Genomic DNA, 72,089 nt, shown 5'->3' with positions numbered 1-72,089 from the left:
AGCCCTCGAATGAATATTCAAATAATATTCAGATAAATAAATAAAAGGAGTCATAAGTCCTCGAATGAATATTTAAAATAATATTCATTAATAAAATAAAAGGAGTCATAAGTCCTCGAACGAATATTCAAAATAATATTCATTTAATATAAAGGAGTCATACGCCTTCGAATAATATTCGAAATAATATTCAATAATAAAATAAAGTTAAAGTAATCGAATAAACCTTATTCGATTAATAGTTTTGAAAACTATGACCATATATATATATATAAGTATATATATATATATATCCATATATACAAAATCTACTCGGGATCCTCGACTCCCGGTTTTAGAAAATATTTCCACCTTTAGGTCCCTATACTAAGGGTATACGCAAATACCGCTTATCTCTAGCATAGGTATTATCAACTGAACCAACAGATATATATTTCAAGAATATGAAACAGGCATGCATATATACCATATCACATGCTACAATATATCGCAAGAATTTGCTAAATAACCAACATGCATCTATCGCAAGATAATGCATATACAAGTGTATACATCACAACAACAGTATAACGGATAGAATACTTGCCTGAGCGACTTGGGGTGATAAAAGGCTCGGGACGAGTCTGGTAACCTATAAACAACAAGTAAGTTGGAATTAAACCAAAATCACTTGTAAATCTATACTTTAACTAACTTAGACTCTAACGCTTGTTTTGCGCTCACTGATTTGCTTAAGTCACTCGGGTACCCTCGGCTCCACCATTTTTAATAATTTAACCTTTACGAGTTTTAAAGCGATTCCTTCGCGAGTGTCTTACCAACTGCCTAACACACTTACCATAAATGTTTCATACATTAATTAACCCTTTTTGGTCTTTAACCTATGTTTCAAAGTAAGGCGAGGGAAAAAGTTTCGTTCGCGAAACGCCGTTACCCGAAACGGTCGTTTCTCCTAAACCGTGCATCGGAATCGAACGAACTACATATCAAAATGAAGCTCGTAACATGAGCTATCTAATCATGGCAGTGGTCATAATCTAGCAGGGGGTTCTCGGGTCCTAATGCTATGCACAAAAACAGTCCAAAGAAAATCGGACGTTACGACGGCTATGTTTACGCGATTTCCAAATTTTAAACCATACAAAACCAACCACCAACCAACCTCAAATCCAACATACAACCAACATCCATCCATACCATACTACAACAGCCCCAACAATTCAATATTTCCAATTCATACTTATTTCTCAATTATGAACTAAGAGTTTACTTAAGTTCATTAACTAATAACCAAGATTTCCAACTCCAAAAATATCACAAAATCAACCAATCTCTAAACACACAATAATCATGCCTCTCACCAACTAAACTACTCATAACAAGCTCTAAACATGATTACACACCCATTACACTAACCCATCATCTAAACATTAGGAAATCTAAACAACAAAACTTAAAACTAAGACCATGAAGAGTTATACCTTCCTTGAAGCTTTTAATCCATGAAAGGTCCTTGGAATGCCCACGGAAGCCTTAATCTAACCTCCTACAAGCTTGTTCTTTCAAAGAAATCAAGAACACAAAAATTAATTTCAAGAAAGTACTATTCACCATCTTCTTGAATGATTTATAGGAAATGCTAGGAAAGGATTTTGAAGCTAAGATTTCTAGAAAGTATGTAACTTAACTAGGAGAAGCTAGGATAATTACCTTGTAAAATAGCAAGTGGAGGAGCTTGGACTTCCCATTTCTTAAGAAAGAAGCCGAGAGCTTCATGAAGAAATGGAAGGTTTGGTGTTTTGTGATTTGTTTTGCTTGGTTGGTTGCTTTTTGTCTTGTTTTTTGGTTAATTCCCTTTGTAGCCTTGACTTTGTGTGGTTAATATTCCACCACATTTCCTTCCCTCTTATGTCATGCTTGCATCATCCTCATGATGTCATCCTCCCCTCCTTGTCCTCTTCTCATTGGTTGGGTGACATCATCCTCTCTAATCCCTTTGATTAACTTCCTAATTGTTTGCCTAATGACCGCTGATCAGTTATACGGTTCGCTTAACTTTCGTTTTCGTTTATCGTTTGAGGGATCATACCCGGGATCTTATTACTTAGGTTCCCTTAACCTTTCTCAATATATTATATTCCTTTTATGATCCTCTCCTATAATCCTTTAATTTAAATCCTTTTTATCTTGTTACCTTTTTCTCAAATCTTTCCGTATCTAGTGTATTTCCGGGAAAAATCAAAGTGTTCAGATTTGGATTCTGACGATCTTTACATACACTTATATCCCATATAAAGTACTAATAAAATCTCAGAATATCCATATCAGAACCCCTACATAGTGTGGCATGAAAAGTTTTCTCATTCAGCAAAAACACTATTCATAAGGGTTTCAAAAATTTTCCAAAAATTGGGGTTATTACAGTCTCCCCTCCTTAAAAGGATTCCGTCCCGGAATCAGATAGAAAACAAATGGGGATACTTTCTTAGCATTACACTTTCTAACTCTCGAGTCAATTTTCCCACATTGTGGTTCTACCACCAAACTCTGCCTAGTTTGATAATCCTTCTCCTAAGCACTTGTTCCTTTTCACTCTATAACCCTTCCTGGTTGCTCCATATAGGTTACGTCGGGTTGCATATCTATGCGCTCATATGCCTCTATTTATCTGGCATCTGAATTACACTTCCTTAACATTGATACGTGAAACACGTTACGACCTGCTACATGTTCGGGGTTAGGGCTAGCTCATATGCTAACTTCCCAAACGTCTTAATATATCCAAGGGTCCAACAAATTGTAGACTTAGCTTTCCTTTCTTTCCGAACCTCATCAATCCTTTCCAAGGGATACTTATAACATTACTAGGTCCCCTATTTCATACTCTTTATCCTTTCGTGTCAAATCAACATACTTATCATGACCATCTTGGGCTACTACCAGCCGTCCTCTGATTAGATCTATCATATCCTTGGTCCTTTGGACTACTGCGGGTCCGAGCATCTTGCGCTCTACAACTTCATCCTAACATAAGGGAGATCGACATTGTCTTCCCTCAAGGATCTCATAAGGCGATACCTCAATACTGACATATGATCTATTGTCGTAAGATAACTTAATCCGCGTTAAATGATCATTCCCAATTCTTTCAAGTCTATTGCACAGACTCTCATTATTGCTTTTAGCATTAGAGCTTCTGCTTCTCAATACCCATTCTTTTCCAGTTCGTAATCGCTACTACCTTCCGTTCCTAATATTATACTAGTTATACTTTTGCTCGCTAGCGTTCTATAACTTTTTAATAACCACGTCAACCTTAGTATCACGAATGTGTTCCCATTCTGAATACCACCATAACTTTATTACTCCTTTTTCAGTTGTTTCCATTTTCCAAAATTTGATCAATCAAATAGAAGTAAAGGAATTTGTTGAGAGATCACTATGATCATGAACACTTGTTATATCGCATAGTTAGTACAGAAGGTGGCCAACCTTTAGTACTTGACAAGCAATTAAACAATAGCTAGTATCCTACTCGGCTTCTCTCACACAGATAGATAGTCATTCGGCAATACCTCCCCTTCTGGAAGGGTTGTTCTTCTCAGCTTACACGAAATGAAAAGAAGAGAAAAGAACGAACTGAAGAGAATTGTATATATGAAAAAAAATATACTGCCACAAAATATCGGGCTTGGAACCTACCTCTGAACTATAGAGGTTTATCATAGAAGAACAAAACATATATGTATTTATATCAGCATCAAGCATTATAGCCTCGTATTTCCCATGCCTAAATATTTTCGCTATCCCGTCCATCATTCTATGGACCCATGCTCTTCCTCGAGCTTATACACAATTACCTTTGAAACTCCCTCGACATCGAACATCGAATCTGGGATCTCATTCTAGACATCATCGTTACTTGAATTCTATGCTTGCACCGCAACCTTCCTCGTATAATAATACGACTCTCTATTGATAAGAAAGAATAATAATTCACTAGGTAGATACTCTACTTAATTAGTCTATCAATGATAACTTATACACTACCACGACCCGATTAGTGGTACTCAATCTCAACACCCATTCAATACAACTCTCACGGTTGTAAACAGCTCATTACTCGCAGAATCATTGCTACCTTACTATGGTCCACCACTGACCTACTGTACTCATTCATTTTCCATGAAGTCTTAATAGCTAACCATACGGAGTCTATACATCTCGTATCAAATCCTTCTAAGGAGGTAACATAATCACCATTCCTGATTCATGAAGAACACTCCTGATCCTGACATACATACATGACATGAAGCAGATAAAAGTGCAGAAGAGTTTCAATCAAAGCAACGATAGCAGGTTAATACCATTCTTAATCATACGCCCTAAATAGAAGAATTAACTCAAGGGTTCATCTAGTCCTTTTTGAAACATGGTCCTGGCTTATCTCAAGATAGGACCTTCTAAGATAGATAGCCCGTTCATGGTGATTACACGAATTAAACCTTTACCAACTACTATTACGGCTGGGTATTGCACAGTCATCAGAAGGAATGACAATCTTCCTAACCATAATTCAACCTTCACATTTTTTAACCATCATCACTATATTCTTTTGGCACACGCGCCTATAATTATCCTCTTACCTTTAAAGTGTTGGCCACCTCTTTGGCCTCCCCTGATAGTAATAGTTCCTTATAATCAATGTCTTTTAACCACCTCCAAATAAATTTTCTACCTTATTTCCGATCACTGCTTGAGTGAAGATGTTTTCCTTAAAATCAGATGGGAAAGAAAAGAAAAAAAAATATCACCATTTTTCCATAAGTTATTGCCTCAATCTTTAGAGGCTAATCACTGTCAAGACTGACTCTCAATCATACTTAGAACATTTTTTATCTTAAGTCCTAATTGCCCTGAACAATTTTGACCATTACTGGTTCGATCCATACTTTCTCGTGGTTTAACACGTGCCCCACTTGGCATCATTATAATTATGTCATATTTCCTTTATCAACATTTTTATTCTTGAGAATTTCGAATATTTCCTTTCTCCTTGTAAAACCTCTAAGGTTATCCTTCAATCGTTCCTCCTGTATTCCCTATATACAGGGCATATCAAATACCATTTACTGATACTAGAACCATTGTCTATTTACTTCTGAAAAATTTCTCCACTGATCCTTAAAGGTTATTATTACCTTAACCCTTTCCAATTCATACTGTCAAAACTCATACTATCCTTATTAAGGGTGAAATGCCAACCTTTATGCATTCCCCTAGGATTCGTTTTAAGTTATCGATGTTCTATCCTTAATTCCACCTTTAAAAAGGTACAAGCATCCTTTCATGGATAAATAAAGTCATATATCCCTGATAAGGGTATCTTATTCAATCAGTTCCACCTCGATAGTCTATACCGAATTTCACAATAGCATCCTTATTCAAGTTAAGGTCAATCCACATGGCCTCCAAAAGATAAAAATGGTTATCCGCTTTTCTTTCCTGATTTGGTAATGATCACATGGATGATCTGGAAGATATTGTTCGTGTTCAACGTGAACTTCTTCTTAATAAATCCTTATTTACTTTTGTTGTTTATCTCAACAGTCATCTCAATGTTGGGATATCTTTCATACCTGGCGTCTCCCTTTCTGGGTATCATGCCACCGGTCTTACACTTCACATTCTTGAAGGTCACTTCCTTCATCCAATTTTTCCTAATTTCTTACTTCCTTGTCTCCTCAGTCTATCCGTGTCTTATTATTTATCCTTCGAACTATCTCAAGGTTTCCTCAAATCCTCCCAACTTACAGGGGGTAAACTATATATATCTCTTATGCCTTCCACCATCAACTTTAACTCATGGTGAATCACCCTCATCCTTATGAATGCATACTTTTCTATGTCTATTGCTACGAGTCTTTAGGGTTTCCTCATACCCAACTCCCTTATCATTCCTCAAACTCTATTGCCGTTATATTCCTTTCCACTTCAATTTCTTTTTATTTTCCTTTCTCTTATCATTATTTCATGAACCAACACAACATAAGCATTGATTTCAAACATCCCGTCATTCTGGAGTCGTGTCCTCAGAACGAATCTTGATAACTTTTACAACTTAGATTCATAATTTTTCATACTCGTCTGCCTTTGTTCTGGCTCTAAAGCTTTTACTCTATCTCTATAACCTTGGGAAGTACTTTCTTGAAAACAATTGACTGAACTTAAATCAGTTTATTATAATCTCTTGCTCCGTGCCTTCCTTGGTCTTTCACCAGCGGGTGGTCTCTCTCTCAGGAGGGTAAGTGATAAAAACAGTCTTTTGAGATTCGTCAATCATTTAGAATCTCAAATGATTCCTATATTTCCTTTAGCCAGGCTCTTGCCTCGACTGGGTCAGCTTGTTCCTTGGAACTCTGAGAGCTTAGCGACTTAAAGGTCATGAAAGAATTTCCTACCGCATTGTTTCCTCAAGGTGGTGGTTGGGGATAATAGTCTAAGTTCTCTTTAGACAGGTCCATGAATTGCCGTATAGGGGTACCATCTCGGGTCTCCTGTCCTTACTCGACTTTTGTTTCCTCAGTCTAAATATTTCTTCCTACTCCCCATAATTGGGGTCATCTTACATAATTTAAATCCTCATTTTCCACTTCATCATGTTATGGGTTCCTTTTGTCTTGGTGGCAACCTCCCTGTCTATCACGTTCAGGGTTTGCTCTAACTCTTATTCCTCAAACTAGCTTTCATCTAAGATTTCATCTTTAAGCTCTTAAACCTTTGGAACCCAAATTCTATAGGAATACCTCATTATTCCCTTATCATCTCTCTCGGTATTAATCTCATACCTATTTGTTGGCTCTCTGCCTTCATTCATCACTTTTACTGGCACAATATGTTCTTTTCCAATACTTCGGGCTGTATTGCTATCTCAAACAGCTTTTCGGTACCGGCTCCGGTTACCTTCACTACTATTTCCAAAACCTCTTATAAACTCTCCCAAAGACATTATCATCTTGAGTCTCTCCTTTTTACTAAGGGCATCAGCCACCACATCGGCTTTCCCCGAATGATAAAGAATCTCCCAATCATTATTCTTGATTAGCTCTAACTGCCTCCTCTGGCATATGTTGAGCTCTTTCTACGTGAAAATGTACTAGAGCACTTATGGCTTAGGTAATTCTCGCACTTCTCTCTATACAAGTAGTGCCTCCAATCTTTAGGGTAAAACTATTGCCATGAGCCTAAGCTCATGGGCGGGGATATTGAATTTCATATTACCTTAATTGTCTTGACATGTACGCGATTTCCTTACCGTGCTGCATAAGCACGCACCCTAAGCCCTTGTGCGAAGCGTCACTACACTTCATAAAATCTCATTTTCCATCCGGCAACGCCAACATAGGGAACGTAACCAACCTTTGCTTTAGTTCTTAACAGCTGTTCTCGCATTTCTCTGTCTATTCAAACTTCTCATTCTTATGAGTAAGCCGCGTCAAAGGGGCTGCGATCTTCGCAAAGTCCTGTACCAATCTACGATAGTAGCCGGCCAATCCTACCTCTGGGAGTTGCCCTAACCATGGTCATCAATTCCTCAGTGGTCCTTTATTCATTCTTGTCAGGATCCTTCACGGAATCCTCCTCAGCAACAATCCCTTCTAGGATAACATCCTCAACCGTTACATCCTCAATATCAACATCATCCGGTCCTGCGTTAGGACGCTCTATCGGATCCACAATCCGATCTCCAATTAGTAATAAAACATCATCGCGCTGTTGCTCCTCAACCTCAGGGTTCGGAGTCCCGCTACCATATACGATAACGAACTACGCTCCTATCACGATATTTATAAGGGTTCCCATAAGGGTTTTAACTGTCACTACTACGTTAGGTAGCCCGACTATAAACTTGGCAAGAGTTCTTATTATCTTAGTTAACTTATTATCTTAACGTCCCATCATCTCCGAGGTTTATAACGCTTAGCTCTGATACCATTTCTGTAACACCCCCAGATCCGGGGTCGGGGATCCGGGTCGTCACGAGTTCCATTTCCCTTAACAACACCCAATCTTAATAAATAATCAGCTACTCTGTACTTTGACCCCACAATAAACACACACACCACAAGTTATAGTCTCAGAGATGAATATCCAAAAATAATCACAAGTCGTTTTATTCCACAATTATATGCCAATACACCTTAAACAGGTTTCTGAATAAATTTACATTTCTTTGCCGTTATTACAATTCATAAATATACATAATCTGATATATCAAAAGTTGAAAGCCTAGCCTATTGGTAGTTCCTACCTCAGCTATGGCGGCATCAGTGCTTATAGAAAACTGCGGAACGTCTCCTAACCTCTTGCGAATCGGAAGCTTGGTCCGGTTCATCTTGTCTATCTGATGTTGTGTGATGAAAGAAGAAAGCAAGGGTGAGCAGCAAGCCCACCAAAATAATATGTATAATGATTAACAATATATGAGCCTTCTCATAGTACTCATGAAAGTCTTGGTCAAAAGAAATGAACCAAGTTTGATATCTTAATGCGATGAAGTCGCAAAATATTCAGTATATATACATATATACTTTTCAAAATATTGGAAGTCCTCTTCCATGCATAATATACACAAAATCCCAGTGTATACCTGTATATATAAAAAAATATAGTTGCAAGGTGATCTCATATATCTAACCTTGTCTCAACGTTTTTCTGAAAATCTTTGTCATACATAAGACAATTATTAATTAGATATAAGTTTAAAAGATGAGGTTACCAAATACCCCAATATACTTATATCTTTCCCAATACTACTTGAACTACCACCGTTCAAGTTATAACCAGTTTCAAAAGTTCATCACATAGATGAGACTACAAGACAAGATTTGAATAGATTCAATCTTTGAAATATTATTGAATGAAATAAAGTTACGAGATACTTTATTTAGTCCCGATATATATATATCCACATATATATATCTCTAAAACATTTCCTGGAACCTCTGTTATATAAAGTATGAACAGAGTTTGAAACATCCAATGAATTTTGGAAAGGAAAAGAATTTTGGCATAAACCAGATATCTTGCTGATCAGGCAAAGATACCCATTAGTAACCTTTTCTACTAGTAGATGGACGAATTCCCCACTGGTCATCACCCTGGCCGCATTAGGACCTATGCTGGACTGCCACTCAGCCACTTATGCATTTGATGGACTCCCACTGAGCCACTTACACTATCATGGACGCCCACTGAGCCCATGTTGCTTATGCCGACTCAATAGATGGACTTACTTCCCGAACGTTGGGTAAGTAATCAATTCATTTACCAAAACTGCAACCTTGTTGCGAATATAAAATACACCACAGAGCCGGATCCCTCAGGTTTTAAGCGAGTATTTAAATCCCCTTAAAAAGGAAGATCTTAAATATAAAAATGAGTTTTGGGATCCGCTTTAACTTTTAAAAATCATTTTGAAGACTCGAAAACACTTTATAGAGTGTTTGGAGTAAAGCTGATTTAATGAAGTAAATCAGTCTCCAGAATATTTAGAAAATGACTGAATATTATTAATTAAATAATATTCCCATAAAGAATAATCTTTATAAAAATAATTGAAGTAGAAGTATTAAAATTTATACTTGAAACGAGTATTAAATAACCAAAGATATACTTATATGAAAGTATTATCTTCATTTGAATAACCGAAAATAAGTTTGATTATCGAAACATTATTCCTTAATAAAATACAGAATATATCTCAGCAAATAATCGGAGTCATAGATTCTCAAGTAAATATTCAATAATATTCATTAAATAATATAAACTGAGTCATAAGCCCTCGAATGGATATTCAAATAATATTCAGATAAATAAATAAAAGGAGTCATAAGTCCTCGAATGAATATTTAAAATAATATTCATTAATAAAATAAAAGGAGTCATAAGTCCTCGAACGAATATTCAAAATAATATTCATTTAATATAAAGGAGTCATACGCCTTCGAATAATATTCGAAATAATATTCAATAATAAAATAAAGTTAAAGTAATCGAATAAACCTTATTCGATTAATAGTTTTGAAAACTATGACCATATATATATATAAGTATATATATATATATCCATATATACAAAATCTACTCGGGATCCTCGACTCCCGGTTTTAGAAAATATTTCCACCTTTGGGTCCCTATACTAAGGGTATACGCAAATACCGCTTATCTCTAGCATAGGTATTATCAACTGAACCAACAGATATATATTTCAAGAATATGAAACAGGCATGCATATATACCATATCACATGCTACAATATATCGCAAGAATTTGCTAAATAACCAACATGCATCTATCGCAAGATAATGCATATACAAGTGTATACATCACAACAACAGTATAACGGATAGAATACTTGCCTGAGCGACTTGGGGTGATAAAAGGCTCGGGATGAGTCTGGTAACCTATAAACAACAAGTAAGTTGGAATTAAACCAAAATCACTTGTAAATCTATACTTTAACTAACTTAGACTCTAACGCTTGTTTTGCGCTCACTGATTTGCTTAAGTCACTCGGGTACCCTCGGCTCCACCATTTTTAATAATTTAACCTTTACGAGTTTTAAAGCGATTCCTTCGCGAGTGTCTTACCAACTGCCTAACACACTTACCATAAATGTTTCATACATTAATTAACCCTTTTTGGTCTTTAACCTATGTTTCAAAGTAAGGCGAGGGAAAAAGTTTCGTTCGCGAAACGCCGTTACCCGAAACGGTCGTTTCTCCTAAACCGTGCATCGGAATCGAACGAACTACATATCAAAACGAAGCTCGTAACATGAGCTATCTAATCATGGCAGTGGTCATAATCTAGCAGGGGGTTCTCGGGTCCTAATGCTATGCACAAAAACAGTCCAAAGAAAATCGGACGTTACGACGGCTATGTTTACGCGATTTCCAAATTTTAAACCATACAAAACCAACCACCAACCAACCTCAAATCCAACATACAACCAACATCCATCCATACCATACTACAACAGCCCCAACAATTCAATATTTCCAATTCATACTTATTTCTCAATTATGAACTAAGAGTTTACTTAAGTTCATTAACTAATAACCAAGATTTCCAACTCCAAAAATATCACAAAATCAACCAATCTCTAAACACACAATAATCATGCCTCTCACCAACTAAACTACTCATAACAAGCTCTAAACATGATTACACACCCATTACACTAACCCATCATCTAAACATTAGGAAATCTAAACAACAAAACTTAAAACTAAGACCATGAAGAGTTATACCTTCCTTGAAGCTTTTAATCCATGAAAGGTCCTTGGAATGCCCACGGAAGCCTTAATCTAACCTCCTACAAGCTTGTTCTTTCAAAGAAATCAAGAACACAAAAATTAATTTCAAGAAAGTACTATTCACCATCTTCTTGAATGATTTATAGGAAATGCTAGGAAAGGATTTTGAAGCTAAGATTTCTAGGAAGTATGTAACTTAACTAGGAGAAGCTAGGATAATTACCTTGTAAAATAGCAAGTGGAGGAGCTTGGACTTCCCATTTCTTAAGAAAGAAGCCGAGAGCTTCATGAAGAAATGGAAGGTTTGGTGTTTTGTGATTTGTTTTGCTTGGTTGGTTGCTTTTTGTCTTGTTTTTTGGTTAATTCCCTTTGTAGCCTTGACTTTGTGTTGTTAATATTCCACCATATTTCCTTCCCTCTTATGTCATGCTTGCATCATCCTCATGATGTCATCCTCCCCTCCTTGTCCTCTTCTCATTGGTTGGGTGACATCATCCTCTCTAATCCCTTTGATTAACTTCCTAATTGTTTGCCTAATGACCGCTGATCAGTTATACGGTTCGCTTAACTTTCGTTTTCATTTATCGTTTGAGGGATCATACCCGGGATCTTATTACTTAGGTTCCCTTAACCTTTCTCAATATATTATATTCCTTTTATGATCCTCTCCTATAATCCTTTAATTTAAATCCTTTTTATCTTGTTACCTTTTTCTCAAATCTTTCCGTATCTAGTGTATTTCCGGGAAAAATCAAAGTGTTCGGATTTGGATTCTGACGATCTTTACATACACTTATATCCCATATAAAGTACTAATAAAATCTCAGAATATCCATATCAGAACCCCTACATAGTGTGGCATGAAAAGTTTTCTCATTCAGCAAAAACACTATTCATAAGGGTTTCAAAAATTTTCCAAAAATTGGGGTTATTACACTTATCCTGTCGAACGTTTGCACTAAAGAAAATTCCAGATTTTTGATAGGTGATAACCTGTCCCGATTCTTCCCCATATTTATTCAGCAATAATTTTACAAAGCTAGCCTCTGCCTTGGTAGCTTTAAAGAAAAGAAAGCTATCATCGGTAAAAAGTAAATGAGTAATAGCTGGGCATTTTCAACTAGCTGACAACTAGTAATATTACCTTCCGCTGCTTCGCTATTGAGTGCATATGAGAGACCTTCAACACAGACTAGAAAAAGGTAAGGAGACAAGGGGTCTATTTACCTCAGGCCACGTCTAGGTTTGACAGGTCCAACCAAACTCCCATTGAAAGATACCATGTAGTTCACTGTTGAGACACACATCATCACCCAGCTAATCCATTTATCACAAAATCCCATAGACTTCATTCGGCCCTTCAGATATCGCCAATCAACTCGGTCATAAGCTTTAGATATACCCAGCTTCACTGCAACCTCACCCACTTGACCTCTATTTTTCTTTTTCATATAGTGCAACATCTCAAAAGCCACCAGAATATTATCAGATGCATTCCTACCCGGGACAAATGCTGACTAGTTTTCTGAAATCACATCTGGGAGAATTTTTTTTAACCTGTTGGCTAAGACCTTGGCTAGGATCTTATATAACACATTACACAGGAACAAAATATAATACATTGATATTTCTATGGCAGATGAAATATTCATATGTATTGCAATTAGATTATTTAAACAAGATTTTATAATATTTTTTATGAAATCCTGAATTTTTGATACCGGTAAAGAGTTTTATGAATAGTAATTTTGCGGTTAATAAAATCTTTTACGACCACACTATATACAAGTATTTAAATTAAATTTTCGAGTTGATATTATGATTTTTTTTTTGTGTTTTAAGAATCCTTAAGCATAGATAAGGGCTCTACCAGGTGTCAACATTTAAGAAGATATGTTCAAGGATTCAAGAAAAGGTATAAACTTTCTTGACCACTATGTTTAAAATACAGTTTTTCGAAGAAAGTTATAAATTAATGATATAGGTTATATTCTAGTACTTTGTTGTTTGTTTGGAAGTTTAATAAGTATTTAGTTGAGCAATTGTTTTGGGAACCGAACTTTGGATTCTTAAAGTAATTAGGATGTCAAATTGTTGATGGTTGTGTATTGGTTAATTAAGAATGATTTGGGATAAACGAAAACTTATGCATCATAACTACTAAGTTATAATAATGCTTGATTTTAGAGAGTCTAGTTCTGCATAAATACCGAATTGTTAACTATGATTTGGGAATATAAAGATTTCTTAGTTGTAGATCTTGTCATGAGGTTCAATTAGGCACTTGATTTTGAATTTTAAGTTATAGAGCTTGTCATGAGATTTTTTTAGTTGTAGAGTATTGAAGAGGCAGTGAGGAGTTAAGCTCCAAGACAAGCTTAAAAGGGTTATACTTAGAGTGTGAGGAAGTAACGGGGATTTTAATTCCAAGATTAGTCTAGTAGATTTTTTTATTGTATTTTGAGGAATTAGCAAGTAGTTAAGGTCCAAGATAAATACAAAGTGTTGTAAGGGCTTTTTCGCCTGCTATAAAGGATTTCTTTTATTGTAGAAAAAATCTCTAGTTCGGGGAGGAGCTCAGGGACCGGAGTAGGGGTGCGTGGACTCCATTTGTGATAGTCAGCCACCGTGAATCAGGATAAAATTGACTATTTCGCACTCTAGATATTGACCACTTTATCCTTCTGAACTCAGATTAATTGTTTACAAGTAACGAGTTTTTAACCATTAAAGAAAATTTGAAAAATGCCAAGCTCTAATATTAAAAAGTTTATATGCTATTGAACCACTCCTTCTACCTTATTAACCTTTATTTTGGGATTAACATGTAACAACCAGTTTCTGGTTATTCATATTTAAGTTGTATATAAATTTTTGTTTGTAAATTATTAAAGATTTGCATGAATACGTGTCGATTATGTGTTTATGTGGCTACTATCAGAATATTATGAACCAATAAGCGAGGTGGTATATTTGAAATTTTGTGTGTGATTTTAAAGATATTAGTTAATGATGGAATTAGTTTTCAAAATATTTCTCTTTTAAAATTAATAAAGTGATTTTATAAAATTTCTAAAATTCTAAGCTATTTTATGGTATAATTTTTGAAATTTACGAAATCATATTTTGATTTATAAAAGTCATTTGTTTAAATGATATTTAATAATGTGAATAATAATTGATTTATTACAAGTATACCCTTGCATGCAACTATCCATTCAATTGGAGGGAAAAATATTATACTACATTCCAACCCCAATAACACTTCTTTGACAATCCAAATTACAAGCATAACCTTGCATGTATACCTTGGTAGTTTTCCTAGAAGGACAAGCAAGTCATTTCTCCATTCCACTACTAAAAACAAACACATAAACTCACAACTTGGATAAGAGATGATCAATTCATTCCTACATTTTTCCACTCACCTCACTTCTTTCTCCCTTTCTTCTCTCCTCTCGGACGAAGCACACACACACCTTAATTTTTATCCAATTTCTCAAAATCCTAGTGTAATCTAATCATGCAACCTTTTTTCAATTTATTCTTATCTGTTTTGTATTGAAATTTGAGTATTTAAGTGTTGCATGTCTAGTATTCTTAAAACTCAAGTGGAAGACCTTGATTCTAATGACTTTAAGATCCAAACCATGAGTTACATTATTTTTGGAGATGGTTATGGTTGGTGAAGTGCTATAGTCCCACCATTTCCCTCCTCTCCATTCGACAAAGGCTTTTTAAGAGCCAAGTGGATCCAATTTTTGGTTGCTTTGTTTGCATTCAAAAGTTTAATTGTTAAAACCATGTTTTCAAAGTAGCTTGGTTTAAGCCCTTGCATGTAATTGATTTCTACAGTTCTAGTCATATATATTTGTTTAAGCTCTTTCATGTTGATCACAACCATGTTTTATCATAAATTTCTTATTTAAAGCCTTTGCATGTCATTGATTGCTATACTTCTTATCATATCAAGTCATGCATGTTAGTTTAAACTCCTGCATATTAAACAAAACCATGTTTTATGAGAAACCTCTTATATAAAACTCTTGCATGTCATTTATTACTTGAGATATAGATATGGATGCTTGCATGTTAGTTTTAGTACAAAATTTTGAAGTGCTAATATTGTATCTTTGAGAGTAGCTATTCTGTGGTTAAATACATATATTTTGGATTCGTATTGATTTGCATGCACTAGATAATATCTTATTTTCTTAGAAAAGTATGTTAAGTTTTTAAGTTAGATTATTCAGTTGACAATATGTTTTTATATTGAAAAATCTATTCGAATTTGTGGCATGATTAACTCAAAAATATAATTAAGTGCTCTGCATACTTAATTTTGTTTATATACTATTTGGTTGTGGTAATTTTGGAGTATGGAAAGATCTCATAGGTAGTTAATAGCAACATCAAGTGGTTAGTGTATTAGTTTTGAGTTATCCTTATTTTAGAGTTGGGTAAATTTGAATGGAGCTAAGGGAAAAAGGGGGCAATATAGTGTGAGTAGTGAGTGATTGTTAGTCATAGATTTATGGAGTTTTTAATGGGCATTTGGTGAGTCCTCGAGAGGCTTTTGCTTGGAAATTTTAGGATAATGTCTAACCTTAAAATCAGTAGCCAAATGTTGTGGAAAATCCTGGGTTTTGATAGGTACATTGACGTAACACCGAGAGCAACCAAAACAGGGATAATTTTGGAGTAAGAGTGATTATGGTCTAGTTTAGGTTGGTTTAAGAAGGCATTGCACGTGCCTTAATTGGTAATGATGTAATGGAGTTTAAGGAAGGTCAACATGCAATTAGAAACAACCATAGAGAAAGATTAGTAGGTTTTAAGTTGGTTAAAACATGGAAGTTTGCAAAGTTGCAACTGCAGTTTGGTGTCAACTTTTTAGGAAGATATAGGTAGGCCCAATTGAGGTCTTAGTATCAAACCAAGCTTAGGAGTTATTTTTATGAGTTAGGAGTTCGTAAAAGTCAGAATTGAGTGAATGCACAATGTAGAAACTTTTGTTTTTTCCAAGGTACACAAGGTGATGCCGAAAGCTGCATTCAGGAAGGTTGGGTTTGTGCAAGAAGTTTATGAGTCCATTTAAGTGAGTCCTAGGTGCGCCTTGATATTTTAAAATGGGATACTTTTTGTAGAAGATGATGTGCTCAGAGGAACCAAGTGAATTAGGTTTTTAGTACATGGGTTTATTGAGTTTTTGAGACTAGAAATGTGGAATAAAGAGAGTCGAGTGTTCAAGGGTAGAGAGTCTTGAGATCATTCGATACTTATGTGTTTTTTGTGTAATAAATTCCATGTTTGTAACGCCGTCCAATTTCGGGGTCTAGATATGGGGGTTACTTGCCACTATCAATATAAATTAACTTGTATAAAAATTATATGAACATATATCCAACCCCTTCTTACAACTACTAAGGATCTTAAAGGTAAGTGTAAGAAGAAAAGAACACAACACTACTATTATTACATTCTAAAATTTAAAATCTTACAAAACATCTTTATTTATTACAACCCAACTTTTTACACATGTTTTAAAATTAGGTTAAGGAGTGGAGTCAGATATAAATGCCATCTTTATTTATTACACATGTTTTAAAACTAGATATATGAAAGTCCTATATCCGAATTTTATTTAAGAATAAGTGTAGCGAGGGTTCATGATCTAACGGTGGAGTTATAGCCTCGGGAAAAGTAATTCAGTGGGTAATGATACACTCTTGGGTGATAAGACATCATCCTTAAAAGAATGGTTGGTTGAAATTTGGACTATAGTACCTAAAAGAGTCCAGTGTTCCTTAATTTGACCTGATTTACCAGTTTGTTCTATGTAATTGGTGGTTGATATAGCCAGCCCAGTCTCGTAGTATATCAGATTAGTGTTGATGTGGTAATTGAGTAGTGATGGGAAGTTAGTCAGTTTCTGTTGTAGTAAGGAGCCATGCTACGGTGATTAGTTTCTTTATAATTCAGTTTTCCTGTATTGTTGTTGATTATGCTAATGTTGTTGTTGCTATGATTGCTAGTGTTGTTAATCTAGATTTCTTTTGTAAATGGACCCCGATACTAAAGACATAGGTATTGTGATTCGGCAGCATTTTCCTAATAAAGGTTCACTGTTTAAACGGTGATATCTTTTGTCAAATATTTTTGTTATGTTTTGAATAAACTCATTTATATATTTCAGGACGATGCCACTAAGAAAGCTACCCAGTCTAAAGAAAATATTAGTAGTTTTGCGGATGGTCCAGCTATAAATGAAATTCTAGACTTGTTGCACCAGCAGCAGCGACAACAGTTGTAGCTAATCCAAGAGGTTCAACAGCAGCAACCATTGTTATAGCATCAACATCAAGGAGTGAACAAAAGTGCTAATTTCAAATCCTTTCAGAATATTAACCCTCCTGAATTTAAGGGTGAACCTAATCCAGTAGCTACTAGAGCATGGTTAAAAGAGACGGAGAAAGCTTTCAATCTTGTCTAAGTAAGTGAGAATCTTAAGACTAATTATGCAAGTTACTTCTTAAAGGATAAAGCGAATTACTGGTGGGAGTCAACCAGAGCGTTATAAGGAGAAGGCCATATTTTATGGGCTAGGTTTACTGAATTGTTTTTGGAAAAGTATTTTCCTGACTGTGTACGGAATCAGATAGAGATTAAGTTTCTAGAATTGAATCAGGAGACAAAAGTGTAGCTGAGTATGAGGCTAAGTTCACAGAGTTGGCTAGATTTATACCAGATTATGTACCCTCTGAAGCTCAGAAGGCAAGGAGGTTTCAACAAGGATTGAAGCCTGAAATTCGGCGTAGAGTTGTGGCATTGTAACTCAAGAAGTATCCCTCCGTAGTTCAGGCCGCTTTAGTTATTGAATTTGATTTGAAGTTAGCCACTAAGGAAAAAGAAGATAAGAAGCGAAAGATAGATGATGCGGAAGAAACATCAGGTCAAGGCGAATCTAGCTAGAAGTCTCAGAAAAAGGTTGGAAGGAATAAGAATAAAGAATTTAGAGGGCAGAGTCTTTCTTTAAATAGGGTTAGTGACACCTTAGCCAACTCTAATCAAGCCAAGTCGATTAAGTCACCTATAACAGAGTGTAAGCAATGCGGTAAAAGGCATCACTACGCCATAGATTGGATTCTGCAACCCTTCATGGTGGGGTTGCAAAGAAAAGTATAATAGTAGCTTTCAAAACCAATATCTACCGCAACCCCTCTTTTTGGATGTTGCCGTAGAGTCAAAATGTGTTACCAAAATGACATATATAATTAAAGATGATTTTTTTGAATTTAACTAATTAGTAATTTTTTACAAAGAAATGAAATAATAATTGAAATATATATTTTATTTATTTTTAGAAGTTAATAATATTAGTGCAGTGATTTAAAATATTATAATGATAAATTGAAAACTTTATAAAACTTAAGAAGTGACTAATGGATTTACAATATTCACTACGTCATAAATGACCTTATACAACATTATTAAGTGATGTTGTCGTAGAAAATGTTGCCCCAATACAACATTAATCTAACCTATTATAACATATTTTAATTATGTTAGCAAAGAAGTAAAAAATGTTGTGAAGGCTATTATAAGTAAAAATATTTAATTTTTTATTAATATTATGCTGACGTGTCACTGGGGTCTCTACAAGTTGGTCACATACTACTGATGTGGCAGCTGTGAGAGAAACAATTAATTTTTTAGTTAATAAAAAATTATAAAAACTTATGAAAAAAAGTAAATTAAATATATATTTAATAAAATTCAAACAAGTGTTATAAAATTAATTAATATATTTTTATAATGTAAACAGTTGTACAGGGATTTGGTGAGCGGGAAATGTACCGCCTACTAACTTTGAGGAAAATATTGAAGGCCCCTCCTCTCAAAACCCTACCTACCAGCTCCCCCAATTCTCATTCACAACCGTAAGAACAGATATTACAATTCTATATCTATCTCTATCTATATACTCGAAGCTATACAATACACACTTTCTCTCTTCATAATAATCAGTTTTATTTCTACAGACTCTAGTGAATCAGATTTGATTTTCCCATGATTTTATTGTAATTTAAATTGGATTCAGTCAGCAGTCCAAAAATAATATCATAGATTTACTCAAATACTCTCACTATACCATAAATGGCCTACAGCAACACCAAGAAAATGTTTCAACATGCCCAAAAAAGTGTTACCACAGCCAGAAAAAAGGCCTAAGGTAACATAAAAATTAAGTTGCTTTTTTTCGAGTTACCTTTGGCCCCTAAGGTAACATTACTTTTGCCCTGCTGTAACATTCACTTTTGTGTTACAATAGCTGTCAAAGGTAAAATTAATCTATGTCTATAGTATCACAATATGTATGTTACCTTTGGACTCAGAATTTTCAAAAAAAAATGGGGCCCACATGTAGGGCCCACTGGTGGGCCCCATTTTGGGGCCCTATTTGTTTGCAAAGGTAACATACATAATGTGATACTATAGACATACTTTAATGTTACCTTTGATGCATATTGTAACAGTAATGTTTTGTATTATACCAATTTCTTTGTAACATTTTTAGTACCTAATGTAACATATTTTTCAAAAAAAAAAATTGACAGGAATGGTTTGTAAATTCAACATGCCATAAAATCTGGTTTTCATCCAAGTCAACCAAATAAACAATTTCGACCAAACTCCATATCAGTTTTCACAAACCCCCACCAAATACTGCGGTTTCACACAATTCACCAACTCCACATACTCCACATACTCAAAAAACAGTTACTTAGTCTAGGACGATAAATAAACATCCAAAAGCTAGTACGATAACACTTATTACTAGTACGCAAAATAAGATATGTAAAAAGGTGCACATCTGAAATCTAAAGTCCAGAGCCTCCGGTAACTGGTGTGAGGTAATTGTCATTATCGCTGGTTGTGCTGAAATCTTGATGGTTGATTATGATGCCTGGATTTGCGTCGGCTATTTTCTTAAGTAACCAGGCCATATTCTCCAGCACCTTCTTGTTGACTTGCATATCCACTTCTTCTTGTACCTTCTTTGTCATCGATGCCTCGACTTCACTCACCAGAGTCTGCTTTATCTTTCCTGCCAACTCCTATACATAAGTATTTGTCGAACCAGCAGTACTGGAGTAACCTTTTGCAGCATCAGGACATCTTCTATGGAGCCAAGATGGCCCATGTTTTTTTCCATAAGAAAGTAGTTCCTCGTTGGGATCTTTGCTCGTACTGATTTTTTTCTTAATCTTTTTCTACATACCAGAAAAACAAACGAACACTCAGTCACACAATAATTTAAATGCTTCACTAACAAATTTCAAAATAACCGAACAATTTAATCCAATTAAATTCACAATTAGTAATCATTAAATAAAAAATGCATGCAGGTACATATATAAAACTTCTAAACACCAAATAAATCATAAAACATAGCTAATTAACCATCTTGCGACATTAACGGATATTCAGAAGCACTAAGATTAATAAAAAACACTTACAATCTTGTTTTTTATTTCTTCAGTGTTGGTCTTATACTCACGACGATCAGTACGCTCACGAGTCTCAACAAAAACCTCTGCTTCAGGTGGTGGACGCTGATTCTTTGCCTTTTTTTTCCTGACAAAAATGAACAAGTTAGCCAAAAGAAATATAGAAATTAATTTCTAGATACATAGTAATATATGTAACCAGAAGGCTGCCCACATTCATATATTTGCGTAACAACTAGCTTATTGAGGTTAATTTGCGTAATTGAGATTCTGGCCATACCATATTGTTTCGAATTTGTGCGAAAGTCTTTGGACCAATAGTGTGTGTGTCTGTATACTGACATCAACTTCTTGCATTTGTTGCTGCTCTTTTCTACAAAAATGTGAAATACCTTTATGTCACTTAGATCAAATATAAATACATAATTAAATATGAAAGTGCAAGGGGAATTAGAAAACCTTAATGCTTTCATCATTCCAGTACTCCGGCAACATCTTGAAACTCTCAAGGGGAATATCATTTGGCCTATTTTCCATCCGTTCTTCATCAGTTTCAAATGCTTTATAATGCGCCTTCTTAATTCGGCTCTTACGTGTCTTCCAAGATGACTGAATGGTTTTCAACACCCATGATTCACATTTATCAGGTATAATGTATCTTTGCTGGAAAAAGTCAACAAAATAAAGAACACAAGTACAGTTAATCAAAGGTAATGTTGCAGAAAAATAAATCACGATAATTAAACAATGTGTGTGATACCTTGACATAATTCCACAGTGTATTTTTCAAAGTTTTCGGAACATCACGCCAAGAAACATAGGTAAATGACACGCATCGCTTTGCGAGTGTCCCCAAGAAGTTACTAAGTTCAGAAATTACTTTGTCCTCATCTGAAATGGGCTGGAACCTTTCATTCATCTGAAGGACAACTCGATGGTCCATATTTCTGGTATGAACCCTATCCATCCTCGTCAGTCCTCTCAGCCTTTTAGGAACTTCAACTACATATGAGCAAAACTTACTTGCAGGAAAATCAAACAAAGTAGGAATCTTATAATAAATTTGATTATATTTATGGGTGTTTTTCTAATATGTCGTATTTCAAAGATTGATCTATAAAGATGTCTTATTTTTAGTTTTTATTTTTTTAATGGGTGTCTTTATAATAAGCAGCCCTTATTTTTAAAATGTTAAATATAGATAACGCATACCTTGGATTCTGGACACTCTAAAGGACCTACTGTCATAAAGAATACATTAATTCTCATGGGGGTTGTGTTTTAATAATTATATAAAAACACAAATAACAATTAACAGTATTATAGATTACATATGCTAATTAAATTTATGCAAGAAGTTTTACATCTATCACATAATTAACCATGGTTAACTTCACAATTTCATTAACTTAAATGACATAAATAACCTTATGCCAATTAACCTCAATTATAAGTAATTTACTAAACTGATGCAAATTAATCAATTATGGAAAATATATGAATGTGGGTAGCCTAAAAGTGAGTATTCTTTAAGGGGCCTTAAAGGAATAATTCCTTTATAAGTAATCAGTTTATGTAATCATAAATAAAGGAAAGAAGATACCTGCTTCCTCCTCTTCTTCAATGTCCGGAAAAACATTTTCTTCAACAACATTTTCTGTAGCAGTCTTTGTAGTTGCAGTTGTACTTGGAGAAATCTTCGATGTCGCTGCAGCTACTTCCTTTTGGCGCTTTCGCATAGCCCAAAAAGCCTCCATTGAACCATTTGCTTCAATAGACGGTAGCTGAATCAGAGGTTCTGCAGGTTCCATATGTGATAATGACTGATTTTCCTTCTCAGTAGCATCCTCGGTTCCTTGCTTCTATGATATAACAGTATTGGCTCGTGACCGTGTTGTTGGTCCACGTCCAATAAGCACCTTGCTTTTCTCAGTTTTCCCTCTCTGAAACATAAATCATGTAAAACTCAACGTTTGTGTATATATGAATTACAAACTATCAACCCCGATGAAACATTTGGGGAAGAATTTAGAAAATGTGAAAATGATAGCTTTATGACATTTATGACATACCTTTTCAGTTCCTGATCCACCATCCTTACTAGCAGCCTTCCTTTGAGTTCCCGATCCACCATCCTCAAGATCCACAGCTGGATCATATTCCTCATCGCTCCCCTCTTGCACATGCTTCTTTTTTATGGATTTATCTTTTAAGATTGAGTTTCTCACTTCAGAAGAGAGTGTAGGAAGATTGAGGGCAAAAAATACTTCATTGTTCCTCTTTACTGTGACAACTCTCAGTTTTTCATACCTCGTTAGAGGAGGTGGAGGGGGTAGTTTCTGCAATTTCACATAAATTTATGTTAATATAGGTATGATGGAATTAGTGGATTAATAAAGGGGTTACATACATGTACTTAAACAACAATAATCTAACAAGAAAATTATAGGTATTACTGAATTACTGCAATTTCAGATTAGCTAATTACTGGATTAATTATATGCTAACCTCCAGTTCATTTTCTCCCATACGCTCATCTTCATGAGTATCATGTAAACTCAACTTCCTCCTAACACTTGGAGGAGTTTCATAATGATCACCATCAGTGATTTCCTGCACTCTAGAAAGCCGTGGTGACTTCCGAGTACCCTCTAGGGGAAAGTTCTTTGAGTTCCTCTTCCCAGCCTTATCAACTTGGTTTGCCTTCTTGTTTATCTTCTGTTGTTGTAGTTGATGAGTGGTTACAAACTACCGCTTGACTTGCTTTTTAGCTATAAAGACATAAAAATAATAATTACGAGTTTGAATAAAATCTAAATGTAGTAACACCTATATATTTCTGATGCCCCTACAATTAAGGTATATTTCTGAAATGAAATTAATATATTACCTGCTAAGATATCCTTTCTTGGCCGTATTATTACAAATGGCTGCATCTGCTCCATTGGTTCGATAGTGCTATCAACGACATTGTCAAGATAAAAATCAACATTTTCACCGTCTGCAGCTCCTGCAGTTAATGAACACAAGTCCACATCATTGGCCACCAACTGCCACCCCCCTGCTTATCACCTTTTCTCATATAAATCCCTCCAATTTCTGAATATTCAAGGTCATCCTTGAAATAATCTATCAATACAGGGTACGAAAACCTATCTACTTCGACATTCCTTATAATCAGTTCTTTACCACCGACATACCGTGTAGGCTGAAACTCACCCTGGTGGTACAACCTGAGATTTATGTATGCCATCCTACAAAAAATTGAGAAAGTATAATTAGATGAAATCATTAAAATAATCTGAGACATGGCACTTAAATAAAAAACACTTAAATATAAACACTTAAAAGAAACATTAAAAGAGTAGTATGCAAGTCAATAAATTTAATAATGCTGTAAATTAAGAAGCGATTGCATAAAGAGCAGGGCAGATTTAAAACTAACAGAACATTATATTAAGAACAAGTTAATTAATTAAAAGAAAATACATTAAAACATGATAAATTAGGCAAGTAAGAAGTCACTTCATTAACAGTTGATACATCAGAAATAGGCCCTTGATAGTTACATATTTCGAATTACAAATTTAAGTAGTTTCTTCGTTTGTTCTAGCCTTGATGGGGACTTGTCGTGTTGGGACATCATCTCTGCATCAGTTAATATCCGTGTCTGTTTCTAGAGGAACACTAGTGTGTAAATCATGTAAAACTAGATCCTCAGCTTCTTCATTTGCATTTTCAGCTTCGACATCGCACCAATCCCTTGGCAATTTCTTTATAACATTATACATCGTCTTTTCAGTAGGATCTTCTAGGTAGAAGACTTGCTGCACCTGTGAAGCTAGCACATATGGATCAGACTTCTGACATAATCTGTTAAAATTAACTCGAGTTAACCCATATAGATCTTTCTCTTCCTTATACCAACAACACTTGAACACCACTACAGAAAATTCTCCCCAATAATCAACTTCAAAAATCTCTTCAATTGCTCCGTAGTAATTGACATCGCCGATCAGTGGATTTTGATCTTTTGAACTAGCAAAGCTAGTAGTCAAAGCAGTTATAAATACCCCACTATTTTGGGTTGTACATTTAGCATCTCGGTACTTTGTATGGAATCGATATCCGTTAAGTACATAACCACTATACTTCTTCGCTGATTGATTAGGGCCCATTGCAAGCACTTCCAATTCCTTTGAAATGTTATCTTTTTTTCCGACCTCCGCCTTCATCCATTTCCAAAAATCTTCAGAATGTTCTCTCTCACGATTGTATCTTTTCGACTTGGCTTGTCCTTCTATTAAGATTCGATGCTCCCTACAACAATTACCTAGTTAAAAATCAAGACAAAACAGGTTCTAATTCTATAACAGTTAAACACAATTAGTAGCTAGAATCTTACTCGATTAAACTATCAATTTCTTTATTCTCGCAGTTGAACAGAATATAACAATGAATAGCCATCCATTCAACTTTAACTAAATTCACAGCCTTTCCATCTATATTTCCGCGTGAATCAATAGGAAATTCTACTTTTTCTGAAAAACTTTCAAATTTTGCAGCCTTGGTAATTTTTGATCCTCCATGGCCACCCAAGAATCTTGAACAAAATATCAAGCATTCTTCGGCCATGTAACCCTCGGCGATACATCCCTCTGGTTTAGATCTATTCCGCACATAAGATTTCAATTTATTTAAATAGCGCTCAATTGGCCACATGCTTCGAACATGGGCCGGTCCACCAAATTCAATTTCTTGGCACAAGTGAATCAAAAGGTGGACCATCACATCAAAAAAAGCCTGAATGAATATAGTCTCAAATTGACAAATAATTTCAATTATTTCTGTTTGCAGCCCCTTAAGATCACTTAAGTCGATGACTTTACTCCAAATACCTCTTAAGAAGGCCCCTAATCTGATAAAAGGGACTGCAACCTCCGGTTTAAAGATTTCTTCACTGCAAATTGTAATAAGTAGTGCATGAAAAAGTGAGCATCATGACTCTTATAGCCAGATACCTTTCTCTCCTTCATGTGCACACACCGGCTGATATTAGAGGCACTTCCATATGGCAATTTAGCATTTTTAAGGACAGAGCAGAATAAATCGCAGCCCTTATTTCAAGGTGTTTCCCGTCACTTGATAGAACAAGATGGAGGACCTTTCTGATGCCAAGTTCTTGCAAATCTAGGCGAGCTGCTATATGGTCTTTTGTTTTTCCAGCAATATTGAGCAATGTGCCAAGTACTTTATCACACACATTCTTCTCGATGTGCATAACGTCAAGGTTATGTCGAGAAACATTGTGCTTCCAGTAAGGCAGATCAAAGAATATTGATTTTTTCTTGAAAGGCGAATTCGACTTAATCTTATTTTTTTGGCGCTTTCTTTTCTTCTCTGGTTTCTTCGCCCTAAAATGATTTACAAATCCTGCCAATAATTCTTCAATGTCTATTCCAGTTAGAACCTTTGGACAATCTCTCAATTCAATTTGACCATTAAATTTTCTTTTATCAAGCCTCCATGGGTGTTCGGTATTGAGAAATCTCCTATGGTCCATGTAACACATTTTCCGACTATGTTTTAGGTACATAGAGGATGTTTCATAATTGCAAACTGGACAAGCTAGTCTGCCTTTTGTGCTCCATCCAGATAGCATTGCTAGCCCGGGAAAATCACTGATTGTCCAAAGTAAAGAAGCGCGCAAGTTGAAAGTATGGTCAGTAAGGGCATCATAAGTCTCAATGCCTACTTCCCATAGCTCATTCAGTTCAACAATTAAAGGTTGCATGAAGACATCTATATTATTTTTCGGAGACTCGGGACCAGATATGAGTGTCAAGAGAATTAGATTCTCTTGCTTCATACACAGCCAGGGGGGAAGGTTGTAGTTAACCAAAATAATTGGCCAAGTACTATGACTTATGTTCATAGTACGAAAAGGATTGAAACCATCAGCGGCTAGGCCCAATCTGATGTTTCTGTTCTCGGATGAAAATTGAGGATAACGAGCATCCAATGCCTTCCAAGCCTCTGCATCAGCGGGATGTCGAAGTTTGCCGTCCTTTTTTCAACCTTTTGCATGCCATAACATCAGTTCTGATAACTCTTTGCTCATAAACATGCGTTGCAACCTTTTTTTGAGTGGAAAGTAGCGCATCACGTTTGCCGGGACCTTGTGAATTAACTTCTTCTCATTATTATCCACGGCGCCTTTTTTTTCCACTACGACCCACCTTGAAGCACCGCAAGTTTTACAATTTTCTTCTTTTTCATTTTCAGCCCTAAACAGCATACAATTATTGGGGCAGGCGTGTATCCTTTGATAATCGAGCCCTAAATCTTTAATAACATTCTTTGCCGTATTAAAATATAAAGGAATGTGTGCTTCTGGAAAAGCATCTTTTATCAGCTCTAATAAATCCCCGAAACCCGACTCCGAAATCCCATGAATGCACTTTAAAGAGTACAGCATAATGATAAAACTTAAGCGGGAAAATTTTTTACAGCCCGGATATAAGGGCTGCTTTTCTTCTTCAAGATGGCCATAAAATTTTTTAGCATCATCATTCGGTCTAGTAGTATCATTAGTACGATGGAACATCTCATCCAAATTATCTCCGAAGGTAAAGGAATCTTGAAAACCCATATTTTCTGCCCGTTCGATATCTATCCTATGATCTTTGCTCAAAACCTCACAAATCCAATTCGCATACAATGGACAAGGGCCATGACAAATAAGATGATCATAAATAAGATCTTGAGTATGCCACTTTCCATTTCTACAATTCTTGCAAGGGCACAACATTTCATCGCCTACGGAAAATTTGGGAAATGCATTTTCTAAAAAATCCTTTATCCCCTTAATGTAAGGTGTACTGTATTTTGGAAGGGTTATCCATTGACTTAGATCATCGTCCATCACTACATAAAACAAGACAATAATGTTATATTCCTAAAAGAAAACAACGTAGTCGTGAAACCATACACCCATATTGGTTATACGTTCTAACAACGCAACGCAGCCGTGAAGCCCTAAGCAGACCGAGGTAATATATTATGTTCTCCTTTTCATTGGTTGTACATACTAATAACGACACAACCGTGAAACCCTAAACCCATATTAGATATGCGTACTAATAACAACGCAGAAGTGAAATCCTAAACCAATATTATAGATTATACGTATTAATAACAGCACAGCATAACAACGCAGCCCTGAAATCGTAAATCCATATTAGATTATACGTATCGAATCCATGTTATATGACCATGAATATACATGTGCATACACCCATTTCCGTATTATCCCACTCCTCCAACCTACCGAACTGTGACAGTTGATGTTAACAAAAATTTAAATACTCGTAAAGGGTTGAAACTCTCAGGAATAAAGGTCAAATTAACATAAATGTAAATACTCATAAACAATTGCATTATAGAGACAACAGATATCTACTTACACAATCAATTATATCCACTTGACTATGATGATTTACATGTAAGTTATAACTAAAGCCTAACATGAAAATCAACCGGACAAAAAGCAAATATCGAGAAACAAATTTAATACAAATATCACACTTAGAGATCTGCAAAAATAAAAAACCCCAATTCCAATTAAAATTACACAAAAACATGCATGTAACATACATATACATGTATAAAATACACAAAAACACGCATGTAACAAATTAGAGAAGAAACTAACAGAAATAGAGGGGGCGAGAGAGAGAGAGATACACAAAATCAGAGAGAGCGAGAGAGAGAGAGAGAGAGAGAGAGAGAGAGAGAGAGAGAGAGAGAGAGATGTAGTACCTTAATGTTGAACCGCAAGCTGATTTGAAACCCCAATTAGAAACCCTAGCTCCAATCTGTGACCCGCTTCTCTCAAAATGTGACCAGCTTCGCCAAAATGTTACCCCCAATTAGAAACCCTAGCTCGAGAGAGGAATGAGGGAGAATAGCTACTGGGAGAGAGAGAATGAGAGAGAGAGTGAGAGAATGAGGGAGAATGAAATTAGAGGGAGAAGTTAATTTGTCTGAAATTTTAGCGCTTCTCCAAAAAATTTGAGCCCTCCTGAAAAAGCCCGGCTAATTTCATCTCTTTTTTTAAAAAAATTAAGTTTTAATTGTCTTTAAATTTTTTATTGATAAAAATTTATCAATTATTAATTAATACAGTTTATAATTTTTTTTTAAAAAAATATTTTATCAATCTTAACTAATATTAATATTTTTGCTTAATTATATTATAAAAATTGATTAATTTTTATGTCAAATAATTATATATATTTAGTTGTTTGTAAAATGTACTACTTTTTAATCCAATAATACCCTATTATAACATAAATTGCCACATGTTACTCGTATGTAACACTTTGAAGCTATAGTAACATGTTTTAAAGGCTATGGTAACATAAAAAATACTACGTTGCGGTAGGCTAAGATGAGCATACCTAAGGTAACATAATTTTGTAACATGCATTATTAAACCATTGCGATAGGCCATCTATGGTGTAGTGTCTGCTCAGATGCTCTCCCAACTTCACACTTCCAGACTCTCTCTCTCTCCCCCCCTCTGAGTCACCACTATATCAGTGATACAGTGTGTAAGCTGATTAGGATTTAGGTGATGTTATATTGGAGAACTCAGTTTCGGTGTTTTCTTGGTTCTGTTACTATTACTGTTGCTTTAAATGTTTTGTTGTATTTCGTTTTCTCGGGACACTGGTTTGTGTAATTTGGTGCTAACGAGATATTGGGGGTGGGGATGGAGTGTGTATACTAATTAGGATTTAGGTGATGTTAAGTTATAGAACTCTGTTTTTTGGGGTTTGTGTTACATTATTACTGTCTATGCTCCTGTAATGTTTTATTGTCTTTCAGGTTTTTTAGGACACTGGTTTGTATAATTTGGGGCTACTGAAATATTGGGTGTGGGGGTGGAGTTCGTAAGCTGATTAGGATTTAGGCGATGTTAAATTGTAGAACTCGGTTTCGGTTTTATCTTGTTTTGTGTTGTTATGCTGCTTTAATGTTTTTTTGTCTTTTTGTTCTGGTTTGTGTAAAATGTACAAGGCTAAAGAAACATGATTGACTTATTGTTTTGCGCCTTGCTTGGTAGTTTAGGTGAAGCTTTATATGTCCTTTACGTATTTTTTGTTTATAACACCTCGAGATATTATATTTTATTATTTGGGTATGTAAGTGGATTGATTTGGGAGTGGGATCTTTTGGTGTTAGATTTAGTATATCTATATTTTATGAATGTTGATCTCTTATTAATTTGTGTACACTTGTTTTAGTTTTTTGCGGAATGTTTTATTAATTTGCTTATGAATTAGATTCTTTCTTGGTGGGTCATATGTGTGTGCAAGTAGATGTATGTAACTGTTTGTGGATGACTATTTTGATTATAATGATCTGTTGGTGTTAAACTTGTAGATACAAGAAGTAGTAAAGGGAAAGGCATGGGGCAAAACACACAAAAAATATTGGCTATTATGGTGGGAGGATTAGTTGGTTCTGGTCTTTTTATTGCTTGCTTGCTGGTTCTTAAATCAGCTTTTAAGATAAAATGTGAGGTTAAGTATTAAGATTGCTGATACAAACTAACAAATGTGCGTTATAATTTCTCTGCTCATCTATATTGTAATTGATGATTATAAAATTGGTGTTAATTGTTCTTGAGGACACTTATTACTTGGATGTATATACATGTCAACGAGATGTCTAATTTCAGTTATTTATTCCAGCAGGAAAATATGATCATAAGGATGGGTGGACAAAGAGATTTGCAAAGTTTTATAAGGTATATATTCGGAAAAGAAATCAGTTGCTTCTGAGCTTTAATTATTTTTTCCAAATATTGTTTTGCCTCCAGCCTACAATTCTGATATCTTCTTGCAACATATGAAGTAAATATGTGTTGGACATATGAGTGACTCTGCTTTATGTTGTTTACTAAATTTTATTTCTTTTGTATCTGCCTCCGTGGCATCTGTTTGTCGCCAACAGAGACGCGATTGTCAGGAACCTAAATCAACTCATCAGATGTGGTCTCTGGCACTTTCGATGTGTTCAAAACTACTGCTTGATCCCTATTGCCTTCTGTTGAGGTGTTGACATGTACAAAGTGTAAGGATCTTCAAATGCTTTATCATCATACCTACTAGTTGTCAACTACTCTGGCTGCTCTATTTTGCTCAAGTTTGCCAAATCTTTGTGTTCGATACTTGCACATTATTTAATGACGACTAGACATGAGACTAAATCAACAACAGTCACTGGGATTAAATCTCCGTCTTTTCTTTGTAAAGAGGTTTGTGATCTGTTGATCTAGACCGGGGACATGACTTGAGATTTTCTTCATCTCCAAGTATCTCAAGATATATATATTTATATTTTACACTTATATAATATAGGAAAACATATAATTTTAATTACATTTTAATCTCGAGAAAGCATATCTGTTAAAGGATTATAATAGTTGTAGTTAGGTTAGTATGCTTTGTTTGAAACTGAATGTAGCATTCAAAAATGGTTGGAAAAGGACATACTAATATTAATAGATATGGAGTAGTTGCTTTAATTTTTTTTTTCCAACTGTTGTTTTTGTTATGGTGTATATCTTTTTCCTTCTGCAGTATAATCCTCACGTGCTTGCATTGTTTTTTGTTTGATTGATTATTTTTGAACTTGCTTGTTAAAATCAGAATTTCAACTATGTATTAGACTATATCTACTGTCTATATGGATTACGTGGTGCCTATAGAGTTGTAAGTCTTCCATTATCAATCAGAGAAGCTAGCAGTGTGTTCTGAAATGGTTTTGTGCAGATCCGAAATGCTGAGGAGTCACCTGCTTCTGAGGTATTCTTCTATAAGACATAACTAAAATATGCAGCTATAGCCAAGCTTGAAATGATTGTTCTATGTTTCCCCAGGTCAAAAAGGCTTCGAAGGTACATGCTGAGGAACTGGAACCAGTAGCACGATATAAATATCCTAGCTAACAGAGGAGGGTAGCTTTGATACTGTAATCTTTGGTTGTGCTGGTGTCTTCCATACTGCTTCTCTGGTCCTTGGACACCCTACCTCTGATCCCAAGGCACGAACATGCTGCATATATTTGCTTTTTCTTTTTGCTAATTAGCATGATGCATATGTAGTTTTATGCATGCATGTTTGGGTCTGGTTGTGCATTATAGAACATATTGCATGCCCATCAGCTTTGCTTGCTTGATTTGTAAATAAATTTCAATAAAATTTGTCCATATAGATAGAAATCTTGAAATCAACAATCGATGGAACTTTAAATGTGCTTCGCTCATGCAAAATTGAGGAGTTTGGGATTCAAGTTCAAGTCTCTGGAAGAGATGTTTGACGATTATGTTGCATCCCTAAAGGAGCAAGGCCATCTGCAGCTTCTGTAGTCTATCAGACACGGCTTAAATCTTATAGGCATGAATATATATGCCAACTAATGACCTTGCTGGTCTTTCTCGATGCATCGACAATTGAATGTGTTATGAATGAGAATGTAATAAAATGTGGCACTCTATCTGTGCCTCGGGAAGGTAACGATTTCCTGTCTACATTTATAAGATTTGATACTTCTTCAAGACAATTAAATGCTATATCAGTTCTAACAAAAATCAGGATCATCATGCTTTTAAGTAGTTACTATATATATATATATTGTTTCTGATTTGTTAATATTGAATATATATAATTGCAAAAATATAAAAAAATTATTGCAATGTGATACCATCTTGCATTAAATCTATCTTCTAACTAAGCAGGAGAAAAAAATCCAGAGTGGAGAAACAACCATGTCCAAAACTTGGGTGATCTAACTGGAGAAGGAAACATTGAGAGTATGCTTTAGTCGAGATGGGATTAAAGGAGCTGGTTTCCTTGAAGGTCTTCTTTTGAAGAGATTACCTTAAACTATCTCATATCCATTAATTCCAGTCTAGACCTACGTGACTACAGTCTACAGTTTGGCTATAAAGTTGAAGTATTAGCATTCTACTTTGTTTTTCTCAGTACTACGATGTTTATATTTTGAAATGTGTAACTTTAACTTGTTAAAACTTTCGCTTTTATTTTATGGTTGGTAGACAATTGGTGGTATAAGGATGGTAGTATGTTGATGGTGAAGGTAGTTGTGTTTATTTGGGATAACTGATGTTATGGTTGGTAGATTGGTTGATTGTGTTGGTTTTAAGACTATGGTCTTATTTATGGGAATGCCAATTTACAAACAGTTCCTTGCATTTTTTTTTGTAAAAGCATTGCAATAGGTCTTTTTAGTATTACTAATAATTAGTGTAAAATGTTGAAAAAAACACTAAAAAGCGTTGCAAAAAATACTAAAAAGTGTTGCAAAAAACACTAAAAAGCGTTGCAAAAAGGTTACATCGATACCCCATATATGGGCCCTATTGTGGGGCCCACAAATATTGTACTAATAGACCAAAGCCTATTGTAACACTTTTCAAGACCTATTGTAACCCCATTGGTGTTGCAATAACACGTTTCTGTAACGGATAAACAAGGGTTGCAATAGGGTGTCACCGGGGTTGCAAAAAGTCTATGGCAACGCCTAAAATTGTAACCCCGAAAAAGAGTCGCCATAGCCTTTTTTTGGCCTTTAGCAATGCTTTTTTGGCCTTTAGTTATGGTTTCTAGGGGTTGCAGAATCCAATCTATGGGGTAGTGTATGGTGGAGGGTGTAAGGCAAATACTGAATGTTTTAGGTGTGGATAGAAAAGACACTATGTATCGGAGTATAAAGTGCAAAATCCAGGAGTCACATGTGATAATTATGGAAAGGTGGGGCATAATTCTAAGAACTATAGAAGTGTTTCCCGATATAGCATAGGAAGTAGTGTATCAAAAGGTCGGACATTCAGTACACATGTAACGCTCTCCAAACCCGGGTCAGAAGTTTGGGGCCCACAACACACACCCTAATAAACTTGTTATGAATATAATAATATGTGTATGAAATGACCCTATTTACCATAATTCACGGATCGGTGCAGTTTAAAGTATGTCCACAAGCCACAATCTTATTTATTACACAAACGTACTAAAACCCAGTTTATTTATCTTACAACTGAAGTTTAAACTTTATTACAAACTATTAACACAACCAAGCCAAACATCATTTGCTAGTCTATTCCAATTCAACCTAGATACCTAGCTCGTACACTTGTTCGGGGATCCTCGCTACCTCCAGTTTCCTTTTTCACTGGAAAAGAATAGAAACAGTTTTGCAAGAGTGAGCTAACTAGCTCAGCAAGTCACAAAGACAGTAACTGAGATTAATAATGTTCCTTTGAAATGATATAAGGAATCAAATTTACTGATAAGTAATTATTATAATTAGATATTCATTTTCATTTTAAATACCAAGGTTATGATGCTGATTAGTCCGGCACTAACCCCGAGAAAGGCTCCCAACTTTGCTCTATGTACAGGATCCAAGGCACGCATTGGCCCATTATGACCACAAATCTGGTCCGACCACGAATCTAGTCCATATTTAAAAACAATCCAATTCTAGAATCACAATGTGACAAGTAATGTAACTCAATAGTTGAATCATAAACAACATTTACTTGGAAAAATAGAATGATCTGTAATTCTATGAAATAACTAGGAATCATAAAGGTTGGGTTTCAATTAAGAATAAAAATAGAAAACAAAAGACCCAAGGGTTTAAAAGTTAAAGAATTGGTCTTCTGTTATAAAAGATATAAGGGTTGGTAGAATAGGCAATTTCGTATCAGGAATTAGTATGTGGTAGGTATATATTTGTGGAGTAGTATCGTATAGGTGTGGTTTGTATGTGTGAATTCAACAGTCAACGGTTTATGAAGAAACAGGCTTATGGCTCGAGATCAATAAGAATTAGGGTTTGGGTTATGTACTTCAAAGTACTTGCAATATAGAATAATAACCGTTTCGAGTAATTGCAATATAAGGAAGAGCATCCCAAAATTTTTGCAATATATACAAGAGGAAAATAAACACTTGTTTTATCAATTCACTTTCACTTTACTATCACTTATCAAGTGATTCCCACTCACTAACTACCTGCTTTCCTTTTATACGCCTCACTTCCTCTGTTAAATATCACATGCACTTATCAATACTACGTCTCATCATATTCTATTCGTTACGAGCTTCTAACTACCCTACATTTCACCCAAATCCGACATACGGATTGAAATTTATGAATAAAACAGTCAAACGATACACATACAATCATATTTCGCATCAATTAGACTACATATAACTCGTAACAGGGAATACATTCAATTAAAATAATTATTTAAGGAAGATTCGGGGTTCAAATGATATTCGGAATAGGGTTTGAATATGAATTTTTGAACATTTTTCGGAATTAAAACGGGACTCCGAATCATTTTATAATTAATTAATAGGGTTTGAATACCCGAATCTGACTTTAAAATAATTTTATAATAATTATCGGGCCTTGAAAATAATTTAAAATAATATTTTAAAGCTCGAAACTATTTTTCGAAACTATAAAATAATTTATAATAATATTTTAAAGCTCGAAACTATTAATAATTAATTAAATTGAATAATAAATTAATTATAAATTAATCGATTAATTAAAATAATTAAAAAATAATTAAAATAAAATAATTTCAATTTATTTGTAAATAAATAAATAATTAAAATAATTTTTAGAATTTAAAAGTAATTTTCCAGAATTAATTATGAATTTTTGTAAATAAAAATAAAATTTTAAAATGATTTTTAAATAAAATAACCCAGAAACAATTTTCAAAAATTGGTATTGGATCCCAGAGAATCAGAACCGGATCAGGGTCGGGTCAGGAACCGGCTTGCGAAGAACAGGCCTGACCCGCTGCCCCTTCCCCAAAACAAGGCCACCAGAATAAAATCCGGCGAGCAAAATTGTTGTCTTTCGTGAGCTCCTGGCCATCTTTCTCGATGCCAATCAATTCCCAGACCCTACAACAGCTCAGATATGCCTTCAGGTTAACATCATCGTCACTGGAACGCCGTTTCCAACGAACTCGCTATTAACGCCGACGAGTTCGAAGGTTTTCCGGCGATCCCGATTCAGGCGTCCAAAAACACAAATAATTACATGAATCGTGTTATTTTTACACGATCTATCGATTAACGCACCTCAAATATACCCATAATCAGTTAAACTAAAAATCCTAAATTTTAATTGAAATTGTTCATGAATATAAACCCTAATTTCATTTTTACAGAATCAGACATCAATTTGTATATGTTATTGGACTCCAAATTTGAAGTATAATATACCAAAATGACCAGAAAAAGATTATCTACCCGATTATGCAATCAAATCACATCAAAAATATCAAGGACAAAATTTCATAATTTAGTTCATAAGTAATTCGAATTAAAATAATTAAATTAGAAAAATACCTTGATTTCTAGGCAAAAGTAGATGGTGGATTCAGGAAGAGGTTTTCGAGAGCTTCGTTTTGATATGTTGCAAGCCCGAATCGGAGTTCGATAACGTCTTCGTTCTTGGGTTTGATTATGAAGAACATAATGTTTTTAGGGTTTTTCTCTGTATTTTCTATATTTCACTGATCGATTATGATTATACGAATAAAATGAAATAATAAAAGGGCTGTATATATTTATGGAATATTGGTTCGTGTTAGATCATTTTGGATCGTTAAATTAGTTACTAACCGTTAAGTAACTGCAAAAACGATCCGATTTAATACCCGTATTGGATAATTATCCCAACCGAGATTTTTATAAAATACTTTATACGAAATTAATGTGATATTATCCTGTCTTTCGAGAATACGGGTTTTGTTGTTATATCGAAATAATTATTGTATCGAAAACTATACGCTGGGACGCGTACGGGTGAAACCGTAATCCGGATCGAAAAAGTCAAAACACGAAAAATGTCCGGAATTATCAGATTAGGTTAGGAAGTGTTTTCAGACGAGTTTTGGGTTATAAAAACATCAATACGGTTGAGATTGGACGATTCCCTGCTTTATAAAATAATTTCGTAATTATTCAGAAAATAATTGATAAATTCATAAATTAGTATAAAATTATATTACACTCCAAAAATTACCAGAAAAATTCCTTAATTATCTATATTTTATTCCGGACATAATAGAATTAACACACTCATATTTGATCACATATATACATCTAAATATTATTATCATTCAACCGATAATTCCCCAAATTTCACATAATAATCACATAATAGTCATTTATTGATAAAAATAATTATATATGATATCCCGGATATTGCATCCTTCCCCCTTAAAAGGGATTCTGTCCTCAAAATCTCCTATGTAAAAAAGTAAGGGTATCTTTCTGGCATATCACTTTCTAGTTCCCAGGTTGACTCTTCAACCTTTGGGTTTCTCCATAATACTTTTACTAACTTTACAACTTTATTCCTCAATATCTTTTCTCTCTTTTCCAGAATCTCTATTGGATTCTCTACATACAATAAATTTGCCTGAAGTTCTATCGTCTCATATTCAATTACATGACTAGAGTGTGGATTATATTTATTAGCATTGATACGTGAAAAATGTTATGAATGTGCTCCATGTGTGGGGGCAACGCCAATTCGTAAGCTACCTTGCCGACACGTTTCAAAATTTCAAATGGTCCAACGTATCTAGGACTCAGCTTTCCTTTCTTTCCAAATCTCGACAATCCTTTCTATGGCGACACTTTTAATAACACTAGATTTCCGTCTTCAAATTCCATGTCCTTTCTGGATTGATCTGCATACTTTCTTTGATGATCCCGCGTTGTAATTAGCCTTTTCTGGATGACTTCCACAACCTCTTTTGTCTGCTGTACAAATTCAGGTCCAAGTATTTTACGCTCTCCAACCTCGTTCCAATATGCTGGTGATCGACACTTGCGTCCATAAAGAGCTTCATAGGGAGGCATTCTGATACTTGCATGATAACTGTTATTATAAGCAAATTCCACTAAGGGTAAATGCTCGGCCCAATTTCCTTTGAAGTCAATAGCACAAACACGTAACATATCTTCAATAGTCTGGATTGTTCTCTCACTTTGGCCGTCATTCTGTGGATGATAAGCCGTACTCATATTTAACTTAGTTCCCAAGCATTCTTGAAAACTTCTCCAAAATCTCAAGTTGAATCGTGGATCTTGATCAGATACAATAGACACAGGGACTCCGTGACGAACTACTATTACCTTCAAATACATGTGAACCAACTTATCTTGTGAAAGTCTTTCATTGATAGGCAAGAAATGAGCTGAGGTAAGTCTGTCTACTATGACCCAAATAGGATCGTTGTTCGCTATCGTTCTTGGTAATCCGACTATAAAAATCCATAGAAATATGATCTCATTTCCACTCTGGAATCTCTAATGGTTGTAACAGCCCACCGGGTCTCTGGTGCTCTACTTTAACTCTTTGACATGTATAACATTTGCTGATCCATTCCGCAATTTCTCTTTTCATGTCTGGCCACCAATAATTCTCTTTTAAATCTCTGTACATCTTAGTACTTCCCGAATGAATGGAATACCTTGAATTGTGAGCTTCATGTAGAATTTCATTCTTCAGTCCTGCCACTGGTGGTATCCAAATTCTGGATGAAAATCTAAGAATACCTTGATCATCCTTCTGAGTGCATAACTCTTCTCCAACCAACCGATTGATATCCTGATCCATTATTTCCTTTTGGCATTTTCTTATCTTCTCTAACAATTCTGTTTGAAAAGTCATACTAACATCTTTGCTTCATCAGGTTTCCAAATTCTGACTTCCAAATCTAATTTCTGAAATTTCTTGTATAATTCTTCAGGTATTGTCAACATGTTTAGTCTTTCTTTTTTGTTAATACATCTGCCACCACATTCGCCTTTCCTGGATGACAGTTAATTGTGCAATCATAGTCTTTGATCAACTTCAACCATCTCCTTTGTCCCATGTTAAGCTCCTTTTGCGTGAATATGTACTTCAAACTTTTGTTATCAGTATAGATCTCGCACTTTTCTCCATATAAGTAATGTCTCCAAATCTTCAAGGCGAATACTATTGCCGCTTGTTCCAAGTCATGAGTAAGATACTTCTGCTCATGAGGTTTCAGTTGTCTCGACGCATATGCAATAACTTTATCATGCTGCATCAAAACACAACCTAATCCCTTATGATAAGCATCACTATAGATAACGAAATTCCCTTGATCATCTGAGAGTGACAAAACAGGTTCCGTGATCAATCTCTTCTTTAATTCTTGAAAACTTTCTTCGTATTTCTCGTTCCATATAAACTTCTCACTCTTCCTGGTAAGCTTTGTCAAAGGCGTCACAATCTTCAAGAAATCTTGAACAAATCTTCGATAATATCCCGCTAGTCCCAAGAAACTTCTCACTTCCGTTGGTGTTTTAGGCCTTTCCTAATTCGTGATAGCTTCAATCTTTGGTGTGTCCACTTTGATTCCTTCATAACTCACTACGTGCCCTAAGAATTGCACTTCTTGTAACCAAAATTCACACTTTAAAAACTTTGCATACAACTTCTTCTTCCTCAAAATCTCCAAAGTTATTCTTAGATATTCCGCGTGATCTTCCGTTGACTTGGATTACATCAAAATATCATCGATAAGTAGAATTACAAACTTGTCCAAATATTCCCTGAAAATTATGTTCATCAAGTCCATAAATGCTGCTGGGGCATTGGTCAATCCAAAAAACATCACTAAGAATTCATAACGACCGTACCTTGTTCTAAAAGTTGTATTTGGTATATCTTCAGGTTTGATTTTCAATTGGTGATATCCGGATCTCAAATCAATATTAGAGAAGTATTTGGCCCATTTTAGCTGATCAAACAAATTGTCGATTCGAGGTAATGGATACTTGTTCTTGATCGTAAGCTTATTGAGTTGTCGATAGTCGATGCATAACTTCATACTCCCGTCTTTCTTCTTAACAAATAATACTGGTGCACCCCATGGGGATACGCTGGGTTGAATCACTCCTTTTTCTAATAATTCTTGCAATTGCTTTGCTAGCTCCTTCATTTCAACTGGTGCCATTCTGTATGGGGCCTTTGATACTGGTTCCATTCCAAGTGTTAAGATAAATACAAACTCAATTTCCCTATCCAGAGGAAGTCCTGGTAATTCATCTAGAAATACGTCTGGAAATTCATTTACCAGAGGAATATCTTCAATTTTTGCTGGCTCCTGACTTTTGTCTATCACGTAGGCAATGAAATGCTCGCATCCTTGTCGTAATAGTTCCTTAGCTTGAATCATCGTCAAGAACTTTTTTGCTTGCTTCTGACCTTTAAACGTGACCTCCTTCTCGTATGACGACTTCAAAATTACCTTCTTATTACGACAGTCTATATGAGCATCATGCTTAGAAAGCCAGTACATTTCTAAAATAATTTCGAACTCTCATAACTTAAAGGGTATCAAGTCAACGTCAAACTTATTGCCAGAGATATCAATCTCACAGTCCTTACACACTTGGTTCACAAATACACGCTCCTGATTTGCTAATTCTCTCATCATAGTTTCATTTAACAATTCAATTGGGCAATTCAACTTATCAACAAAATCTTGAGAAATAAATGATCGAGTTGCTCCCGAATCTACTAGCACTTTAGCACATAAGGAGTTCACAATAAGCGTACCTACCACAATATTAGTGTCCATGATAGCATCTTTCATAGACATGTCATAACTTCTAGCTCTGGGAGGTTCATTCACCGCTAGAGGGGGTCCCATGATTCGCAGTGTATTATTGACTGGAACTGGTGCTTTGCAATCCCATACTATGTGTCCTAGCTTTCCGCACTTGAAACAGGTATACCCAATTGTTGGACCTTTTCCTGCCTGATTCCTGGTAGGCTGATCCTTGTTAGCTGACTCCCTGGCTAGCTGATTATGGCACTCCCTTGAATAGTTCCCCCTTTGATTGCATCTGTAGCAGACCACATTCAACTTGTTTCAAACTCCACCATGTTTCTTTCCACAGACTTGGCAGCTGGTAGAGCTGGCCTCTGCTGGGTTGGCTGGTTCCCAGTGGCTGGACGGTTACCTTAGCCTCCGTTTCCGCCATTCTTTCTGTTAAAATTTCTTCCGGGCTGGAACTTGCCTTTCCTCAGATTGAAATTTGGAAACCTCCCTGCTTAAAACTGTCCTTCACCCCCTTCAAACTTCCTCTTCTTATCTTTCTTCTCTTTCTGAGATATTTCACTTTCTGTCTCCGCAATCATAGCTTTCTGCACAACTCCCGCATATGTGTCCAATTCAAATATGGCCACCTTCCCACGGATCTATGCCTTGAGTCCTTCCTGAACCCTCTTAGCCTTCTTCCTATCAGTGTCCACATAGGATGGCACAAACCTGGAAAACTCCTCAAACTTGCTTTCGTAATCTGTCACTGACATACTCCCCTGCTTTAATTCCATAAATTTCAATTCCATTTGGTCCTAGACAAACTGAGGAAAATATTTCTCGAGAAACAACTCCTTGAATCTTTCCCACGCAACATCATCAGTACCTTCCAACACTTTAACAGTTTCCCACCAGTAGCTGGCTTCATTCTTCATATAGTAACTTGCAAACTCAGTCTTCTATTCCTCCCTCACCTTGACTAAGGCAAATGCCTTTTCAATGTCCATCAACCAGACCCTTGCCTCAATCGGATCAACAGAACCTTTAAACTTTGGTGGGTTCTCCTCCTGAAAGGTCTTAAAGGGTACCTAAGGGTTAGTCTGCCTCTGCTGTTGTCGAGTTAGGTGGACTGTCTGTTGGGCCAAGATCTGAAGAATTTAGGCTACAGTTGGTTCTATGGGACCTGGATTCACATTCTGGTTATTGCTGTCTTGGATATTGTTGTTGTTGGTTTCTTCATTTTGGTTGGTAGCACGGGTGCTTCTTCTAGGAGGTATTTTCTGTAAAGAATCAAACAACTTATTTAGCCTTTAAATCAAATCCCTTTATCTGAAAAGATTTTTGTATAACAGAAATATCTCTTTTTGAAAACATTTTCAATCATTGAACTAAATAAATTGCATGCTTCTTTACAGAATGTAAACAGTCAAGGGAAAGGGTACATGTTATCACAAAAGTTCATATATGGTCCAGTAAGATAAAATAGGTATAGTAAAGTAGATGGCCATACTAAAAAGGAAAGGTACCGGTGTATATCTACAAGCGCGAAATGTTTTATTGAAGGCAAAGGTGAAACAGGTCTTAGCCAGGAAGTATTGTTTACTTATATTCCCACCAAAAGTCTGATTTTACATATCCCATATTATTATATCAGTTGTCCCATCATCTCCGTTGTCTAGTTTCAAGTACTCCCCGGGTCATCTGAATTTTATTCTGAAGTTCCTTCACATTTCTGTCGACATCTATAGTCCTGATAATCTGTTAAAATCCCCGGATCTGTGCCAACAGGGCTTCTCGTTCTAACAGAATAGCCTCATACTAGAGACTACTGAAGTAATTCATCATCATAGAATAACAAATTAAATTCCAAAACCAAGGAAATCGAATGAGAAGGAATAATAAAGAAGATGTAGGTATGACTGAGAGCAACCATACAAGTACATAAGATTTCCAGTCTTAGTACTGTATAGCTCACAACACATAGGTCGGTGCCAGCCCACCAAACCCTTTTTGTCACACAGACAAGTAGTCAATACATATGCATTGTTTTCCCCAATCGTCCAATAGAATCACCGAGAAAACAAACAATGTTTGGATAGAGAGTTCACAAGTAGGGAAGGATAAAATTTGATTTATAATGGGATCAACAAAATCTTAAGATGCACCTACAGCGAAATGTCCAATAGAGTCAAAATCAATAGGTGGAGGTCCTTGAATAGGTAATCCCACACTTACAGGTAGAATATTTCGCATTGGTGCATCCGTCGCAATAGGTATTGTGGCTGACATCGGTGGAAGAGCATGACGTGGATCAGATGATGGTCCTTCGATGAAAAGCTCCGAGTAATCAGAGGATATCGAAATAAAGGAATCTGCCATCGCTGCTATCCGCAAATCATGTTGCTAAATAAGAATCTCGAATCTCAGCACGAATCATAATAAAACCTACTATTTAGTCGTATTCAACTTCTTGACGTTCTATTTCTTAATTTCCTAATACTAATCTTAACCCTCTACCCCTTCTCGACAATCTAGGCTTGTGGCAGTAACTTTAAACCGTGGCTCTAATGCCAAACTGTAACGCCCTCCAAACCCGGGTCAAAAGTTTGGGGAGCACAACATCACACCCTAATAAACCTGTTATGAATATAATAATATGTATATGAAGTGACCCTACTTACCATAATCCACAGATCGGTGCAGTTTAAAGTATGTCCACAAGCCATAATCTTATTTATTACACAAATGTACCAAAACCCAGTTTATTTATCTTACAATTGAAGTTTAAACTTTATTACAAACTATCAACACAACCAAGCCAAACATCCTCTGCTAGTCTATTCCAATTCAATCTGGATACCTAGCTCGCACACTTGTCTGGGGATCCTCGCTACCTCCAGTTTCCTTTTTCACTGGAAAAGAATATAAACAGTTTTGCAAGAGTGAGCTAACTAGCTCAGCAAGTCTCAATGACAGTAACTAAGATTAACAATGATCAATTGAAATGATATAAGGAATCAAATTTACTGATAAGCAATGATTAGAATTGGATATTCATTTTCATTTTAAAAACCAAGGTTAGGCTGCGGATTAGTCACGCACTAACCCCGAGCAAGCCTCCCAGCTTTGCTCTATTTACTGGATCCAAGGCACGCATTGGCCTATTATGACCACGAATCTGGTCCGACCACGAATCAGGTCCATATTTAAAAACAGTTCGATTCTAGAATCACAATATGACAAGTAATGTAACTTAATAGTTGAATCATAAACAACATTTAATTTGAAACATGGAATGATCTGTAATTCCATGAACTAACTAGGAAATCATAAAGGTTGGGTTTCAATTAAGTAAAGAAACAGAAAACAGAAGACCCAAGGGTTCAAGAGTTATAAGAATTGGTCTTCTGTTACACAAGATATAAGGGTTGGTATGATAGGCAATTTCGTATCAGGAATCAGTATGTGGTAGGTATGTATTTGTGGAGTAGTACCATATAGGTGTGGTTTGTATGTGTGAATTCAACAATCAACGGTTTATGAAGAAATAGACTTATGGCTCGAGATCAATAAGAATCAGGGTTTGGGTTATGTACTTCAAACTACTTGTAATATAGAATAATAACTGTTTTGAGTAATTGCAATATAAGGAAGAGGGTCCCAAAATACTTGCAATATATAAAAGAGGAAAAGAAACACTTGCCTTATCAATTCACTTTCACTTTACTATCACTTATCAAGTGATTCCCACTTATTGACTATCTGTTTTCCATTTCTACGCCACACTTCCTCTGTAATATATCACATGCACTTATCAATACTACGTCTCATCATATTCTATTCGTTACGAGCTTCTAACTACCCTTCGTTTCACCCAAATCCGACCTACGGATTGAAAGTTATGAATAAAACAGTCAAACGATACACATATAATCGTATTTCGCATCAATCAAACTACATATAACACGTAACACGGAATACATTCAATAAAAATAATTATTTAAGGAGAATTCGGGCTTAAAATTATTTTCCAAGTATTTAATATAAAGTTTTGAACATTTTTCAGAATTAAAACGGGACTCTGAATCATTTTATAATTAATTAATAGGGTTCGAATACCGGAATCTGACTTTAAAATAATTTTATAATAATTATCGGGCCTTGAAAATAATTTAAAATAATATTTTAAAGCTCAACACTATTTTTCGGAATTTTTAAATTAATTTTAAATAATTATATCTGATTATTAAATCAATTAAAATTAATTAATAATTAATTAAATTAATTAATCAATTAATTGATTAATTAAAATAATAAAAAATTAATTAAAATAATTAATAAAATAATTTCGATTTATTTGTAAATAAATAAATAATTAAAATAATTTTCTGAATTTAAAATAATTTTCCAGAATTAATTATGAATTTTTGTAAATAAAAATAGAATTTAAAAATGATTTTTAAATGAAATAACCCAGAAACAATTTTCAGAAATTGCAACTGGATCCCAGAGAATCAAAACCGGGTCAGGGTCGGGTCAGGGTCGGGTCAGGAACCAGATAGCGAAGAACAGGCCTGACCCGCCGCCCCTTCCCCAGAACACGGCCACCGGAATAAAATCCGGTGAGCCAAAATTATTGTCTTTCGCGAGTTCTTGGCCATCTTTCTCGATGCCAAACAATTCCCTGACCCTACAACAACTCTGATATGCCTTCAGTTTAACATCACCATTCCTGGAACGCCGTTTCCGACGAACTCGCCATTAACGCCGGCGAATTCGAAGGTTTTCCGGCGATCACAATTCAGGCATCCAAAAACATAGATAATTACCTGAATCGTGTTGTTTTTACACGATATATCGATTAACTCACCTCAAACATACCAAGAATCTGTTAAACTAAAAATCCTAAATTTTAATTGAAATTGTTCATGAATATAAACCCTAATTTCATTTTTACAGAATCAAACATCAATTTGTACATGTTATTGGACTCCAAATTTGATGTATAATATATCAAAATAACCAGAAAAAGATTATCTACCCGATTATGCCATCAAATCACATCAAAAACATCAAGAACAATATTTCATAAATTAGTTCATAAGTAATTTGAATTAAAATAATTAAATTAGACAAATACATTGATTTCTGGGAAAAAATAGATGGTGGATTCTGGAAGAGGTTTTCGAGAGCTTCGTTTTGATAGGTTGCACGCCAGAATCGGAGTTCGATAACGTCTTCGTTCTTGGGTTTTATTATGAAGAACACAACGTTTTTAGAATTTTTCTCTATATTTTCACTGATCGATTATGATTATACGAATAAAATGAAATAATAAAAGGGCTATATATATTTATGGAATATTGGTTCGTGTTGGATCGTTAAATTAGTTATATAGCCGCTAAGTAACTACAAAAACGATCAGATTTAATACCGGTATTGGATAATTATCCCAACCGGGTTTTTATAAAATACTTTATAAGAAAATAATATGATATTATCCCGTCTTTCGAGAATACGATTTTGTTGTTATAGCGAAACAATTATCGTATCGAAAATTGTACGTCGGGACGCGTACGGGTCAAACCGTAATCCGGATCGAAAAAGTCAAAACACGGAAAATGTCCATAATTACCAGATTAGGTTAGGAAGGAGTTTTTGGACGTGTTTCGGGTTATAAAAACATAAATACGGTTGAGGTTGGACGATACCCTGTTTTATGAAATAATTTCGTAATTATTTAGAAAATAATTGATAAATTCATAAATTAGTATAAAATTATATAACACTCCAAAAATTACCAAAAAAATTCCTTAATTATCTATATTTTATTCTGGACATAATAGAATTAACACACTCACATTTTATCACATAGATACATCTAAATATTATTATCGATCAACCGATAATTCCCCAAATTTCACATAATAATCACATAATAGTCATTTATTGATAAAAATAATTACACACGATATCGCGGATATTACAACACCCAAGGTGAAGACTTATAATATACGTAAAGGGTCAACTGAAGACCCTAACAAAGAACCAGAGCACTGATTGATTATCAGAAGAAACAAATAGTAATATTTCTGGAAGCTGATATTAGGATGAGTATTCGAGGGCATAAGCAAGAATGTAAGGCATAGCTAGCGCATGTCGTGGATATTAAGAAGGAAGCACCTAAGTTGGAAGAGGTGCAAATAGCGAGTGAAGTCCTAACGGTTTTACCGAATGGCTAATCAGGATTACCTCGGAACATGAGATATGATCTCTTATTGGTTACTTTACGGAGTCGGGCTGGTGTCAAAAGCCCCGTATCATATGACCCAATAGGAATCAAGTAATCAGTTAAGGAAACTTCAGGGTTGTGGGATTAAAGAATAATGACACAAAGTATATTCTGTGTTATGCACTGATGTAGTTTATAGAAAAGAAGAATGGATGTATGAAGTTACGTGTTGATTATTAGAAGTTGGAAAATTTAATGAATATGAATAAGTAATCTCTGCATAGAATTGATTATCTATATGATTCAATTAAAGGAGCGTGTTGGTTCTTGGAGGAAGACCTAAGATCAGGCTACCTTTAGCTAAAGGTAAGCCTGAGGTCATACTAAAGACTGTGTTTAGAGTGAGCTATGGATATTATGAGTTCTGATGATATTATCCGGATTAACAAATACACTAGTCGCATTTAAAGGTTTATTGAACAAAGTGTATAAGGAGTACTTGTATAAGTGTAATTGTATTTATTGATAACATCCTCAGCTATTTACAATATCGAGAATCCATATAGAACGTCCTAGGATTTCCCTACGAAGGTTGAAAAGGAAGCAATAGTATGTTAAAGATTTGAAGGTATAAATTTGGTTTGAGATTACTCAAGAGATGATGGTATCCTATTAACGACCACTCAAGCAAGGCCAGTGTAGTAAAAGATATGTAACTAAGGTCCCTGAGGAGTTCGCAAAATAATCAGATGAAGTGAGGGTTGAAGTTTAAACAACCGAAGGTGAAAAGAAACCCTTGTATGAAGTTTACTTTCAGTCTAAGTTGATTGAAAGGATAAGGGAATTGTTGAATTAGTTTACGAGATTATGTATATGGAGTACTGATTTCGGAAAAGGTTAAAAATCAACTCGAAGGCTATAGAGATAAAGTTGAAGCATTAGTATTGCCAAAGGCTTTTCCTTGGAAAGGAATAGTAAGATATGAGCATAAAAGTAAGCTAAGCCCTATGAATTTCGGATCGTGTGAGGTATTGAGAAAAGTAAGTAACTATGAGCTAGTGTTGTTGCCATAACGGCATCATACTCCTAGTTTATTTTGCGTCTTTGTGTCAAGGTTATATATTCTTTATTTAATTAAGACAGGGTGTATGACCCAATCTAGATCCTAGATCATAGAAAGTGAGACCTCAGCAATATGTCTATTCCTATAGTAAATATGCTTTGGAGAAATCCCCGAGTGGAAGAGTCCACCTGGGAGTTAGAGTCAGATATGCTTGACAAATATCCTCACTTGTTAGGTTAAACCAGATTCTGAGGATATAATCTTTTTAAGGGGGGAAGGATGTAACGACTCGTATACTTTTATATTATTTAAAAGTGTAATTATTAAATAATTAATTAAATAAAATATGTGTATAGCTTTTGTTAGCTATGTGTTATTTTATTATTATATAGGTGTGATTTATGGTGTAAAGGGTTGTTCGCGTAATTAATTATTGAGTTGTACTGAATTGTTTTCACTTTTAAAAATGAATTTAATTCAAATTTATTTGCATAAATATTTGTAATGTCTCTAAAATTGTTTTTATGGTTTTATAATTACAATAATTATTTTTAGAATTTTATAAAATTTAAAAATCAATATATCATCAATTATTTAGCCCTGTATGACTTTCTCATTTCAGTTATTCATAAAATCCGTATCTAATTCCAGAATTCTTCAAAAATTATGAAACTCATATTTATCTAAGTTTGGAATATTCCGAGAATTTTTAAATTAATTTGGGAATTTTTAGGATTAATTTCACCCGTGCGTTGATTCGTTTAATTGATAAAAGTGTGTATAAATTGCATTTCAGAAAATATTTTAAAATTACAAAATTTATGTTTTTATAAACTTTGGAATATTTATAACATTTTGAGATTATTTTCGTAATTTTCTGAATTTGTTTTATGCGCAACTTGGTTCTATAAATTGTGAAATATGGAATATATATAATCATCTTTTACCCAAACCCCCACCCCTGCCCATGTATGTCTCGACCTCTGTCTCTATTATTTCGATCTCTCAATTCTCTCAAATTGTTTCTGGCTCCCTGATCGCCGTTTTGCTTCGGTTCTTCCGGCTAGTTGCCGCCGATTTTGGCTTGGTGACTGTCTTGGTGGTTTTGTTGTGTATATATACTTGTGAGTATATGTATGCGTGTAATTTCTGGGTGTGGGTTCTGCCTTGTGTTGCCTGTATGCGTTCTTTCCAGCCTGAACTTTACTTTTTTAATTATATAGTTCTGCTCTTCGGTCGGGGATTTATTTTATTTTTATTATTATTTTGTGCAGAAATTATTTGATAAATTTTCATGAAATAAATTTCGTGCAGGGAAAATAAAAATATATATATCGGTGAAATGCACGTTGGAAACCCGAAATTAATCGAGTACCCGCGAGTTTTACCATCGTCGGCGATGATCCTTGGCGAGCCGACGGTGGACCGTGCTCATCGCCGATGGTGGACCGCGATGAATCGTTTTGGGTCCTAAAGCGATATAAATAATAACTAGTATATAAAATTATTTTTGGTACGAAAGTTAATTATTTTATATCAAAGACGAGCACATAATTTAGTTGATTTCTTGTAATTATTGGATTGGTTGTTGATTGAGACGTCGAATTGTTTCGACGGGTTGCCCGATAAACAAAGGAGACGCTACTGGATTTTCGGGAACGACTCCTGTACAATATCGGAAATAGTAGTCAATAGTTATATAAATATAAGCAAAATAATTTTATAAAATATAGATGACAATCTATCTTCTAAAGCGACGAGCACATGTGTTTTCCGAAAATGAATAACGAGTCGAGTTTTGAGTACGGGAACCTTGATTGCTATGTGTATCATAATAATATGTGTAATTACGAGTCGGGATTTGAAATCATATGGGTAGGTTTGTTAGTGACGTTGTGTCAAGCATACCTAGTCCTCTAACATAGAGTGACTCGACTCTTTAGGTTTTAGTCGGAAGGCCGAAAGTGGCGTTGGATTAAAGCTAACCTAGTGATAAGTCGACAAGCTCAACACGGTTTCAATCGAAAGGCTTGAGTGTCGAGGTCGGATCCAGGATAGTCTAATAGTAAGGTGATAAGTCAAGCATTTGAGTCAGTCCAAGGTCAGACGAACTCAATTGTAAAGCTCTGCAAGGCAAGTACCCCTGACCATTCTATTATGGTTCAGTATATATGAATAGTTGTTTTTTTACTCTCTTAATGGAACATAATTTTTTAAGTTACGTATCCCCTGTATTTGAAAATTTTGTTTAAAAATATGTTATGGGGAAAAGTAACTTCTGAAAGCACCTATCTTTAAACATGATTAAAATGAAAAGAAGTTTTGAATAGTTTGCTGTGACATAATGGTTTTAAAAAGAGATAGGTGATAGTGATTTTGAAAACTGGATAAAGATAATGTTTTAATCCACCTATATCGTGGAATATTTTGATCCAACTATGTTGTGGGACTTTGGAAAGAGGCAAAAATGGAATTCAGTTGATCTATTGGAATTGAGTAGACGTAAGTGGCTAATTCGATTGGGCTCTCTATTTAACCGATTAGTCTAGCATGGGGGAAAGACCTAGCTAGTCTTTTCCCAAATTCCGGAACACATTCTTTATTCTGAATTGCCGTTAGTCGCTGTCCGGTGAGGATAGACTGGTCAACTATCTTCACCCGTTGAACGTCCAATATATTTGATTGATTCAGTTTTGAAATTATCTAACAAATCAACTTGCTTGAGACAGATGATTTGAAAATGAAATAGCATGCCAGAATTTAACTCTGGTGTTTATACATAGAACACGACTGGCATTGTTGTTTTACGGAGCATGCTAGTTTTGAATATCCAATTTATGAATGTTTAACATGTTTTGTAACCGAGCTATAATATTTGTTCCTATCACTGTTTTAGCATAAATTGCCTTACTTGTTATTCATATAGTGGTACTGCTGAGCAATTGATTGCTCACCCTTGCAGAATGTTTTATATATGTATTGAAGATGCCTAGAAGATTCTTCTAGGGTAGTCCGGGCAGAGTTCCAGTTCCTTCCGTGCCAGGTTCCTCTGAGGTAGTTGTGTTAGACCAAAGACGGTCTGTTGAGTTGCTGTATCAAGATCGTATTGTTCAGATTGTTTGTAGTAAGTTGGCTTTGTATTAGATGTAAACTCATACTTAAACATTGAAAAGGTCTTGCTAAAAAGGGGTCGTGGTTATGCATAGTTAGTGATTTGGATTATTTTATGTTTATTATTATTGTTGTTGGTGACATCAACTCCTTACCTCGGGGTTGAGGCCGTCACACTTGGTGCCAAAGGGTCCCTCCTTTTCACCCGTCGTTTTACTACCCTGGTGTGAATAGGCTTCATTCTCAAGCTTTACTGAAAGATAAAAGTGAGTAACAACAAGTGTGATCCAGAATTGCTCAACAAGTCCACAATATATATATATATAATCTCAAGATAAAATAAGTGAATCTGATAAGAAATAAGTAATCATATTCCATAGGTATCTGATATTTTTGTAAGGAGTAAAGAAGGACGCTACCAGTGATTAATAATAAACCAGACTGGATACAAGAACCAACATATGCACCATATCCTGCTTATAAGTCAGGATACGGTGCGGATCCATACCCATCCGTATAGACTCGTTATCATATCGGGTACCCAGGCCCATTCCAACCTCAAAACAAATGGTCCAGTCCATCCTGGCCTTATTCGTGACCTTCCAGTCCATGAGATAAGCATACGGAACAATCGATATGCTTCGATGTTATCCTAACATTAAGAGTTGTATTTAGCTATAGATAGTGGGTAATATATTGGAATATGAATAAGGGTATTCGAATATTCCAGGATAATCAGAACTATTCTAAAGGAATTATCTAAAGAACAGTAATCGAATTTCAATGAATCTCAAATGAAAATAATATAAACAGTAACTGAATTTCAATGAATCTCAAATGAAAATAATATATTCAATATATTAAGAGTTGTATCACATATAGGATTAAGCATAATAATTCAGTATTCTGAATTTAGAATAGCGAAGAAAAATTTCCTGGTATGCATTTTATTCCTCATCTACTACTGCTATCTAACTCCAGCTTGTACTTCCTTGCTTCATCCGTATCTATAAAAGAAATATACAAATTCAATTGATTTGTACCATAATTATACATTAATTTGAATTTTCGCAACCCTTATCGTCTACCCATACAATAATAATTAACTCGTATAATAATTAAACTATATTTAAGACTCAAATAATCATATCAATCATATAGAACATAAGTCAGATAGTTAGTCAAGTCATTAGAATATTTTTAGAATTGAAATCGAGTCGTTATTCGCAGTATTGTACAATATCTGACTTGTTTTCTAATTATTTGGAATTAATCTAATCTTATTCCTAATTAATCAGATCTATAAATAAAAAATTTTGAAAGCCGACTTATTTCCGAAAGAAATTAGGATTTAAAACTATATATATCGGACACATATCATTTTTCTGATGTTAGAAAGGTTCGTTTCATTTAAAACGGATAATCAGTTCAATTAATATTCAATTTATAAGAATAATTCAATTATTATTCAAAATCATCATTTTTTCAAATTAATTTAAATATTAATTATATTTTTAAATAATTATTTAGGAAAAAGAAGAATTAAAAATGATATTTCCATAAGTTTTGGAATTTAAATGTAAATAATACAAATTATTTAAAAAACTGATGTATAATCAAAATAATTAATCAATTTAAATTAATAATTAATATATCATTATAAATAAAATTTTGGATTTTTAGAAAATATTTAAAATAATTCATTTTTATATATAAAATATCTCAATTAATTATTAAATTAATTGATTGGTCTAACTAAACAATAAAACTGATTTTTGAAATTAAAAATAATAAAAGTAAAAAAAACCCAAAAACGGATTTCGAAATTCGAATTTGAGATAAAATGGATCGAGACCAGGTATTATCCCGGGTTTTGATTCGGGTCGCGAAGAACTAAACGGGTCGCCGACCGGACTTAAAAATTTGGGGACCCCCCCAGTTTCCAGCATCCCCGCCTAGGACGAATCAACTCGGGTTTCATTTGGTTTTTGCTTTATTTTTCAATCGATTTCCATCAACAACAACACATCAACACAACCTCATGCTGAAAAACAACAGACGATTTTTGTATCATTTAACATCTTTATGAAAGAACATCTATTAAAACGAAGTCCGGATAGTATAACTTTTGATATAAAAGCATTTAACAAGTAAAAAAAATACCCGAAAAATACCTGGAACCACACGAAACACATACAACATATAACATCTAATAATTTATGATAAACAATAATTTATAATATAATAAAGCACATAATACTCATTAAGTATCTCAGCCATTACATCCTTCCCCCGTTAAAAGGATTCTGTCCTCAGAATCACGCTAATAAAATACCTGGGTATACTTTTCTAACATTTCACTTTCAAGTTCCCAGGTTGACTCTTCAAGCATAGGATTTATCCACAAGACTTGTACTAATGGTATTGACTTATCCGTCAACACTCTTTCCTGCCGATCTAGAATTCTTACTGGTTGTTCATCATAACATAAATCAGCTTGAATTTCTATCAGCTCATACTCTATCACATGCTTTGAGTCTGTATTATATCTCTTAAGCATTGACACATGAAACAAATTATGAAAATGCTACATATGGGCCGGTAAGGCTACCTCATATGCAACTTTTCGTACTCTCTTCAGTATCTCAAACGACCAAACATAACACGATTTAAGTTTGCCTTTCTTGCCAAATCTGGTCAATCCCTTCCAGGGTGATATCTTCAAAAACACGAGTTCTCCCATATTGTATTCCATATCCTTTCAGGCTTGATCTGTATATTGAAAGGAATATATCCTAAGTCCAATCATGTATTAGGATTTAGGAATAACTTCCTATGTAATCTGTTTTGATTTCATTGATATTAATAAAAGACTTGTTTTGTTTTTATTACGGGCTTTATCTATTTAAGTGTTTAAATAAGATATACCATAGTTTAGAGTAAAGTTTTTTATGGATTATGATAAGATCATAATAGTGAGACCTAAAAGATGATAACTCTACACTTAAATAGTTCCTGATCATAGGATTACTAACTGGTAATTAATAATCCACAAAGATCGGTACATACTATGTTTGCTTCATTATGAAGGATGTCTGTTCTCATAGACATTTGTGTGGTGACACTATAGCTAGTATGTAGGTGCTTATTATAGAATAAGTTCACTGAACATGACTCGCACAGCTGAACAACTGATGGAGTTCACTCACATGTCAGCAGTTGTTCACATAGTGATAGTTGTACAAGTATCCTTAGACTTGAGGTCATCATAGTCATCTTGTGTACACTGAACTATGCTTTGGTTTAGTTCTTAGTCTCCATGGACAATTATTAGGGCTCTACTGGGTATAGGAATTTGTACACAAAGATAGTGTATGATCAATAAAGGATCTGCCCATTCCTGTGAAGGAAGCGAATGTTCAAGGCTGATCCACTTATGCTAGTTCAGGAATCTCTGGCCAGAGTGAATGAAATTAGAAAGGAGTTTCTAATTTGCATAGAACTAAGCATAGTAAATGGTAAGCAAGTGATTAAATTAGATAGGCTTGACACGAGATCCATGCCTTGTATTTAATCGGGACATTGTAGGGTAGAAGGAGTTTATTGTACGGTAACTATTCACTGAATAGGTTCTTGGTATTCTAAGCAGTGAATTCATATTATCCGGATAGTCGCGATATGCTGAGAAGTATCCCTCACGATGTAGAATAAATGTGATTAATTAATTAATCATATTTAATAAATTAGGGAATTTATATAATTAATGATAAAATAGTTTTATTATTATTTATTTCTACTACCGGCTTAATATTGAACCTACAGGGTCACACCATAAAAAGAGAATGATTTAATGGTCGAGGAATTAATTAATCATAGCTAATAATTATTTATTTGTGAAATAAATAATTAATTGACAAATTTAATGATTGATTAAATGAGATTTAATTGATTATAAATTAATTAAGAAAAGTTCTTAATATTATTAATTAAGGATTTAATTTTTTGGAAATTAAATCAAGAGAGAGAATTATTTCTAAAGTGTTTAGAAAAAGGATTAATAATATTAATAATTTATTATTAATATTATTATTATTAATAATTAAAAGGTGTTTTAATTATTAATGAGAATAATAAATGGGATAATAATAATAATATTAATGGGAAAATTTCAGCTGAAAATGTTGCCTATAAATATACTATTATAAACCCTATTTTTATTCGAACCCCAAAATTTTATAAAACCCAATTCTCTCCACCTCCTCATCCTCCTTAACGTCGTTTTCTTGGTGGATACCGGTAGAGTGCTTCACGTTTAAGGAGCAGATGCTAAGGATCTCCGATCGTTGCTTTTGGATCCCATATTAAAGGTTAGTAATCGATCCATATGTTTTTACCACGATTTATATGCTTTTGTTTGGATTTTGTATGTGTAAAAGTGTTTTACCATGCCTCCGCTGTGAATAAAATCCAACAATGTTATCAGAGCCATAGGTTGTATGCATATAGATCTGTGGTAAAAATTTCAGAATTTTATGTGCTTGTATGAATTAATTATGATTTTTTCAAGTTATATCATGGATTAATTTTGTCTGATGAGAAATGATTTCTCAGAATAATTTTGAATGTTGATCTGGGTTCTACAATTGTTGTAGATCGTCTGGGTATTTGTTTCATAATTTTATGATGTATAGATTTTTTATTATGAATTTTTGAAGTTGTTGCAATTAAAATTCGTAATTAAATAATCATATATATATTATTTGTAAGTATATATATGTACATCGGTTGTCTGTTGTACATCTGTTGAATGCACGGAAGAGAAGACTCAGAAGCAGGTCTGGCAGCACGGAATTCCATGGGCGACGGCGGCGGCTGCTTTAAAAAAAAAAAAAGGAGGAAGACGCCGACAGGCTGCAGGGCACGCGGGTTAGGGGTGTCGCGCATTCCGGGAATGCGTTACACCCTGTGGCGCATTCACGGAATGCGTTACACCTTTTAATGGCTTAAAAGGGTTGTAACGCATCACCGGAATGCGTTACAGGGCTTGTAACGCGTTCCTGTAATGTGTTACAGCCCGTCTGGTATTTTTTAAATTTGATTTATGGGAGTTTCGTAACTCCGTTTTAGGCGTGCAATATACCGTTGGATTCGTTTTTCCGAGGCGGATCTAATGGTGTGATCAAATTTTAGTTTATATAAGGGTTTTGAACTGATTATATTCCCGGAACTGTTTTAAAAGCTGTTCTAACTATTTTAACTGCTTTTAAATGCTTCATGTGATACATAGAGATGTATAATGCTTAGACTAATGTTCTAGATGATATAACATGCCTACCTTGATGTTTATTCATGTTAATATATGTGATATATGCTTAGTTTATCATGCGATGATAGATTTAGGTGAACTTAAATGAACATAAGGCGTTTGTTAGACAACCTAGTATAGTAAAATTGTTTCATAACCTTAATAATTATATTATGAATACAATAATTAGATTCTTGTGTTTATGAAACACATAATTGAATATGAATTTTCGATATGAGAGAAAGGATGATTCTGTCAACAACATATTTTTATCTGTAAGAAACGGTTATTAAGTGACGCCTCTTGACAATACTCCACTCGATCTGCGAATCATCTAATTATTGATTATTGATTTGAAATATTTAATTAAAAGGAAGAATCTCTTTATAATATGATTATGATTGTAACGTAATATAATCCCTCTAAAATTAAATAATATCAAGTAGTAATTGGCCAATGACACAACGGGCTTGTGTCGGTCATAGCCTTCCAACATGATAGAAAGTAGTTCTTATTTTTAAATCATTGTCGTTTCGTGCCACAGCTGAGGGCTTTGATTTCAAAATAAGAAATACTTGTCTATTACATGGAGATGTGTACATTGAATAAGAATCTAAAGGTCGGTACGTGCCACAACCGTGGGCGTTTGGGGACTGATTCAATTTTATGGAATGTTGGGTTAGACCTGACTTAGAATATTGAGTTTGTTATGCCACAGCCGTGACTCAATTATTCAAGAGGCTAAAGTTTGATTAGGGAATAATATTAGATGTAATTGACAAGAGTTGTCTGCCTATTGAACATTACATGGCGTTTCGTGCCACAGCCGGGGTTGTGTAATGGAATGTAGGATTCCTATTCCCACTAGCATTATGAATGCTTAATTTTTTCACGTAGGGGGTTGAATAAATTAGGTAAACTAGTGGGAGCCACTTATGAATAAAGACCCGATTCATATAGTGTTTTAAAATGGAATCGAATATTTGCTAAGTGTTGTTATGTGTTTATCATTTACAGATTTACTTTATACAACCTGTCTTCTGCACTATCACTCAGGAACATACTAGATGCTCACAAATTGACTGGTCCTAATTATGCTGACTGGCTTCGAAACTTGAGAATTGTTCTCAGGATTGAGAAGCTGGAATACGTGATTGACTCACCTAAGCCTACTGAACCTGCTAGCGATGCGCATAATGATGAACATGTTGTGTATCGTAAGTGGATAGATGATGCAAATGTTAATCAATGCATCATGCTAGCTTTCATGAACATTGAGCTACAGAAGCAACATGAGCATATGGATGCTCACACTATCCTCATGCATCTACAAGAGTTGTATGATGTGGCAGGAAGGACAGCTCGATATGAGATATCGAGGGAGTTGTTCGGTTGTAGGATGTCTGAGGGATCATCTGTGAATGACCATGTACTTAAGATGATCAATTTGATTGAACGTCTTGGACAACTTGGTTTTGCCATGGATGGGGAGCTGAGCCAAGACTTGGTCATGCAATCGCTTCCGAGTTCGTTCTCTCAGTTTGTTGTGAACTTTCACATGAATAAGTTGGATGTCAGCCTGCCTAAACTCCACAACATGTTGAAGACTGCGGAATCGAATTTTTCCCCGAAGAAGAGTTCTGTTCTTCTAATTGGTGAAGGTTCCAATCCTAAGAAAAGGAAGAGGAACTCTTCCAAGAAGAAGAAAGTAGGTGAAGAAAAGCCGGTTCCACCAAAAGCTGAAGACCCCAAGAGCAAAGTTGTTTGCTTTCACTGTGGGGCACTGGAAGATGAACTGCAAGGTTTACCTTGCAGAATTGAAGAAGAAGAAGGGTAGTGAGACTACCGCTTCTGATTCAGGTATGTTCATAATAGAAGTGAATATGTCATTAAATCAAATTTCTACTTGGGTATTAGATACCGCCTGTGGTTCTCATATCTGCAATTTGTTGCAGGGACCAAGGAGAAGTAGGACTCTTGAGGAAGAGGAGGTGATTCTACTGATGGAAATGGAGCAAGAGTTGCTGCTGAAGATGTAGAATTATTTCATTTACATATGCCTACCGGCAAGACTATTGTTTTTAAATAATTGTTATTTTGTTTCCTCGATTTTGAGGAATATTATTCCCATGTTAGACTTGGCTGGATTTTCATTTATTATTGAGAATAATGAATGTTCTTTTCTTAGAGATAATATTCTTTATGGACGTGGTGCTTTAAATAATGGTCTGTATAAATGTGACATAATTTACTTCAGAATGAACAAACTAATAAAAGAAAAGGGATGATGAAAATCTCACTTCATTGTGGCACTGCAGTCTCCATTTAGTAGACATGGAGAGTGGGCTGCAAATTTGCTAGGATTGGTACACACAGATGTATGTGGACCGATGTCTACGCAAGCCATGGGTGGATTTTCATACTTCATTACTTTCATGGATAATAGATCTAGATTCAGATATGTGTTTGATGAAACACAAGTCTAAAGCCTTTGAAAAGTTCAAAGAGTATAAGTATGAAGTGGAGAAACAAACCAAACATAGTATTATAATTCTTCGATTAGATCGAGGTGGTGAATACTTGAATGGAGAGTTTCTGGATTATCTCAAAGTAAATGGTCTAGTCTCCCAGTGGACGCCTCCAGATTGGTATCTGAAAGGAGAAATCGAACTTTGTTAGACATACTTCCAGTATTCCTATGGGGTTACGCATTGGAAACCTCAGCATATTTACTGAATAAGGTGCTTTCCAAATCTGTTCCTCAAACTCCGTATGAGATATGGAAATAAAGGAAACCGAGTCTTAAACACGTTAAGATTTGGGGATGTCCAGCTTATGTCAAGAAAGTTGACCCAGATAAGCTGGAATATCGATCTGTAAAATGTAGTTTTGTGGGATATCCTAAAGAGACTTTAGGGTATTACTTTTACACCGATCATCGGGTGTTTGTCTCCAGACTTGCTACCTTCTTGGAAAAGGAGTTTATCCTTGAAGGAAACAGTGGGAGCAAAATTGAACTTGATGAAGTTCAAGAAGCACAAACTGCTACTGATCAAGTGGAAACACCTGTTCTGACTGAACAACCTTCTGTGGAACAGCCCATTCGTAGGTCAGGGAGAGTGTCTCGCCAACCTGAGAGGTAATATGGCCTTGTCATTTAGAATGACAATGAGTTGTCGATCATTGATGATGACGACCCTCTGACCTATAATGAGGCTATGAGTAGTGTTGACTCAGAGAAATGGCATAGTGCCATGAAATCCAGAATGGAATCTATGTATACGGTATACAAAAGATAGATTATAGCAGATGGCCAGGTGGAGACCTATAAGGCCAGGCTTGTGGAAAAAGGATTCAAACAAAGGCAATGGATTGACTTTGATGAAACCTTTTACCTGTAGCCCTGTTAAAATCATTTCGGATTTTGCTTGCGATTGCCGCTTACGACGACCATGAGATCTGGCAAATAGCTAGATGGTTTTCTTTCCAAGAGAAAAGAAAACCTAGTGTGTAAGCTACTGCGAACCATATGTGGTTTAAAGCAAACTTCTCGAAAGATGGAACATTCGTTTTAATGAGACAATCAAAGAGTTTGATTTTATCAAAAACGTACATGAACCATGTGTCTACAAAAGGGTTAGTGGGAGCGCGTTAAGATTTCTTGTATTGAATTGAAATAGAATTTACACACATAACAACATAGCAGACCCACTCATAAAGCTACTTTCTGAAAGTCACTTTGATCGCCATAAAGACTAGATGGGTATTATAAACCATAGTGATTGGCTTTAGTACAAGTGGGAGATTGAAAGGAATATGTCCTAAGTCCAATCATGTATTAGGATTTAGGAATAACTTCCTGTGTAATCTGTTTTGATTTCATTGATATTAATAAAAGACTTGTTTTGCTTTTATTACGGGCTTTATCTATTTAAGTGTTTAAATAAGATATACCATAGTTTTGAGTAAAGTTTTTTATGGATTATGATGAGATCATAATAGTGAGACCTAAAAGATGATAACTCTAAACTTAAATAGTTCCTGATCATAGGATTACTAAATGGTAATTAATAATCCGCAAAGATCGGTACATACTATGCTTGCTTTATTATGAAGGATGTTTTTTCTCATAGACATTTGTGTGGTGACACTATAGCTAGTATGTAGGTGCTTATTATAGAATAAGTTCATTGAACATGACTCGCACAGCTGAACAACTGATGGAGTTCACTCACGTGTCAGCAGTTGTTCACATAGTGATAGTTGTACAAGTATCCTTAGACTTGAGGTCATCATAGTCATCTTGTGTACACTGAACTATGCTTTGGTTTAGTTCTTAGTCTCCATGGACAATTATTAGGTCTCTACTGGGTATAGGAATTTGTACACGAAGATAGTGTATGATCAATAAAGGATCTACCCCTTCCAGTAAAGGAAGCGAATGTTCAAGGCTGATCCACTTATGTTAGTTCAGAAATCTCTGGCCAGAGTGAATGAAATTAGAAAGGAGTTTTTAATTTGCATAGAACTAAGCATAGTAAATGGTAAGCAAGTGATTAAATTAGATAGGCTTGACACGAGATCCATGCCTTGTATTTAATCGGGACATTGTAGGGTAGAAGGAGTTTATTGTACGATAACTATTCACTGAATAGGTTCTTGGTATTCTAAGCAGTGAATTCATATTATCCGGATAGTCACGATATGCTGAGAAGTATCCCTCACGATGTAGAATAAATGTGATTAATTAATTAATCATATTTAATAAATTAGAGAATTTATATAAATAATGATAAAATAGTGTTATTATTATTTATTTCTACTACCGGCTTAATATTGAACCTAAAGGGTCACACCATAAAAAGAGAATGATTTAATGGTGGAGGAATTAATTAATAATGGCTAATAATTATTTATATGTGAAATAAATAATTAATTGGCAAATTTAATGATTGATTAGATGAGATTTAATTGATTATAAATTAATTAAGAAAAGTTCTTAATATTATTAATTAAGGATTTAATTTTTTGGAAATTAAATCAAGAGAGAGAATTATTTCTAAAGTGTTTAGAAAAAGGATTAATAATTAAAAGGTGTTTTAATTATTAATGAGAATAATAAATGGGATAATAATAATAATATTTATGGGAAAATTTCAGCTGAAAATTTTGCCTATAAATATATATTATAAATCCTATTTTTATTCGAACCCCAAAATTTTATAAAACCCAATTCTCTCCACCTCCTCCTCCTTTTTAACGTCATTTTCTTGGTGGATACTGGTGGAGTGCTTCACGTTTGAGGAGCAGCTGCTAAGGATCTCCGATCGTTGCTTTTGGATCGCATATTAAAGGTTAGTAATCGATCCATATGTTTTTACCATGATTTATATGCTTTTATTTGGATTTTGTATGTGTAAAAGTGTTTTACCATGCCTCCGCTGCGATTAAAATCCAACATATATTTCGTTGACGATTCGGTGCCGCATCCAGTCACTTCTGAATAAGTTACACTTTCTCTTTAGTTTTCTGGATTAATTTTTGGACCTAGAATTTTTTGTTCACCTACTTCATCCTAACATACTGGAGATCTACATTTCCTCACGTATAAAGCTAAATAAGGTGACATTCCAATGCAGGTATGATAGCTATTGTTGTAAAAATATTCCAGTAACGGTAAATGCTCGTCCCAACTGCCTTCAAAGTCCAATACACATACTCGTAGCATATCTTCAATTTTCCGGATTGTTCTTCACTTTGCCCGTCCTTCTGTGGATGGCATGCGGTGCTCATATTTAACTTGGTACCCAATAATTCGTGAAACTGTCTCCAGAATCTCAAATTGAAACGAGGATCTTGATCGGAAATGACTGATACAGGAACTCCATGTCGCAGCACGATTTCCTTGAGATATAAATGCAGTAGCTTGTCAAGTGAAAATATTTCGTTGATCGAAAGAAAATATGCTGATTTGATTAGTCTGTCGATAATCATCCAAATTGCATTGTGATTATCCTTGGTTTTGGGAAGTCCTACCACGAAATCCATCGCAAGATGCTCCCATTTCTATTCCTGAATATCTAGTAGTTGCAGTAATCCACTTGGGTGTTTAAATTCTCCTTTGACTCATTGACACGTGTAATATTTAGTCACCTACTCCACTATATCTTTCTTTATGTCTGTCCACCAAAAGTTTTCTTTCGAATCCTAATACATTTTGGTGCTACCCGGATGAATATAATATCTTGAGCTGTGGGCATCTCGTAAGCTTTCATATTCATGACTCAATATCTCTTCTTGACATATTCAAATATTTTCTAACAATTCTGGTTGAAATGGAATTATACAACTCATTTCTATGGATCCTCCCGGAGTATGCACTTTAATTTTCAATTTCTCAAATTCTCTAATTAATTCTTCTGAGGAAGTTAACACTTTCAATCTTTCATTTTTACTCAGCACATCTACCACAACATTTGCCTTTTCTCGGGTGATAGTTGATTGAAACATCATAATCTTTGATAAATTCTAGCCATCGACGTAATCCCATGTTAAGTTCCTTCTCAGTGAAGATATACTTCATGCTTTTGTGATCAGTGTAAATTTCACACTTCTCACCGTATAGATATTGTACCCAAAGTTTCAGTGCAAAAACAATTGCAACTAATTCCAAGTCATGACTCGGATAATTTTTTTCATGAGGCTTTAATTGTATGAAAGCATATATGATCACGTTATACCATATTGCATCAGTACACATACCAGTGCTCTATGAGAAGTGTCACCGTAGATAACAAAATCTCCTTGATCGACTGGTAAGACTAATACAGGTGTAGTTACCAATCGATTCTTCAATTCCTAAAAGATTTCATCAAATTTCTCATTCCATATGATCTTTCCATTCTTTTGAGTTAACTTCATTAATGGCGTGACTATCTTTGCAAAATCTTTAACGAATCATCGATAATAACCTGCTAATCCATAATACATCTGACTTCCGTAGTCGTCTTCAGTCTTTCCCAGTTAAAAATATCTTCAATCTTTAGATCAACTTTAATTCTTTCAATATTGATCACATGGCCTAGAAATTGTACTTCTCTTAGCCAAAATTCACATTTAAAAAATTTAGCGTTAAGTCATTCCTTCCTCAAGATTTTCAAAGCATTTCTCAAGTGCTCTGCATGTTCTACTTCAGTCTTTGAATAGATCATGATATCATCGATTAACACAATCACAAACTTGTTCAAGTATTTCTTAAAAACTTTGTTTATCAGATAAATGAATGCTGTTGGTGCATTAGTCAATCCAAACGAGATTACTAAGAACTCATAATGACCATACCTGGTACGAAATGTTGTCTTAGGCATGTCCTCAGAGTTAATCTTTAGTTGATGATAACTTGATCTTAATTCAATCTTTGAAAATCATGCTGCTCCTTTCAGTTGATAAAATAAATCATCAATCCTCGGTAAAGGATATCTATTCTTAATAGTTAATTTGTTCAGCTCGCGATAGGTGACGGACAAACTCATGCTACCGTCCTTCTTCTTGACAAACAGTACCGGTGCATCTCACGGGGATACAATAGTTCTTATAATCTCTCTACCAAAAAGATCTTGTAACTACATAGCCAACTTCTTCATTTCAAATGGTGCCATTCGATATGGTACTTTTGAAACTGGTTCAGTACCTAGCGCTAGATCAATAGTAAATTCAATTTCATGATCCGAAGGTAACCCTAAAAGTTCATCAGGAAATACATCTAGAAATTAACTTACAACTGGAATGTCTTCAATACTTGGACCTTCTTTATTAACATCCAACACATATGCTAGGTAAGATTTACATCCTTGACGTAGCAATCGTTTGGTCTACATCATTGTGAGGAATTTCTTCTTCGGTTTCAAACCCAAAAATACTAACATGCATCGTTCGAGGTTCGTAATTTATTTTCTTATTTGCACAGTCAATTTGGGAATCATGACCGACTAACCAATCCATTCCTAATATAACATCAAATTCTCTTAACTTGAAAGGTATCAAGTCAGCGAAAAAGTGATGTCCTGCTATTTCGATGACACAGTTTGGACAATCTTGATCAACATGAACTTGATCATCATTGGCTAACTTTATAATTAACGTTTCACCCAACCGTTGAACTTCACAGCCTAATTTATCAATAATTTCTTCAGAAATAAAAGATCTTGTAGCTCCATAATCAATTAATACTTTTGCATTTACGGAGTTCATAGGAAGCGTACCTGTAACTACACTTGTATCATGCACTGCCTCCATCATTGTCATATTGAAAGTCCTTTCCTTGGACTGATTTTGTTGTGATGGTGGTGGTGGTGTCATAATCCTTGGAACAATCTCTGGGAATATTTCTTTTCCTCCTACACTGGGAACATGTAACATCTGTCTTTCGTGTTGGGTATTTATTGGAATAGTGCCATTTCTGCTTGCATCTAAAATATATAGCATTCATCTTAGTACAAACACCAGTATGATTCCGGCCATATGTCTTGCAGTACGGAAATGGTGGTCTTGTTATCCTCTATTGATTTGTAACTTAGAACGATTACCTAGTATTTGGTTTCCCTGGTCTAACCTCCTAAAGTTCATATTTGTCCGAGCCTAAAATCCCGGATTCTTGCTGAAACGACTCTGAAAATTTCTTTGTCCCCTTTTTTCTAGGAAATCTCACTCTCTCCTTCAATTATCATAGCCTTCTGAATGGCGACTATTATTAAGTGGCATTTATGTCCACTTAAAACGTCCTATAAGGGCTTGAATTGGTATTTTGTACTCAAGTTACTTGTGTTTTGATGTGTTTTTGTAGTGTTTTTTCATTTCAGGCATATATAAGGGATCGAGGAGATTTAGCATTGCTTTAGTGCTAAATTGGTGTTAGGAAGGTGTCCTGAGAGTTTGCTCGTGGAATGCCATCAACAACCATCAAATAAAAGAAAGAAAATCAGATTATCCAGAATGTAAGCGCGCCCGCGCTGTGCCAGCGCGACCGCGCGCTGGTAAAGCGCGCGGTCGCGCTAGGGCGAGAATTTAGAATCCTGTTTCAAGTAGAGAACATTTTTTTAGACATCTAATCTGCATGGGATACTATATAATGATAACTTAAGGTCATTTTTAATAAGGTGCACGTACCAGAGCTTAATGAGAAGATCACGAGAAGACCTAGGAGCAAAATCCAACCAAGGCGAAGAGGATCTAGTTTATTCTTGTGATTATTTGTTTTAAGTTGTAATATTTGATGCTAGTTATCTTGTTTGTTAAACCTATTACTCTGTTTTAACGTACTTTGGTTTTCTTATTCAGTTTTATAATGACTTAGTTATTTATACCATGCTTTCATTGGAACCACGGTGATGATGAGTTCGATTATGGGCTAATCATTTTCATGGGGTTCTAATGAACTTATTTATGGATTTCTTTAGTTAATTTATTTTTATACTTTAGTGTGTAGTGATTGTATGATATCCTAGTTTTGGTTGTGCTTATTTATCTTATGAGCGTCGCGAACTTATAAGATAGCGTGTAAGTCTCTATTGAAGCGAAAGTAAATATAGGGGTTTAGAACTTGCCATGCTAGCATAGGTTCATGTATTTGATATGTAATCATGATAGATAACTTGTGCATTAAATCGTTATGTTGTCAAATTCTATTGACATATAGGGTCTCAATATAATTAGTGTCCATTCTGCTTCTGTCTCTTTTTGTGGATGTCTTGTAGTAGGGTATTCGTGCAATGAAAGTTGGCGTTTACTAGTTTCATGTTATCCAATTTGTGTCATCACCATTGTATGCTAAGATTAAGAACAAAAAGACTATTGAATGAAGTATTTAAAGAAGTTAGAATCCCATGTTGGTGTTATATAAGTAATCAAACTTAATTCTCTTAGTTAATATTAGTTAGTATAATCTCGTAGTTATAAACAATCTCAACTTGTTATAATCTTAGATTGAATAATAACCATACCATTGTTGCATAAGTGCATATATTGAAATTAACTTAAAAGAGTCTTTGTGGGAACGAACTAGAATTAATTCTATATTACTTGCGAAAGCATATAACTAAGTATATTATTAGCGCGTGTTAGCGTCCTAACAAGTTTCCGGAACCGCTTTCGGGGATTCGATGTTAATTTTTAGTTCATGTGCTTGACATCAGTGGTCGTTAAAGTTCACTGACTCAGATATTTTACTTACTTGTTTTTGTGTTACTTTGTCACGTACTCTAGATAGCGTGTATGCTAACGCGTTTTCAATCTCAAAAGAGAACAATGGATAAAGTAGAGGAGGAAGTTGTAGTAGAGGAAGAAGTTCTTGTTGAGGAGATAGTTGAAGAAGAAGCTCTGATTGTAATGGGTGAACCAGAAGTGAGGCTTTAATGGACTCAGCAGAATATCATGATATTCAGTCTAACATTGTCAGACCAGCCATCGTGGTTAACACTTTTGAAATCAAGGCTAACACGATTCTGATGGTGCAGAACTCGGTTCAATATAGGTGTTCTGTAACGGAAGATCCCAACATGCATATTAGAGATTTCATCGAGATCTGCGACACTTTCAAATTCAACAATGTTTATGAAGATGCTTTAAAGCTAAGGCTTTTCCCATTCTCTCTGAGGGATAATACTAAGTGTTGGTTGCATTCTCTACCACGAGGCTTTATCACTAAATGTGAAGGTCTTGCTCAAAAGTTTCTTACTAAGTTCTTTCCTGTGGCAAAAATTGCTGCAATCAGGAATACTCTTACTCAATTTGCGCAGCAATCGGGAGAATCTTTGTGTGAATCTTGGGATCGTTATAAGGAGATGCTTAGAAAGTGTCCTCATCATAGGATGCCTAACTGGATGATCATTAACTGCTTTTATAATGGCTTGGGAGCACAGTCTAGACCCATGCTCGATGCAACATCAGCTGGATCCTTATGGGCCATAAGCTACGATAAAGGTTATGAGTTTATTGAACTAATGGCTGCTAATGAATACTGGAACCCTTCTCAGAGACTAAATCAAGGCAAAGTACCAGGAATTTTAGAGGTAGATGCAGCTACTGCTATAGCTGCTCAGCTTAAGGTTTGATGATGAAGGTGGATTCTTTGGCTAAATATAGGGTTAATCAGGTCACTAGTGTCTATTAGCTTTATGCTGGTGCGCAGGAGACAGAGTAGTGCGCTATTTCTAGTGAATCAGCTCAGTTCATGAGCAACTTTCAGAGGTCGCAGCACCCTGGTCCAGCCACTTAGCAATCCCCACAACCGCAATAATCCTAAATATAGCTGGAGAAACACTCATAATGCGGTTCAACAGCCTTATCAGCAGTATCCAGCAAAACAGTATAACCCTCATGGTTTTCAGCAACCGTAATATGCACCAAGACAACAACTCCAACTATAACAGTCTAATGAAAAATCTAAATTAGAGGAGTTGAGGCTCATGTGCAAGAGCCAAGCGGCGCCTATCAAGACCTTGGAGAATCAAATTGGGGAGATTTCCAATATCTTGCTAAATTATCAACCTATTGAGGAAAAAATAAAATTAAAGAGTAGGTTAAGGCAATTATATTGAGGTCTGGGAAGGTTGCAAGCCAAGAAAAAGCTCAACTTTCAGAATCTGAAGATGTGGCTGAAGAATAAGTATAGAGGGAAGCAGAAGTGGAACTTTAACTGCCCATCTAATAAAATTTCTCAAGATAATACTTATTTCAATCCAAACTCCATTAAAATCCGATAAAACTTTACAACTTCTCAAAAATCCAATAAACTTACAATTCTTAAAATACAATACAACTAAATTACAACTACACCAACAAACTCTAAAGAAAATCTAAGAAAATACAAAACTCCTCAAAATCTTGGAACTCGCACTCTTCCCCTTAAACAACCCATCTAAAAGAGAAAATACATGTCGGAGGAAAACAAGAAAAACAAAGGACCGGCAGTGAGCGAAAGGCTCATATACGGATATAAAATAAAGCATAACTGAACAAAAATTAAAGGATGACGAGGCTAAGAACACAACTGAATATATGAATGAAGCACAATAATAATAGTGAATGAGACAATATAAAAAAATGGATACTCAACTAACAAAACAAAACTAAATGCTTACCACCCAAAACTTATCATACTCTTACACATATCCTTATCAATTATACATAATAATCACAAATAATATAATCGAAAGAATAATGATAAAATAAAATCATACCCTTACACATACTCTTACATATATTCTCACACTTACAAAATAATACATAAAATAGCTCATATACCAACATGGGAGATAATTTTACACTTACAATATGTCCTACATTTTCCGTAATCCAGAAATATGTAGTCATCAAAACTTATAGGGGCTTGCACAACACAAAGCAAATGCTACCCAATATCCTACAGGGGCTTGCACGATAATAAGCACGTGCTACCCGAAAGGCCAAATCATACACATACTAGCCATGACTATACGTGTCCCATAACTTCGGCGACACGCCCATACAATTTAAGTACACCGCATAGGAGGTTCCAAGCACGAGATTATCCACTCGCGACGGATGTGTTACAAACTCCCAAGTCATACAAATAATATAAATAACTCAAAATAAACACTCAAATATCACACACTCCAATATCTTACATCTCCAAAATCATATATAAATTTATCAAATAACCTCAAAACACTATAACCCAACATCACAAAATAAAATAACGTAACAAACCACTAATTATTGATAAGCTCAAATCTGATTAGTTTCAAAGAATGTCAAATTACTGCATAAAGATGAAGTCAACTGAAATAGTACGAAACACTAAAGGCGTAGAAAATTTCGAGACCTTTCCAGAATGGTAAGGCTCGTAAAAAACGAACAAGTAAGGAATTCAGAAAACAAATAAATACGGACTACAGAACAGAATCAGCCCCTGATTACAATTGTATTTTGATGTTTAAGACATCAAAATCACAGAATTTAGCAGAAGAATGTAAACGCATATTGTAGATATCGAAAAGAGTTTTCCAGAATTGTATTGCTCATAATATTTGAACAAATATTCAATTTAATATGATTTTTCAAAGGTTGGATATTCAAATCCCGAAGTCAAACAGGCAGGTCATACAAATTGCAGAAAAACTCATATTTAGAGACCGAATTTGACAAACGGCAAGGAACGAAAGTTGTAGATAATTAAAAGACCTTTCCGAAATGACCAAAATCAACAAATTCTAACAGAGAACGAATCAGATATGAATTTAACAAGAAATCAAATCGTATACAATGAAGAATACGGAAATGAAAAACAAGAGAACAAAGAAGATATCCGTACACACCAATTCAAATTTGAAAAAAAGAGTATAAAAAAGATGTCCGTACCTCGAGATCTTAGTAACCGAGAATGAAAATCAATAAATTCAGAACCCCAAATCACAAGAACCCTAATCCCTTAAACTCCAAATCCATAATCTCCGATTTGACTTTATTGTTAATCTATTTCTCCTTGTCTTGCCTTCTCTTTTCCTCCTTTTCTATCTATTTTACTCTCTCCTCTTCCCTCCATCTCTTTCTCTCTTCTCCTCTTTTCATAAAACCTAAGTAATCTATTTTTGTTGTCCCTTTTTTTTATTAACACCCTCACTTCTTTGTAATAAAAGCCTTACTATTTTTTTTAAAGCTAATACTCTTAAAACAATATTATGATTATAAATATAAAAATAAACTTACACAAATTAATTTAATTACAACACATTGACATAAATAAATAATTAAATCAAATAATCCAAATAAAAATAATTATAAAATATCGGGATGTTAAAAGAACCAAGGAAGAAAACTATGGAACACACTCCTTATGAGGGTAATACAGGGGAGAAACAGATCTATCCTCCACCTTATTTTCCTAAGAAGATGCAGAAGCAGAAGTTGGATAAGCAGTTTGAGAATTTCTGGTGGTGTTCAAGAAACTTCATATCCACATACCTTTCGCTGAAGCTCTTTAACCGGTGCCTATTTATGCGAAGTTTATGAAAGGTATTCTCTTTCGGAAGGTGAAGCTAGATGAAATAGAGAACGTTGCTCTCACGGAGGAATACAGTGCTATGCTGTAACAGAAGTTGCCTCCGAAGCTTAAAGATCCTAGAAGTTTCACTATTCCTTGCACCATAGGAAAAGTGCCATTCAACAAATGCTTGTGTGACTTGGGATTTAGCATCAATTTGATGCCCTTGTCTATCTTCAAGAAGTTGGATTTACCTGGTCCAAAGCCTACTTATATGACCTTGCAGTTGGTCGATCGCTCTATTACATATCCACGAGGCATTGTGGATGATGTCTTGGTCAAGGTGGTCAAACTCATCTTTCCTGCTAATTTTGTAATTCTTGATTTCGACGAGGAAAAAAGATTCCCATAATCTTGGGAAGACCATTCTTGGCTACCGACCGAACCTTGATAGATGTGGAGAAAGGTGAGCTTAATATGTGAGTTCTAGATCAGGATGTGAGTTTCAATGTATTCAATGCCAGGAAATTCCCTACTGATAATGATGAGTGCTTAAAAATGCAGTACGTCAATTCTGTGGTTACTTCAGAACATGATCAAATGTAAGGTCTGATGCCTTAGAGAAGGCCTTGTTGGGGATTTCAGATAGTGAAGATGACGAAGGTGATGAGCAGTTACAGTATTCGAATGCTTCTCCTTGGAAGCGAAGGTTGGATATGCTATTTGAATCTCTTGGAGTGAAAGAGATGAAAATTTCTCCAAAGCGTCTCTAGCCATCTATTGAGGAAGCTCCTACACTTGAGCTTAAACTATTACCTGAATATTTGAGGTATGCGTTTTTAGGTGACGCATCTACTTTTCCTGTTATTATTTGCATCTGACCTTTCAGGTAGTGATGAGGAAAAGCTCTTAAGAATTCTGAGAGAGTTCAAATCGGCAATTGGATGGACTATAGCAGATATCAAGGGAATTAGCCCTTCTTATTGCATGCATAAAATTATGCTAGAGCAAGGAAGTAAGTCAACTGTTGAGCAACAGAGGAGGCTAAACCCTATCATAAAAGAGGTGGTGAAGAAGAAAATTCTCAAGTCGCTAGATGTAGGGATCATCTATCCTATTTTTGATAGTTCTTGGATAAGTCCAGGTCAGTGTGTGCCGAAGAAAGGAGGAATCACAATGGTTGCAAAGGAGAAGAATGAGCTCATCCCTAATTGAACAGTAATGGGGTGGAGAGTTTACATGGATTACAGGAAGCTGAACGAAGCCATAAGGAAAGATCACTTCCCTCTTCTATTCATTGATGAAATGCTTGACATGGTGGTTGGACATGAGTACTACTGTCTTTTGAATGGCTATTCAGGTTAGAATCAGATTTGTATTGCTCCAAATGATCAGGAAATGACTACCTTCACTTATCCGTTCGGTACTTTTGCCTTCAGAAGAGTTTCTTTTAGTTTGTGTGGTGGACCTGTCACATTTCAGAGATGCATGATGGCTATCTTCTCTGATATGATTGGTCAGAATGTGGAGGTATTTATGGATGATGTCTCTGTGTTCGGTGATTCTTTTGACGAGTGCTTGCAAAATCTTGGCGTCATTCTTAAAAGGTGTGTTGAGACCAATCTGGTTCTCAATTGGGAGAAATTTCATTTTATGGTAAAATAAGGTATTATTCTTGGGCATAAGGTCTCTAGTAAAGGTGTTGAGGTGGATAAAGCCAAGGTGAGGGTCACTAAAAACTTTCCTCCGCCGATTTCTGTTAAGGGAGTCCGCAGCTTTCTTGTTCATGCCGGTTTCTAGAGGCGGT

The 72,089-nt window shown here is 35.0% G+C and overlaps 1 protein-coding gene, 1 long non-coding RNA gene and 1 other non-coding gene across 3 annotated transcripts; 1 reads left to right on the top strand and 2 right to left on the bottom strand.

Moving 5' to 3' along the window:
* Positions 1-24,487: 24,487 nt before the first annotated feature.
* LOC141720620 (uncharacterized) lies at positions 24,488-28,135 on the bottom strand. The gene is made up of 6 exons (XM_074523169.1): positions 28,130-28,135; positions 27,926-27,998; positions 26,913-27,761; positions 25,931-26,870; positions 25,240-25,794; positions 24,488-25,154 (listed from the first exon to the last, which is right to left on the bottom strand). The coding sequence occupies exons 1-6, from the start codon at positions 28,133-28,135 to the stop codon at positions 24,488-24,490; spliced, it is 3,090 nt and encodes a 1,029-aa protein (XP_074379270.1).
* A 2,726-nt stretch (positions 28,136-30,861) lies between these two features.
* LOC141719515 (uncharacterized) lies at positions 30,862-32,157 on the top strand. The gene is made up of 3 exons (XR_012574122.1): positions 30,862-30,977; positions 31,556-31,711; positions 31,786-32,157. It is a non-coding gene; the product is annotated as an uncharacterized LOC141719515 (long non-coding RNA).
* Positions 32,158-67,027: 34,870 nt separating this feature from the next.
* LOC141683311 (small nucleolar RNA R71) lies at positions 67,028-67,132 on the bottom strand. The gene has a single exon (XR_012560227.1). It is a non-coding gene; the product is annotated as a small nucleolar RNA R71 (small nucleolar RNA).
* Between the last annotated feature and the right edge of the window lie 4,957 nt (positions 67,133-72,089).

The sequence above is a fragment of the Apium graveolens genome, chromosome 1 (genome assembly GCF_009905375.1).
Source record: "Apium graveolens cultivar Ventura chromosome 1, ASM990537v1, whole genome shotgun sequence".
Taxonomy (NCBI): domain Eukaryota; kingdom Viridiplantae; phylum Streptophyta; class Magnoliopsida; order Apiales; family Apiaceae; genus Apium; species Apium graveolens.
Note: the sequence above shows the minus strand (reverse complement) of the source record. Positions and strands in the feature narration are given on the sequence as shown.

What these genes read in the sequence shown, in the direction of transcription:
- LOC141720620 (XM_074523169.1), bottom strand. An exon ending in GATGTTATGGCATGCAAAAG is followed by an intron (nt 26,871 to 26,912) that starts GTTGAAAAAAGG and finishes CCGCTGATGCAG; the next exon opens with AGGCTTGGAAGGCATTGGAT. An exon ending in GCTGCGATTTATTCTGCTCT is followed by an intron (nt 25,795 to 25,930) that starts GTCCTTAAAAAT and finishes TACAATTTGCAG; the next exon opens with TGAAGAAATCTTTAAACCGG.